Genomic DNA, 72,089 nt, shown 5'->3' with positions numbered 1-72,089 from the left:
CTTGATTTTCATTTTTCCATTATTTTTTTCATCTTTTGAATTTTTATTTTTTGATAATTTTTATATGCTGTCCTGTGTTTATATGTACAATGGGGCACATTTTAAAAAAACAGCGCGCGTGCGTACTTTTGTTCGTGCACCAGGCGCAAACAAAAGTACGCTGGATTTTATAAGATACATGCATAGCCGTGTGTATCTTATAAAATCCGGGGTCGGCGCACGCAAGGGGGTGCACATTTGTGCACCTTGTGCGCGCCGAGCCCTGCGTGTGCTGCCCGTTCCCTCCGAGGCCGCTCCGAAATCGGAGCGGCCTCGGAGGGAACTTTCCTTCCACCCCCCCCCACACCTTCCCCTCCCTTCCCCTACCTAACCCACCCCCCCCCCCCCCGGCCCTATATAACCCCCCCTACCTTTATTCGAAAAGTTACGCCCGCCTCCGGGCAGTAGTAACTTACGCGCGCCGGCTGTCTGCTGGTGCGGCAGGCCCCGACACAGGCCGCTGTGTTGGGGCACTCGGCCACGCCCCCGGACCACCCACATGCCCCCCGAACATGCCCCTGAGCCGACACCACGCCCCCTGGCCACGCCCCTGGTCGCCTCTTTTTGCAAGCCCCGGGACTTACGCGCGTCCCGGGGCTTGCGCGCACCAACGAGCCTATGCAAAATAGGCTCGGCGCACGCAGGGGCGTTTTAAAAGGGTTATGTGCGTACCTTATGCGCGTAACCCTTTTAAAATCCGGCCCAATATGTATATGTGTTTTAGTTTCCCAATAGTGTCCTGTTACTGTTACTGTTGATAACATCATTTTTATTTTCATTTTGTCATTGTATCGAATTGTCATTCATTATTGCTTTATTCATATCCTTTTTGGTTTTATGGTTATTTCAAGTGGCTTAGGATTTATTTGATGTTTTGATATAATTGTGATTGTAAAAAAAACCAAAAAACTTCAGTCTCTTCACATGCAGAGTCTCTTAGGATAAGTGTCTTTGTGTTTTTTGGTTTTTTTTTTGCTTTGTCTTGCATTGTGCTGCTTTATTACTGAGTTCAGCATATGGTGCTAGAATGGCCAAATCTAGTGTGTAAGTGTGGTTGTCAATATGTACACTTCTCTGGTGGTCCCATCAAGAAGCAGCTCAGGCACACTGGTCGCTTTGGTAGCAGGTACCTCTGGACTATGGCTCTGATGGTAGCAGGTTTCTGTCTCTTCTTCAGGATTTCCTACTCTCTGGCTATAACAAATCAATAAGAGAGAGACTAGCTTCCTGCCACCAAACATCTTCTGCAAGCTAATTAAACTGATTGCTAGCCAAGCAAAATGAAAGAATATGCAAAAATTCCCAATCTTGAATTTTCATAAGAGGAACAGCACACATTCAGTTTTACTAACTTCTTGTATTAAGGACAGGTAAAATAACACTGTGTTCCTGTACAAGTCCTTACAAATAACTGTCCTATCCCTTATCTTGACACAGGTGACCAGGAGTAATTAAACTCAAAAACCTATTGTGCCTCTCTTAATTTCCTCATTAATACACTAACACTGATATTATAGTATTTTCCCGTTTAAATTGATGACTGGATACTCTAACCTTCACATTGCTTTCTTGTGGTCAAGCAGAGCCCGTAACAGCACCCTGCCCTAGTCCATCTTGTCCCTATTTCTATTTTCAAAAAAACTATTTGTCCCCAGAAAGTAGATTCCTGCTCTGGTGACATCACAAAAATAGTGCTCATTTCACTCTCATAAGCCCATGAGGCTATCCCATTGGGATACTGTGATAGGATTACCTCCCCTCTCCGTTCAAAGTACTGGAGGAGGGATAGAACAATGGGCTGTACGCAGAATTGTGAGCTGCAGGAGAAAAAAGCAAACATCTTTTTTTTCTCTCTTTAAAAGAAGTCAGATTCTCTCAGTCCTGTTCCTGACTGAGCTGCACTCGGTCTTGGACAGAGCCTCCTCCTCCATCTATCCCAAAACCATGCCAACAAACACATGCCAAACAGCCTGTGCCTATGGCATTGAGCACTTCTAGAGGATATCTTCAGGGGCATAGGTACCCACCAGGTACAGGTACAAACTATTTTATTATTTTTCTCTTGTCCACTGTTCACTTTTCCCGCATTTACTTTGCTTAATTATCACATCAATTTGGAGTAAGAAGTACCCAAACTTGGGAACATTTTGCTCTGTGGATGGGTCAAAGACACAAGTACTATGACTACACAGGTATGGCCAGGGGCTGTCTGTTGCCCAGGTCCAAGTGGCCTTAACATCCTGACAGACTAATAACCTCTGATAGGGCACTGAGGGCTGACAGCCTTGCTGGCAAGTGGTGGGCCAACTGGTGATGACCTGCACCACTGTCCCTCATAAGGACTGTGACTGCTTGACTGTGGTGGATCAGATGATCCAGAGGAGAATTCCTTATCTCTAGCACCCCCACCGCCAACTACCTTTATCATCCTAGTTATGACTCTGAAGTAGGATAGCTCGGGTACTTGTATTGTTTATTGTTAATTTGTTAAATTAACAAAGCTGCAGCCACAATTTATGCTTTTTCAAAGTCTGTGTCTGAAGTTATCATGTAATTCCTGATATGTACTAATGACTTGAAGCACTGCTCACCCTGTGATGGGTTTATTGTGGATGCCTTGGTTATGTATATATCTATCTGTATCTACAGTATCTATAAATACAGAAAACAAAATTTAATACTTAAAATTTTGAGGATCAATTACATGTTTTTAGAAGTTTGTGGGACTTCTTGTGTGCAGTAATGAGTTCAATTATCAAAATCCTAGATTGGCTCCATGCAATGAAAGTTAATTGGAGGAAGTGCTCAAGGCTCAAGGTTCACCAAGAATGCCTAATAAACTTGCATATGAGTTGCCAAAACAATAGCACCAAAGCCTTCAATCTTCAATTGAAACACAATCCCGCAAACATTACACCTCAACAGCCAACATTGCTGCGGGGAAACACTATCATCATATGAATTATGCAAGTTGGAACATAGTACTTTTTTATGGTTAGGGTAATTTTTGAGTTACCACAATGCACACTAATTTACCACGTTGCATAGGTATTTTATCATACACATGATATTTTCACAGCTTGTGAAATGCCCAGACAAGCATTTTCATGTTTTGGGCTGCTGACAGAGAGAGAGAGACTTTTTATAAGCTTCTCATATTAGTCAACTATTTATACCACTGTAGGAGGGTCAACTAGTAGCTTGCTAGCAGCTAGGTAGAGAGTGCATCAAGCTAGGGCAAGAGTACATTGTACAAATCTCATCTTTGTGTATCTTTCCTCATTCCAAATCACATTAAATCTTCACTGATGTGTACTAAGCTGTTCATACCTCTGACTGTGCATGTAAAACTGTCCCCCCAAGCCCCAGACCCTCCTACAGTGGTATAAATAGATGACTAATATGTGTGCTACCGTAGAGGCTCTCTCTCTTTCTCTCACTCACTCACCTACTCACTCACTTACACCACAGGATTTGTTATATCTGTCACAAATCCCATTATTTGCCAGCAAAAAGGGTATAGTTATGTTCAGTATGATAATGTGCATTATGCTATCGCATGCAACTTTAAACATCTCTCGTTTTCATAAACTCTGCCTAAATTCCTCACTTTTCATTAAAATTAAAAAATTTGCATACGCATCTTGCGACATGATAAATAATGCATGCATTATGACGTTATCACGGGCATTAGGGCCCTAACGCCCATGATAGCACCCTAATGCAATTTGAAAAATGACCCTGCATGCCCCTTTTTTTATTATTGTGGGCACTATTTTTGCTATATTTATTGCGAAATGATGAATCTAGGCCTAAGCCTCTGTTTCTTTCATAGCTTTGCTGGAAAAAACAAAAAATATGTATTTTTGGAAACTGTAGTCTCTCTCCTTTATTCCTCTAGCTTAGTTGGAAATGGGACAGGGAACCACCAATTTGCAACAATCCTTGGTACTTTTTCTCTGTTTTATAGTCCTCTCCTTCCCTTTAAACTTAGCCATTATGGTTACAGTCCTTGGATGGAGTCATACAATATGCTCCTTTTGGAGTGTGTGCAGTCATGATCCCTGAGACTGTAACATGTTGTTGAGGAATGGCTGTGTTTTCCCTCCCCACCCTACCCCCACCCAAGAGCTGTGAGTGCTTCCTCCACAATTGTTCCAGCTGGTCCAGGGAGCAGAGCCCTTCCAAAAATTGAACCAGGGCTCTCTCATCGCAGTGTATAGAACTGTTGCTGAGGCACTGGCCCAACCTCAAAACAAATATTTCAGTTGGATTTATCTCTGGTACAGGGAACAGGCCAAGACTGTTTTGCACTTATATTGCAGACTTTAATTACCAACTGGAAAAATAAAGCAATGGATTGTTCATTTGATATATACATGTTAATACATAAAGGTGGATTGACGCACGTAGGGGGGTTATGCGCCGGGCCTATTTTCAAAAGGCCCAGCGATGCACGTAAAGCCCCAGTACACATGTATGTCCCGGTGCTTGCAAACAGGGGCGGGGCATGGGTGGGGCGGGGCCAGAGGCCTCCGAATGACCGCTCTGCCGGTGGATTGTGCGCCGGCAGTCGCCCAGCGCACATAAGTTATGCCTGTCTCTGGCAGGCATAACTTCTGAGATAAAGGTATGGGTTTGTTTTTTTTTTGGGCTGGGGGGCGGGACAAGTAGGGGAAGGGAGGGCAAGGTGGGGGGGGAGGAAAGTTTCCTCCGAGGCCACTCCGATTTCGGAGCGGCTTTGGAGGGAACGGGGAAAGCCAGCTGGTCTCCCTGAGGGCTTGGCGCGCGCAAGGTGCACTAGTGTGCACCCCCTTGCGCACGCCAACCCCTGATTTTATAATATGTGTGCGGCTGTGCCGGGTAGCGCATAAATGTACGCCGCATGTGTACCTTTTAAAATATGCCCCATAATACCTCAGTGGAAAGAATACAGATATATGTACATCTTGCATTATTATCTTCCTTTTGTAAACAAAAGAAGACAGTACTTGACTATACTAAAGTAAAAAAAAAATTATTTTTCAAGTGACTACAAATGTAAAAGAAATTATTGTGGTATCTTTTTACATATACAGCCACCTCCAAAATATAAACATAAGATAAAAGCTTCTCAATTAAAATAAAAAGCTATGAGACTTTCAATCTGCTGTTAAAAATATAGGCATTTTTGTAGATTTCTACTTAGCATTGGGAAGGACTGGAAATTGATCATTGCTTCCTGAGTCTGAGCTATGAGCTGAAGATGGTCCTGTCTTGGTCTTTTGGCAGAGGTTGAGAATCTGCGCAATATGAGATGTTATTGCCCTGCCAGCTGACCCCACTGGGCATACAATAATATTATCATGATTGCCAAAGCAGGAAAATGAAACCTGCTCCTTAGAAGAATTAAAATAACAGGAAATGTTGCATTGATATGCTAATGGTACAAGTTTTGCACAAATATGCAATGTTTTAAGGCTTTCATTTCCCACAAGTATAAAATGTTCTGTTCTCGTAGTTACTCACAATAATGCACTTTTCATTGCATACACTTCATTCTTTTAACTGACCCACACAGTTTTGGTCTTTTAGTTATTGTAGGCTATTTGCTGTTGTTATTTTATTGCTCTCTGAATTCTGTTTCTCAATGGATTTCTTATGCAGCTGCAATCAAAAAGGTCAGGTGGAACCTTAGCTGCTCTGCTCTGATTTACCATCATCATTCAATGGAAGCAGAATATTAGAAGGTGTATTTATGTTTACGAGACTGCCCTAGTCCCAGAAGATCTGGACCATTTCATTTTTTGGAGATCAGTTACTTTGTAGTCAATGATAAAATGTGAGTGCTGCTTTCAGTGCCACTGGCTACATGCAGGCCTAATCCCCAGGAGCCTCCTTCACTACCTCTATTGCTACTTCTTTGTTAATTTCTCTTTTCTTCCTTGCTTGTCTCTGGCCACTATTATATCATGTCAATTACTTTCTGATGGAATGATGTGTCTGGCATGAGAGTGGAACTTTCAGTTCCGTTAGCTGCTGTTCTGAAACACAGATGACATCCTCAAGTCACACTAAAGCATTACACACCTGAAAAGAATATAGAGGGAAAGTGCTTTAATGCCAGCCTTGTTCTCAGTATTTCTTTCTTTTGCAGTTTTTCCTATATTTATTTATTTATTTGTTTATTTATTTATTTAACAGTTTTATATACCGAAATTCATGTAGCAAAGTTACATATCACTTCGGTTTACATTAGAACATTAACAAGCATGTAAGAATGCGATTACATTGAACAAGGGAGATAAACTTGGATCAAAAGGAACTGGGGAATAACGTACAATGAATACATAATAAAGTAATAAGATTCTATAGTGGAGCTCAGACTAACCTGGCTAAATATCTAGGTGCGTACTGGAATAGTTAAAGTCCCGGTACATGGAGCACATATTTGGATTGGTTGACTGCAGAGTTGGAACTGTAAACTGAAACATAATCTGATGGAATCTGATAGAATAGCTTGTAGGAACGTATGTTTCTTGTTACTCAGTGTTTCCCATTCATTGAACTGTATTGTCATTAGGCTGCAAACACTGCATCATAATTTGATTCTTGACTATAATAGGAAAACTGAAAAGCAGCACATAGAAGACATTATTAAAGAAATGTTTTGAGGGTCTATAGTAAAAATTATTTATATTTCTTGCAATAAATTTGCCAGTGCCTTCTGCATATGTTGACATTCCTTCGCTAGAAGTACAGCATAGTACAGTGGCTCCCAACCTGTGGTCCACAAGACCATCACAGGGGTTCCACAAGAAGGGAGACAACTAAAGTACAGCTGCTGAGAAATAGATCAGGCTGACCTCATCTCTGCGGCCTAATCCCCCTGCCTGACCTCATGCTAAAGTCCCAGTACATGGAGCACATATTTGGATTGGTTGACTGCAGAGTTGGAACTGTAAACTGAAATATAATCTGATGGAATCTGATAGAATAGTTTGAAGGAACGTATGTTTCTTGTTACTCAGTGTTTCCCATTCATTGAACTGTATTGTCATTAGGCTGCAAACACTGCATCATAATTTGATTCTTGACTATAATAGGAAGACTGAAAAGCAGCACATAGAAGACATTATTAAAGAAATGTTTTAATGGTCTATAGTAAAAATTATTTATATTTCTTGCAATAAATTTGCCAATGCCTTCTGTATATGTTGGCATTCCTTCGCTAGAAGTACAGCATAGTACAGTGGCTCCCAACCTGGGGTCCACAAGACCATCACAGGGGTTCCACAAGAAGGGAGACAACTAAAGTACAGCTGCTGAGAAATAGATCAGGCTGACCTCATCTCTGCGGCCTAATCCCCCTGCCTGACCTCATGCCAAGGAGAGGAAGATTGCAGCCTTAGGAAGCCAAAACTGGCATTAAGATGAGGTGGAGAAAGAGTGATGCTGATTGCTACCACAAGGAGTCAGAAGCTATGCGGAGAGAGGTAGGAGAAGCGTGTGGGCTTCAGTGTCTTCAGCAGCCACTTCTCCACATGACCAGAGGCAGCAGCAAGCGCCAAGCAGAGTGATGACCCTGAGGAGCATTTCTGGCCACTGCTACATGCGCTCTGAATGTCCTGCAGGCCTGGCAGTGAGGGAAAAAAGCAGCATTGAGGGAAAAATATGGCCATGGTGGGGGTCAGAAGGAAAGGGCCATAGTGGGTTCAACACTCAGAAAAGGGTTAAGAATAAGAAAGGGCTACAGGGAACAGAGGGCAAGAGGGAGATTATTTATAAAGGGTCTTAAGAGGGAGGAGGGGAGGAATGAGCACTATAAACTGCTTGGCACCTTATGGGGTGCCTTAAATATGCTACTGCAACCTAATGTTTGTCTGAGAGGTTTGTATTAATTGAGTGCCTTGAAAATGCTGCTGCAACCAGTTGCAGTGCCTAGATGATTATATTCTTATATAATTAGTCCTGTGTGATTTCACTGAGATGTGATTATATTCTTAGTCTTGTTGTTGAATTATTTCAAGTTTAGTCCAGTTCTCCATTTTGTCTATTTAGTTCCTTCATTGATGAATATCAAGTTTAGTCTTTTTACTGAAGTCTCCTTCAGACTGAATGTTACCTTTCCATATGTTGTATCCTACCTTGGATGAATTTCTTATTTAAAAAGGTGGGCACTAAAAATATATAAATAAAAGAATGATTGGGATGGGGTCGTGGAGAGAGGGAAGGAGGACAAGGACCAGGGAAGGGGTCAGAAAGGGAAGAAGAAAGGAAGCAAGGCACTCGGAAAAGGGCCATAGGGATGGGAAAGCAATTGGAAAGGGACCATGGCAAGGGGGTGCAGCACTTCGAAAGATGCCATAGAGGAAGGGCAGGAGGGAGGAAGGAATGCAGGAGGGAAGCACTCAGAAAGGAGCCTTGATGGGGAGCAGTAGAGAGGAGGACAACAGAAGGGAAGGTATTAGAGACGCGCCATCGGTGGGGTCAAGCAGGGCAGGAAGGAAGGAAAGAGGGTGAGCATTCAGGAAGGGGGTTTCCTTTGAGGAAGGCAGGAGAGGCTGCAGAAAAATGAACAGGAGGACAAATGCTCAGGAAGGGTTTTTTGGTGGAGGCAAACAGGGCAGGAGGGAGGGTACTTGGGTAGGGGAAAGTGGAGGTGGAGGTTGAGATGGGGAATAGCACTCATGAAGGAGCCATAAAGGGAGGGTAGGAGGGAGAGCATAATTGATATCAGAAACTATTCTTTGTTTAATATTAAGTTTTATACATTACAAAGGATTCTGTATTGCATAGTATTTGTTATTACATTAATCTGTTTTCTGTATGGAATTTAACTGCATGTAAACATTAAACAGATGTGGGGTATCTGCAAACTTTTTTGTTGAAAATAGGTCCATACTCCCCAAAAGGTTGGGAACCCCTGGCACAATGGTTACTGTAGAGAACTGTGATTATGCACACCCTGGCTCCTTCCCCCTGTTTATCACTCATTGCTTAAGAGGGGTCTAGAAATTTGAAATACTGAACCCCAATCATAAATGTCAGCTATTATGCAGGGATTCTCCCATGATAGGGTTTGTCTGATCACTTTCGTATACTATGAAAATGAGATCCCTGAAAATCTGGGAGAAAATAGCAATGGCCCTGATTAAGCTCCAATTATGAAAAATAATTCTGCAATTTCATGAATAAGACAACCAATTTAAAATAGGGCCCTATATATTTACCATCATCTGGTATCAAAACTGAACTATTGAGCCATTCTCCTTTTGTATCCATGGGGCTATTTTCATGCTACATGTATACTAAATTTGAAATGAGGTGCATAAAACTATCTATAAGTAAGTACTCCAAAAGACTCAAAGACAGACCTTTTATTAATAGTGTGTAGAAATGTTTACTGTTTTTTTCTATTTAGTGCTTGACTCCTTTCTTCTATTTAATGCTAGTCATTTTCAGAAAATTACTATCTCAAAAAGTTCACTGCCTCCTTATGATATCAGGATTGCCTGAATTCAAATAGAAGGATCCATGAAGTCCATTCATCCATTTTAGTGCCAGAAAGTATCTGGAGATAAATAGATGTTTGGGACATCCAGTGAAGGAAAGTTTTTTGCAATTCACTCTCTGATCAGGGCCTACTTTGGTAGCCAAATAGCTGAAATTGCATACAAATGAGTTTAAATGAAGAAAATCATACTGTCCCATTCTGAACAATGGAATATATTAACTAACTGCTTCATTTCCTTTAGATGACCTTAATTATCCCTTGCTGGATATTTAAAGTCATCAGGAACATCTGGAATTGAGTGGGCAAACTGTACCAATCATTAATGAGCCATGCCAATACTGTGATCCTAGGGCAAGAATTTGAAGATGCCTGCCTACACTTGAATCAGCACACAGCTTCCTTGTAGTAACGTAGTAAATGGTAGAGATGTGAATCGTGTGATCGATCGTCTTAACGATCGATTTCGGCAGGGGGGGGAGGGAATCGGATCGTCGCAGTTTTGTTTTTTTAAATATTGTGTAAATTGTAAATTGGGGGAGGGCGGGAAAACCGGCACACTAAAACATCCCTAAAACCCACCCCGACCCTTTAAAATAAATCCCCCACCCTCCCGAACACCCCCAAAATGCCTTAAATTACCTGGGGTCCAGAGGGGGGGTCCCGGTGTGATCTTTTACTCTCGGGCCTCCGGTGCGTTATAGAAATGGTGCCGGCGCTACCTTTGCCCTGTCATAAGACAGCTAATACATATATTGTGACATCAATCCAATTCAATAATCTTTATTGGTGAAAAATTCATGAAAAATATTCACAATTAATCCATAATACCCCACACAATAGACATAATATCTTTATAAAAACAATAGACAAAATTCACACACCACCCATACTACACATATACACATCCGTTCTACATTCAACTCCTTATAAAAATCATTTCCAATTTTCTAAACATTCAAATATAACCATTAAATATAAATCTTCACATAACATATCATCAGATGTTAATACATTTCACTTCGTAAGCAGAAAGAGTTATATTGCACTTTAATTCTTGCGTTACAAGAACGTCAATCCTTTTGTTCTCCTTTTGTTCTCTCTACATGTTTCGCCTTTCCTCAGGCTTCTTCAGGAGAGTTTTTTCAAACAATCTCCCACTGCTCATGTACAACATCTATCCATAGGGTCTTCTAAAAACATTCATACAAAAAAATGTTTTTGAATATTCAATTAATACATTTTATATATAAACTTGATTCTTTATAAAGTGCTTCAAAAAAACTCCCATACCTGCACGTCCCAAAAAGGCTTGCCCAGACGCACAAATCAGCACATCCTCAACTCTTGTTTCAAAGCATTTCAATTGTTCAAATGCTCTAAACACATCTCTCAAAAGTATTCAAACTAGAAAAAAACAGATCAAAATGACTTCAAAGAGAAAATCATTCCCTTAAGAGTTCACCAGTGTGCAAGACAACCAAGGATTCTTACCTTTCTTATCTTAGGCAGAGAAACCACCTTCACCTTATTTCAAAGAGACGCCTCCATCGAGTGAAAAAACGGAAGTGAATCAAACTCTTCTCTTCCATCCTTTTAAGCCACACTGCCCCAATCAGAGCTCAACTCAAAACTATCCCTGCCCCTTAGAACATATGGTGTCTAAACCAATTGCCACTAAACCAAGTAATTGCCACTCCCTAAGCACGCCAGATTCAAACCAATCACTGAAGACAACAAATGAAGAAAGAAAAAAAAAAAAAAAAAAAAAAAAAAGTGAAAAAACTTTGCAGCCAGAGTACAGGTTCTAAAACTTTGCAGCCAGAGTACAGGTTCTAAAAACATGTAGCCCACTCGATCTTATCATTCAATCCTTTTGGCCACAAAGTCTGTAAATTAAAAATCCATCGTTGTTCCTTCTGCAATAATATTTTGTTTATATTACCTCCCCGTCTAGCAGAAACCTTCTGAAGTACAAAGAAACGAAGTTCTTCTACCTTATGATTGTACTCACGCCAATGTTTCACTAGGGGAGCTGTCTCCACCACATTTCTAATTCTGCTACAATGCTCTAGGATTCGAAGTCTCACCATCCTTGATGTTTTTCCTACATATAATAGCCCACATGGGCATTGTACAACGTACACCACTGAACTTGTTTGACATGTTGTAAAATGCTTTAAGAAAATTTTTTTCCCAGAAACAGGATGTGAAAAATCTTTCAATGATAAACACAATTTACACACACTACACTTAGTGCAAGGGTAATGCCCACCAGCTGTATCTTTCCAGTGTTCACTACCTCCCAAATCTGAGTGAACTAAAATATCCCTCAAATTTCTAGATCTCCTAAAAGAGAACATAGGGGGATCCTGCATACCCATAAAGCCACTCACAAGATGCCAATGATTTTTAACAACCTCTATGAGGTCCCCAACTCGATTTGAATAAGGTAAAACACACACTAAAGCTGGTGCATTCTGTTTTGGCTTCGGCTGTAACAGTAAATCTCTATTAATATGTCGAGCTCTTTTATAAGCTTGCTTCACTATACGTGTGGGATAGCCCCTTGCACTAAATCTTTCTTGTAAGTCTTGGGCATGAGTCTTAAAGGACAATACATCGGAACAGAGTCTTCTTACCCTAAAGAACTGTCCTACGGGGATATTTTCCCTAACATGCTTGGGATGAAAACTGTTGAAATGTAACAATCCATTTCTATCAATTGGTTTCCGATATAACTCAGTGACAATTTTTCCACCCTTCTTTCCCACCTTCATATCCAAAAATGGAACCCATTGATTCTGAACATCACTAGTAAACTTAAGATTAGTATCTTGTGTATTTAAGTAATGAAAAAATTCTTGAAATTCACATTGTGTGCCAGACCAGATAACCAGGACGTCGTCAATGTAACGGCACCATAACCTCACATGCTTGTACCAAAATGATGGATAAACAAATTTTTCTTCAAAAGCTGACACGTACAAGCATGCGAGGTCAGGTGCCATCGTTGCGCCCATAGCTGTTCCATGAACTTGCTGGTAAAAATCATTTTGAAACAAAAAATAATTCTGAGTGAGCGCTATTGTAGCCAATTCTACCAAAAAGTGTGTTGGAACCTTCTTATCTAACCTGGTATCCAAAATCTCCTGCACCAAATCTATTGTAGCTCTCTGAGGGATATTCGAATAAAGTGATTCAATATCCATTGTAATTAGCAAGGTAGATTCTGGTACATCAGGTAAAATTTGTAACACTGTTATCAAATGTGATGAGTCCCTTATAAATGATCTGGCCAATGGAACAAAAGGTCTCAAAAAATGATCGATATAGATAGACAAAGGTTCTAAAACAGACCCTATACCGGCAACTATTGGTCTTCCAGGTGGGGACTCTAAGGATTTATGCACCTTTGGAAGTACATAAAAAACAGGTATCTGAGGATTTTGGTTTATCAGAAAAGCCGCTTCTTTAATGGTTACCCAACCTACACTCAAAGCTTCTGTAATTACCCCACCAATCTGCGCAGATAACAGTGCAGTCGGATCTCCTTCCAGTTTTTTATAAAGTCTGCCATCTCCCAATTGTCGATTCACCTCCTTTATATAATCATCTTTATTCAAAATTACCAGGGATCCCCCCTTATCAGCAGGTTTAAAAACCAATTTTTCATCACTACTTAGATGTTCCAATGCCATAAATTCTTCCTTACTCAAATTCCAAAAAGGAAACCGAACCTCTGCCTCTTTAATCTTTAAATCCCGCTCAACCACTTCTTCAAAGGCAGCCATTAAGGGATGTATAGGGCCCGGTGGCATCCAACTAGAGGGGTTTTTAACCACTGAACTATCAACACTCACATTTTCATTACCTTGAAAAAAAATTTTTAATTTCATTAATCTAAAAAATTTTTGCAAAGCTACACGGATTTCAAAAGAATCATATTTCGGAGTAGGTGAGAAAGAAAGACCACGATTTAAAACCTGCAACTCAATTGTAGTGAGTGGACGAGAAGATAAATTTATAACCAACTCATTCATGACTGATGATTGCGATCCCGCAATCGAACAGGACTGCGATTTCTTGGCGGACGATTTCCTCGTCCACCTCGCCGTTCCGTCCCTTGTTTGGATCTTACTCCCTGATCTAAAAAAGTCACCCGTCCACCCTCCTCTCCCGATGATCCACTCGATGAAGAGTCAAAAGTAGGTGATTTCTTATATTTCACTCGATTCTTATTACACCAGGGATACACATATCCCTGAGTGTAATCCTTTTCATCTCTCTGAAACTTATTCAATTTTGTTTCCTTTATTTTGTCATGCATACTGGTGATCTCCTGTTCTAATTCATTCATCTTTTCTTCAAATTTATCAGGAGATGTGTTATCTTTCAGAATGGCACTCAACGCATCTATCTCCTTCTGAGTATCTATCAGCAATTTCTGGGTGGTCTCTACAATCAGGATCATAAGATCCATTGCACACTTATTTAATATTGAGTTCCACTTAGCTACAAACTCCTTATCTTCTGAAAATAAGTGGGGTTCTTTATATAATCGAAGTCCACGTGGAATTCGCTTAATCCTTAGATACTCAACTAAAGTAGAGGAATGTAAAGATGAACGTGTATAACGTTTCCTCAATTGTGAAAGATCAGACCATTGAGTGTCATTCACTACATCAATTTTTTGATCAAATAAAGGTGTCCCTCGTAACAAAGAGTCAAGGATAGTATCTGAATAACTGAATATAGAATCAATTTGAAAAGCCATTTTCATCTACAAGATACCCAATCCTGGCTAATTATTTATATATCACAAACCAATTGCAGCTAATACATATATTGTGACATCAATCCAATTCAATAATCTTTATTGGTGAAAAATTCATGAAAAATATTCACAATTAATCCATAATACCCCACACAATAGACATAATATCTTTATAAAAACAATAGACAAAATTCACACACCACCCATACTACACATATACACATCCGTTCTACATTCAACTCCTTATAAAAATCATTTCCAATTTTCTAAACATTCAAATATAACCATTAAATATAAATCTTCACATAACATATCATCAGATGTTAATACATTTCACTTCGTAAGCAGAAAGAGTTATATTGCACTTTAATTCTTGCGTTACAAGAACGTCAATCCTTTTGTTCTCCTTTTGTTCTCTCTACATGTTTCGCCTTTCCTCAGGCTTCTTCAGGAGAGTTTTTTCAAACAATCTCCCACTGCTCATGTTTTGAGTTGAGCTCTGATTGGGGCAGTGTGGCTTAAAAGGATGGAAGAGAAGAGTTTGATTCACTTCCGTTTTTTTCACTCGATGGAGGCGTCTCTTTGAAATAAGGTGAAGGTGGTTTCTCTGCCTAAGATAAGAAAGGTAAGAATCCTTGGTTGTCTTGCACACTGGTGAACTCTTAAGGGAATGATTTTCTCTTTGAAGTCATTTTGATCTGTTTTTTTCTAGTTTGAATACTTTTGAGAGATGTGTTTAGAGCATTTGAACAATTGAAATGCTTTGAAACAAGAGTTGAGGATGTGCTGATTTGTGCGTCTGGGCAAGCCTTTTTGGGACGTGCAGGTATGGGAGTTTTTTTGAAGCACTTTATAAAGAATCAAGTTTATATATAAAATGTATTAATTGAATATTCAAAAACATTTTTTTGTATGAATGTTTTTAGAAGACCCTATGGATAGATGTTGTACATGAGCAGTGGGAGATTGTTTGAAAAAACTCTCCTGAAGAAGCCTGAGGAAAGGCGAAACATGTAGAGAGAACAAAAGGAGAACAAAAGGATTGACGTTCTTGTAACGCAAGAATTAAAGTGCAATATAACTCTTTCTGCTTACGAAGTGAAATGTATTAACATCTGATGATATGTTATGTGAAGATTTATATTTAATGGTTATATTTGAATGTTTAGAAAATTGGAAATGATTTTTATAAGGAGTTGAATGTAGAACGGATGTGTATATGTGTAGTATGGGTGGTGTGTGAATTTTGTCTATTGTTTTTATAAAGATATTATGTCTATTGTGTGGGGTATTATGGATTAATTGTGAATATTTTTCATGAATTTTTCACCAATAAAGATTATTGAATTGGATTGATGTCACAATATATGTATTAGCTGCAATTGGTTTGTGATATATAAATAATTAGCCAGGATTGGGTATCTGTCATAAGACAGGGCAAAGGTAGCGCCGGCGCCATTTTGTTTTTTGTCCCCCGACGTCAGGCGCGTAGGAGATCGCTCCCAGACCCCCGCTGGACCCCCAGGGACTTTTGGCCAGCTTGGGGGGGCCTCCTGACCCCCACAAGACTTGCCAAAAGTCCAGCAGGGGTCCTGCACTCGAATCGTTTTGCCGTACAAAATGGCGCCGGCCATAAGCCGTATGGCCGGCGCCATTTTGTACGGCAAAACGACGTCAGGAGCATAGGAGATCACTCCCGGACCCCCGCTGGACCCCCAGGGACTTTTGGCCTCCTGACCCCCCTGACCCCCTGACCCCCCCTGACCCCCCTGACCCCCTACTGACCCCCTCTGACCCCCCCAAGCTGGCCAAAAGTCCCTGGGGGTCCAGCGGGGGTCCAGGAGCGATCTCCTATGCTCCTGACATCAGGGGACAGAAAACAAAATGGTGCCGGCGCTACCTTTGCCCTGTCATATGACAGGGCAAAGGTAGCACCGGCGCCATTTCTACAATGCACCGGAGGCCCGAGAGTAAAAGATCACACCGGGACCCCCCCACTGGACCCCAGGTAATTTAAGGCATTTGGGGGAGGGGTTCGGGAGGGTGGGGGATTTATTTTAAAGGGTCAGGGTGGGTTTTAGGGTTGTTTTAGTGTGCCGGTTTTCCCGCCCTCCCCCTTCCCCTCCCCCTTCCCCCGATTTACGATTTTTGACGATAAATCGGGGGAATTCCTATTAAATATCGCCTCTAACGATTTTTGATGATTTAAAATATATCGGACGATATTTTAAATCGTCAAAAAACGATTCACATCCCTAGTAGATGGTAGCAGAAAAAAATATCAGTTGGCCTAATCTTTCCTGTCCACACTATTAAGGATTTATCCTAGCAGCCAAACATAGGCCTGGATTTATCAAAATGCGATAAGTATCGCATGCGATAGCAAAAGGGGTGTGGTTTATGCTAATAGACAGTTTATTGCAATTTGTGCTAATTACCTATGTGAAGAGCTAAGTTAGCACAAAGATTTTCAGACTTTGCAATAAGTGCCAGACCTGTTGTATTTCCTGCATACAACCACTGGGGGATATAAGCGAGAGAGAGAGAGAGAGAGAGGGAGAGAGACTTGCTATAATGTCCTCTCCCTAGATAGGTATTTGTATCCCTATGGGAGGCCCACCTAGTAACGCGAGGTGAGGTTTAGGTATTAGTGTAGGGGGTTAGGGGCCACTTTGACATTCAACGTGAGACGTACAGAACAGTGGTCTCTTGTGAAGATTTGATGACTTACAGAGAGAGGAAACTCACCCAAAGATGAGATTTGTGCAATGTTCTCTCCACCTAGCTTGATGTTACCCAGATAGAGTGTCCATCAGCTACCTAGGGAGAGGACATTATGGCTAGTCTCTCTCTCTCTCTCTCTCTCTCTCTCTCATGCTCTAGGAGCTTCAAACCTACTAAATCAGGCCTTATCTTTAGCAGGCCCCACACTTTGGAACACAATGCTTCTAGAGATCAGATTGCAAAAAGATCTCAAAACCTTTAAGAAACGTTTTAAAACATGGCTTTTTAAACAAGCATTTTATAAAGAGACTGGAGAATGAAAATATACAGGAATAGGCAGAAGAACACCAGCATACAGCACTATTCTAAGAATGTGCATTTTAATAATCTATGAGCTCTACCTCACAATAAACGTAATTGTAAACACTATAAATATGATTTTTACCCGTGAACCGTACCTTACAGGTACACTTGGTGATGACCTACTTCACTAAACAATTGATTGTCTAACGATTTATTGTAACGGAACCTTTTGTGGCACCTGTTAGAATGTACTATAGTACGTATCCACCTACATTAATTTATGTGCCTACATGTAAACCGTCGCAATGGTATATAACTTAGCGACGGTATAGAAAAGAATTTAAACAAAGAAATAAACATCGCGAAATGCACTAACCCTGTAATGCAAGCTATCGCATGGCTTAACACCACTGAAAAAGGTGTAGTTAAAATCAGCGTTAAGTTTGTGCAATAGCACTTCACAGACTGGCAAGCCCACTCCTAACTCCTCTTTTTCAGATTTGCATCGCATCATACAATATGGTGCTATTGCATGCGTTAAAGGCATTTTCGCATGCGTTAAGGGCCTATCGCATGCGAAAACGCCTTAGTGCATTTTGATAAATGACCCCCATAGTGTCTGACTGCTTATAAGATACATTTCCTTATCGAGGATAATTTTGTTGTCATGCTCATTTTTATTTCACTATCTTTGCGCTGATAAGCAAAGATAATTCCCAACATAATTCATTCCCAGCACACCTTCCTTTCCATGTCTAATCACAAAGATTTGTAGTCCTCTAAATAACTACTAATACTAGCATGGCCATTGTCTGAATGTCTGGCCTCCTAGATCCCCTGAATAGTATGCCAGAAAGACCTGGCTATATGAATGCCTGCACTTCTGCTATGATTTCTATTCAATATTTTTCTTACAGTCTGCCAGAGAAACCCATATGCTAGTTTAGTGAGTCCCATGCATAGCCAGACAGACAGATCCACCTACATGAGCTCATGCATTTCTGTTAGCATTTCTAGTTATTATTGTACTTCCATCTGCCAGACAGACCTAGCTGCTAATTTATACTAGGATCACATTGTAGTTTACTAGACAGACACAGTTGTGGTGTTGTCTTTATTTTCATTCACACTTCTAGCATTTCATATAACCCACTTTGCCATTCATTGTTAGCCCCAACACTCATTGCTGACTTGTTAAAAAGGGCTATTTAACACTTAAGAATGGCTGCTGAGAACTGGATATGAATCCATGATAGCTTCAGCATGCATAAACTGGCAGTTTCAAAAACTGAGATTAAGGCCCCTTTCTTCCAACCAGGGCAGATTTCCTACCTGGTAAGAATAAAAGGAAAGAGAGCCTCCTACACATGGTCCCAGGATGCAATCCTCAATGCACTCACTTGTGGTTTGGACTCATGTGTCTACTGTATCAGTGCTATCTGCTAGAAGACCATGGAGGAAGTGGCCTGCCTGGCGACTGAAACTTCTTTGAGTCCTGATACTCAGGACATACTTCTGGCACCTGGGAGGAAAGTAGTAATCACTGGGTGTGAGTCTAGAGCAGCTGAAGAACTGCAGAGTGTCACGAAGCATGAGGGAACTGGAGTGGGAGCTCAGCCAGCTCCTGAAGTGAGGCCAATGGCACCTGTGGTACTGCCAAGGGATAGATAGCTGTCCTTAACACCAGGAGAGAACAGTTTCGCCAAACAGTGGCATGGGAAGGCAACAGCATGGAGGGTGCAAAACCAGAATGAACCAATCACAGTGGCTCCTTGATGCATCAAATCCATGTTGAGTGTAGCCTTGGGGAAATTACCACAATATATGTGGCAGAAATGATTGATACCAACAGCTTAGTGTCAAGCTGATACCCCTTTACAAAATACCCCTTTACAAAATATCTGATACCTCTTTACAAAATTATGATGTCCTATTTGGTCTTTTTAATCTAAATATGGAATAGGACTATTGTTCTTCCTAATACCTTACATGCTCATGTACAGTGTTTAAAAAAATCATTTTGATAAAGTTTAATTTTTGCCATTAGGCAAATGCTGAGGGATGCAGGGAATGATCAGAAAGACCTGGGATTTTCCTATGGCAGTCTTAGCCTGACCAACATCTTAGAAAAATCATCAGATAGAGATTCAGATAGGTCAAATCTCCCAGTAACCCTTTTATTTGAGCAAGACAAATACATTTAATTTATATTTTCTTCAAAATAATTTTTATTATAATTTTAATTTTAAATTACAAATACAGAAATCAAAAACACAATACGTAAACCATAGTATCTAACAAAGTCAACACTATGAAACTTCTAAAAGTCATTCAGCTTACGTGTTCAATTGCATTGACATAAATCTCTATGTTATAAACAATCATACCCCAGTCACACAACATTCATACATTTCCTCCCACCCATTACAGGAACCTCCATTTAAGACAAGTTATGTTTATAACCAGTATCAATCAAACCAGCTTATAAATCTTTTGGAAGTAACCATAATAGGCTTGCCAACAAGCACAGTACAAGTTATCAGGTTTACGTGTGCCACTGAGAAAGTCCATAAATTCCATTTGTAGTAGTAATACCATTCTATTTGTCCACGCTGCTAAAGTGGGCATAGCCATTGGGTCAGTCCAGTCCGCCAGTATAGTCCTACATGCAAGCATAATAGCAAGATGCTCAAATTTTCATTTTGAATTATTGCCAGGCAAGTCTACCAAGTGGGAGCTAGCCAACAGTATATGCCCGGTAATAGGTATAGGCACATCTGTACATTTAGTAATCGTCTGAAACACAGAGTCCCGACAGGTAAACAATCGATGGTATAATATCCCATCCATTGCTCCACATTTACTACACAAAAAAGTAGATGCCAACTTCATTTTATTTCTACGTACATCATCATAATAAAAACAATGAAGTATTTTGAATTGGACTTCCCGTAATCCCAAGTCAGGTAAAGACATATACAGTGTCTTAAAGCAAGATTTCAAATATGATGGTGTGAGTTGTATTCCTATCATATTAGACCAACGAGTTGCCAAAGAGTCCAAACAGGCAACTTTAATAAATTTCTTCCCTAGTTTTCCCTAACCTGTGACTGAATTAGTCATACACGCTGTATCAAATATATTTATAGCAAAGTTTGATTCAGCAGCTAACATCTCATAGCTCCATGAGAAAGATTGTAAATAATGACGAACCTGTAAGTAAGCGAAAAATTGTTTTGCTGGGAGTTGATACGTACGAGCCAAAGTATCATAATCCAATAAAACATGAGAATCAGGATAAAAAAGATGAAAAGGAAACATTAATCCACGATTTGCCCATGATAGATAGACACCTTTATTCTCATTCCCAGGAAGAAAGCCATTATTACCAAGAAATGGATTTAAAAGAGAGGCCTCTCCTGATAGACATGCACAACGTCGCACCCATCTCCAAGCACGTACACATGGAGCCAATAATACTCTAGGAAATGAAAGGGTACATCTGAGCCCTGGACGTAGTTGAATAATACTAAGAGGAGAACTTGGGCGAGACATACATTCTAACATCCCTTGCGCACAGTAATGATAGGTTCCCGTGATCCATTCACCAATGAAACACAATTGGCAGGCTACATTATATAAACGAAAATCAGACATATTTAATCCACCTTGTTCCTTAGGGCCTACCAGAATAGTATAAGCCATGCAGGCTCGACCACCTTTCCAAAGAAAATTATGAATAATAGATCACAAGCATTGAAGATCATTAACTCTCAACCAACAGGGAAGTATGTGAAGAAGATATAAAAGCTTAGGAACAATCACCATCTTTATCAATGCACAACGGCCGAACAGAGAGAGTGGAAGAGATATCCAAACTTTCAGCTGCTCCTCTAAGCGTGTTATACAGGGGGGAATATTCAAGTCATATAATATATCTAGCTGTCTAGGGATCCAAGCTCCCAAATACCTCAACTTTTCAGGAGCCCATTTAAATGGAAAGGGACCATGCCAAGTAGCAGATAGATTATCATTGAGGGCCAAGGCTTCCGACTTAGCATAATTTATTTTTAAGCCCGCTACTAAGTGGAATTGTTCAAATAAATTAAGAATAACAGGAACACTTTTACGAGGATTTCTCACAAAAAGTAGGATGTCATCTGCAAACAGAGCTGTCTTTAATGGGTGACCATTCAAACTAATTCCAACACATTGTGGTGTCTTTCGCAAGACATTAGCCAATGGTTCTAATGCCAAAATGCACAACAATGGGGATAATGGACAGCCCTGCCTGACTCCCAGTATAACTTAAAAGAATCTATAGAATTTCCATTAAGCAAAATAATGGCGCTGGGATTACTATAAAGAGTTTGAAGCCAAGTAAAGAAATTTCCAGAAAATTTATATTTCTGCAGTGCCCAAAACATATATTCCCAAGATAGGGAGTCAAAAGCTTTTTCAGCATCCAGGCTAAGAATTAACGATTCTGCCTTTGGCTGATAACTTAATGCGGCAATAAGACGCCGAACATTGCGTACTCCCTGACTGCTTTTTACAAAACCAGTTTGATCTTCGTGAATGATAGAAGGCAAAATATGCTTTAATCGAGATGCCAAAATCGTGGCCAAAATGTTATATCCACATTATTTATTTATATTTTATTTATTTAAAGCTTTTCTATACCGGCATTCATGATACAATCATATCATGCCGGTTTACAAATAACAGGGGGGGTGCAATAACTTTGTTATTTTTAACCAGTGCCGAGGAAGTAAAAAGTTACAATATAACAAGGTTGTTGAAACTGGGGGAGGAAGAAGACAGGAATAGATAAGAATAAATATAAATCTTTACAGAGGTAGATTATTAACATTGTGCAGTAATGTCTCTTTATGGAATTTATTTACATTGTGCATTAATTAAAGATATTGGACGATATGAGCCCACTTCCCAGGGATCTTTACCTGGTTTAGGAAGAACAACGATAGTTGATTGGTTAGAAGATATAGCAATATGTTTGTCGAGCAACATTCCAGCATAATATTTTTGTAAAGGCTTTAAAACAGTAAATTTCAGGATTTTATAAAACTCTGATCCCAACCCATCTTGACACGCTGCTTTACCCAACTTAATTGATTGAATTACAGAGTAAATTTCCTGTTCCGATATAGGAGTATTCAATGCCAACACCTGTTCTCTAGAGATTTGAGGCCAAGTGATATCTTGAAAGAGGTTTTCTGCCACTTCTAAATTCATAGGTTTATGACCGTACAAGGCAGCATAGTATTCGAGGAACCTGGTAGCAATTTTTGCAGGTGTAGTCTGATACATCCCCTGGCTATCTCGAATACCAACTACAGTTGCACGATTTCATCGAGGGCGGATAAGGTGTGATAAGGGCTTCTCTAATTCTATCTACATGAGCTTTGGCATCAGTAGTCATGTCCAACATGTGTTGCATTTGCGCTGTCTTTAGGACAGTTGTTAACCTCAATATTTCTGCATGGCATATTTTATTACGCTTCGCTACATATGCAATAATAGCTCCCCTCATAACTGTTTTTCCCGCAACCCACAACGTTGCGGGGGAGACCTCATGGATATCATTAAGCATGAGTATGGTGGACGATAAGGGATGTCACATTGCAATGTTACTGTCACTGGAGCATGATCTGAAATAGAAATAGTACCTATAGAAGCATCAGTCACTGTAGGAAAACACTGATCTGATACTAATAGATAATCAAGCCGAGAATATGTTGGGTGAGGATTAGAAATAAATGTAAATTCTAAATCATCAGGATGTAATACACGCCAGACATCCAAAAGCTGCAATTCATGGCATAGCAAATTAATACCTATCTGTTGATCCCGTATTGACGTAGGCTTAGAGGGGTGATTATTGAGTTGCTTGTTACCTACAAGATTAAAATCACCACCCATAACAAGTCGGCAGTCGGAAAAATCAGTAAGCAGCCTCATCAAGGAGAGAAAAAAATTATGAGAATATACATTAGGTGCATAAACATTGCAAAATACCAATTTCTGTTGATGTAATTTACCCACCACTATAACAAACCTCCCCTCAGGGTCTTGTAAAGTTTGTTCGCATTGAAATAGCAAATTTTTATGAATGAGGATGGCTACCCCTCATTTCCTAGTAGTGAAAGAGGAATAAAAACAATGACCCACCCATTCTCGCTGCAATTTAGTATGTTCTGTATCATTTAAATGTGTTTCTTGCAAAAATGCCACTTGCGTATGCATACGATTAAACATACTTAATATTTTTTTCCTTTTAATTGGTGAATGAAGGCCATTCACATTCAAAGAGACAATCTTAACCATCATCATTTGTAATATTTATTTAGAGAACTTTTAACAAAAAAACAAGGGTCTATTCTACTCAAAGGCCCCCCAGCCTGGGCCCCAGAATTTATATACCATATCTCAGTAATAATCCTACAATGGAAAGCTACCATACTCCATGGAGGTTCCCCATGCATCCTTCTTGTCCCTCCCTTCCTCCAAATACTTACATACCAATAATTCCACTCATACAAACAAGCACTCCAATCTTCCATTCCAGTTTTCTTCTTATCTAATTTAAACATTAATCCTAGAGAAATAAGATCCTCCCCCTCCCACATAAAGAAAATATGGGATTGAAATCAACTACTTTCCAACCCCGCTCCCTTCCTGAAAAATATAATAACAAAAACTATGACAATGAAAGTTAGATCTAAACATGTTTCATTAAGTTAAATGGCTTTAGAATATATAGTTCAAATACTCTGTTCTTCACATCTCGGTAGATTCAAGATAAAACGATCTGCCTCTTCCATAGAAGTGAGAAATAGGACGTTGTTTTCATGTTGTATTCTCAGTTTAGCTGGATATAGTAATGCAAACTTTATACCTCGTTTGTGAAGTTCCGTACATGCTGGCACCAGCACTTTTCGCTGTGATGCGGTACTAGCAGAGATATCATTAAACAACAAAATTCTGCAGCTCTGGTATTCCAAAGAAGCCTGTTTTCTATAAGCCCTTAGTATTTGAGATTTATGTTCCCAGTTCAAAATATGAGCCATTACATGGCTTGGCTTGACATTTCCTTCTCTTAGAGATCCCATTCGATATACTCTCTCACAATGTATTTTTTCATTTTTTAGAGTTAAGCCCATTTTAATTGGGAGCCATTTTTCCACAAAATCTCTTAACTCACCATCTTTTACCATCTCAGGCAAACCAACAATCTTTATATTGTTGCGTCGACCAAGGTCTTCTTGCTCCTCAATTTTGGTGAGAAGTTCACGTTGCTGAACTTTCAACTCCACAACCTGTTGTTCCGCCACAATCAATCGATCACTATGATCTGACAAAGTAGTGTCTACCAATTCTAACTTTTTGGAGTGACCTTCTAGTCCTGCCTTAATGTCTTCCATAGAAGTTTGTAGTTTGTTAAGACGGCCATCCAGTCGGGCTTCCAAGGCCTCTGTGACTCTTTGTGAGAGCTGTTGTAACGCATCCTCTGTGAAGGATGTGAGAACTTTTTCTCCAACAGGCGCCTCAGCCATTTTAATATCACGTGGTTTGCGGCAACTACGATCCAATGTGCAACGGGTGCCATGGTTTCTCATGCCCCTACTACCCTGTCAAAGGGTGGAAAGGAGGAGGAGAAAGCTATAGGGAAATATTAAAATTCAGTTGAGAGGAAAAGCCGGCACTAGCCTTTGAAATTTGTACTCGTTAATGTTTGACAAGATCATCAACTAAAAACAAGTTAGAAGTGGTGGGAGCGGGGCTACGGATTTCTACGTCAACATTTCCAGCTCTCTAATAGTCATTGCTGGAAAAAAAGAAATAAAATTTGAATTTGTCTTTTTTTTAAAAATTGATTGGAATTAAGGCCCCAAATCAGGCATATATAGCCTACCTCTTTTGTAATGAACAGCGTAATGACGTCAGAGTGGTGGGCGTGGCTTGAGTCTGATTTCTTCTTTTTTAATGTTATGGGTTCCCAGTCAGTTATTTCAATTACCGGCACCACAGCCATTGATTGCCTGGAGTGGTCGTCGCCGCTGATTGCTTGAAGTAGTCGTCCCGATGTGGTGGCATAGGAGTGGCAGGCTTGGCTCGGGTCCGATCTCATTTACTATTATGAGTTCCCAGTCAGTTCTTTCAAATTTTTCTTCTCAAGGTTTTTGTTTTTCTTTAATTCTCACCAGCACCACAGCTATTGATTACCTGGAGTAGTCGCCCCCAGTCAGTTCTTTCAAATTTTTCTTCTCAAGGTTTTTGTTTTTTCTTTAATTCTCACCAGCACCACAGCTATTGATTACCTGGAGTAGTCGCCCCCAGTCAGTTCTTTCAAATTTTTCTTCTCAAGGTTTTTGTTTTTCTTTAATTCACACCGGCACCACAGCTATTGACTAGCTGGAGTAGTCGTCGCTTTGGCGTCCTGATGTGTTGACGTCCAGCAGTTAGTAACCTTAACAGAAACTATGATGGTAACCACTTATGCAGCAAACAGCAACACTCAGACTGGCACTCAGGAATGCACAAAGGGGTGAGCCCCTTTGGCGCACCACTTCGGCACGCGATGCACGGCGCGCGATGCCTAAAGGGATCGGCGCTTTAGCGTCCTGGCGTTGTAGTGATGTCGGGTTGATGGGCGTGGCTCGGGTCCGCTTTATTTCCTTTAGATTTCTCAGTTTTTAAATTGAAGATTTTTGGTCTTTTGGTTTCCTTTCCCAGGCAATTTTCTTTTTTACAGTTTCTCTCTCACTGTCACCACCAGCCGTTGATAAAGTTCTAAATATTCTTTCCAGCAGTCTTGTAAATATTTGTGAAATTTTTAATCTAAATATAAATCATGACGCAAACGCCATGAGTATGGTGGATGATAAGGGATGCCACATTGCAATGTTACTGTCACTGGAGCATGATCTGAAATAGAAATAGTACCTATAGAAGCATCAGTCACTGTAGGAAAACACTGATCTGATACTAATAGATAATTTATATTTTCAATGTAAGAATATTATTTTCCTAAGGCAGAAGATCTAGGTTTAGCCAAATTCATAAAAACTATTTTTATCTCTGCACCAGAAAGCATGAGACATAAGCAGAGAGATGTTTGTTAAGTTTTCATTGCAAAAATGTTGCACTGTAGTAAAAACCCCAATATCCAGCACGTTATCAGCCTGCTGGAAAACTCAACTAAATGGCATCTAGCAGCAAAACTTTATGGGGTGGATTTTAAAAGCCCTGCTCGCGTAAATCCGCCCGGATTTACGCGAGCAGGGCCTTGCGTGCCGGCGCGCCTATTTCCCATAGGCCGCCGGCGCGCGCAGAACCTCAGGACTCGCGTAAGTCTCGGGGTTTCTGAAAAGGGGCAAGTCGGGGGCGTGTCGGGGGCATCACCGAGTGACGCCGCATTTGGGGGCGTGGCTCCGGCGTTTGGGGGTGGGCCCGGGGCGTGGCACTGGCCCGGGGGCGTGGCCGCACCCTCCGGAACCGCCCCCGGGTCGGGTCTCGGCGTGCCAGCAGCCCGCTGGCGCGCGTGGATTTACGTCTCCCTCCGGGAGGCGTAAATCCATGGATAAAGCTGGGGGGGGGGGGTTTAGATAGGGCCGGGAGGGTGGGTTAGGTAGACGAAGGGAGGGGAAGGTGAGGGGAGGGCGAAAGAGAGTTCCCTCCGAGGCCGCTCCGATTTCAGAGCGGCCTCGGAGGGAACGGAGGCAGGCTGCGTGGCTCGGCGCGCGCCGGCTGCCCAAAATCAGCAGCCTTGCGCGCGCCAATCCAGGATTTTAGAAGATACACGCGGCTACGCGCGTATCTTATAAAATCCAGCGTACTTTTGTTTGCACCTGCTGTTTTTTACTGCATGATTTCTGCATGATTACTGCATGATTTCATGCGCCTGCTGCATGATTACTGCATGATTTCATGAGTTGGGAACTTCCATGGGGCAAGGAGCATGCAAGCACATGATCCTTTATGGTCCTACAAAATTACACTGGAGAGGGGGGAGGGGACCAATGTCATGGTGGTGGCAAAGAGGACCCTACATCACACTTTAGTACCAACAATTCTTTTTCTAAAAAAGAAAACAGCAATCTCACCTATCCTGCAACTATAGCTACCTGCACCCCTTCAAGCAGAAGGCAAAAGTGATAAAATGTAGCAATGATGATTACAGAAATTGGACATAATTAGTTGCTTGGAGAACACAGAAGCAGGGTGATACAGAAACTCAAGTCTGGCTCATCTACAACTTCAAGGCACAAAAAATAATGTGACAGTGTGAGTGGTCTTAAGCTAGTCAGAGAACAGACTCAGGCTGGACTCTGGCTATTCTCTCATATATTCTGTTATTAATGACAAGAAAACAAAGCAGAAATAGCTCTGCTTACCTTCACAGTTCACAAAATAAAGGCAGCAATATAACTCATAGTTCAGAGGTACCGGCCTTCCTTAAAATTCCTTCCCTTCCCTGGGGTCCCCCTCTCTGGCCCTAGCTTCTTATCCCCTTCTAAGGAGAATGCCCTCAGAGCAGAACACCCTTCCTGTCTAGGGCTTAAGGAGGACCACGCTAAATGCCTGGTCTTGGGCTTTTAAGGAGGGTTTAACATACACTCCTTTACAGTAGAGTTACTACTGTTTGTGACAAATTCCGAAACAAGTATACATTGATCAATACTGTATGTACACAAATCAAAACTGTAATATTTAGATAATGTATTACATGAATGGTTTGACTTAAAACATTTAGGGGCGGATTTTAAAAGCCATGCTCTTGTAAATCTGGGCGGATTTACGCGAGCAGGGCCTTTTGCGCCAGCGCGCCTATTTTCCATAGGCCTGCCAGTGCGTGCAGAGCCCCGGGACTCGCGTAAGTCCCAGGGTATTTTATCGGGGGCATGTCGGGGGCGTGCCGCGGGGCGGGGCCGATCGACGCGGCGTTTTGGTGGCGGGACCCGGCGTTTTGGGGGCGGGCCTGGGGGCGTGGTTTCGGCCTGGGGCGGTCTGGGGGCATGGCCGCGCCCTCCGGAACCGCCCCTGGGTCACGTCTCAGCGCGCCAGCAGCCCGCTGGCGCGCGTGGATTTACTTCTCCCTCCGGGAGGCGTAAATCCATCGACAAAGGTAGGGGAGGTTTAGATAGGGCCGGTGGGGTGGGTTAGGTAGAGGAAGGGAGGGGAAGGTGAGGGGAGGGCGAAAGAGAGTTCCCTCCGAGGCCGCTCCGATTTCGGAGTGACCTCGGAGGGAACGGAGGCAGGCTGCGCGGCTCGGCGCACGCCGGCTGCCCAAAATCGGCAGCCTTGCACGCGCCGATCCTGGATTTTAAAAGATACGCGCGGCTACATGCGTATCTATTAAAATCCAGCGTACTTTTGTTTGCGACTGGTGCGCCAACAAAAGTACGCGAAGAGAGCTCAAATCTGTGGCCATTGCTGATTGAAAAAGCAAAATGCTTCTATCAACAAATGAAAATTACCAAGGCCTGCCATTTTTCAGGTAGATGGTTGTATATCTTTAAAATTTGCTATGATATTAGAAGGCTTGATGGGTCAGAAGAAAAAAATCTGCTGATCATAAGGCTGCCAAAAAAATATTGGTTATTTACACATGATCATAGTGTTAAAAGCAAGAAGGACACATATTGTTTTTGTCTTTCTCTGGCACTTACTGTACGGTAATATATATAACAAGCTGGAAGACAACTACCATCAAAGGATACATTATTTACTTAAACATGATTTTAACAATGAACACTCAATGAGGTATTGATATGACAGAATATCTTGTTCGTGACACCATATGTAAGCGATAGCCAGAATGGGGGTAATTACCACATAGAACACTTCACAAATTTGTAAAAGTAAAACTTAGTTTACTAAATATGGTAAAAAAAAAATTCAGTAAATGAAAGCAGTATCACAGCAAACATCACACAGATCAATAAAAGTAAATAACATTGCAATAACAAAGAAAGAAATAAAAATAATTTAATACAAAGATGCTTTCCTCAGAAGTCTCCCTATTGCAAGTCTCTATCAAATCTACCCTATTTTACCTTTCCCCTAAGGTATATATGTTTACATCTTTAAGTCTATCCCCATTCCCCACATGTTTTAGAAAGAAGACCACTGACCATTTTAGTAGCCACCTCTGGACCAACTCCATCCTGTTTTATCCTTTTGAAGGTGCAAACTCCAGAACTGTACACAGCATTCCAAGTGAGATCTCACCAAGGACCTATACAGAGGAAATGTAACCTCCCTTTTTCTGCTGACCATTCCGCTCCCTATGCAGCCAAGTTTCTTTCTGGCTTTTACAGTCACTCTATCCACTTGCTTGGCTACCTTAAGATCATTAGATACAATTACCCCTAGATCCTGCTCTTCCTTGTGCTTAGAAGGATTTTACCTCAATACTGCACCTTTTCCTTGGGTTTTTTGCATCCTAAATGCATTATTTTGTATTTCTTAGCATTAAATCTTTGCTGCGATACTTTAGATCATTCCTTGAGCTTCACTATCCATCCTCCTTCCTGGCTGTCCACCTTCTTACAGGTTTTGGTATCATTAGCAAAAAGACAAACCTTTCCCAACAGTCCTTCTGTTATATTGCTCATAAATGTTGAAAAGAACATCTCACAAGTATTAAGACAATTTGAACAAAATGTATCTTTCAATGGAAAACACTAGCACCATGGGGTATCAATTCAATGATATAATGGGAGGCGTTCATTTAGGAGGTGAGTCAGAGTGATCAGGGTAGCCATCTTTAAAGGGCTGTTTTTCCTTAAACTGATTGCAGGGCTGTCGTGGTATTAGAGATGAACAAAGAAAATAGATGCCTGTAGTCTTTAGCAAATCCTTTATTGAAGTGGAGACACAAGGGTGTCAATAAAGGATTTGCTAAAGATTACAGGCATCTATTTTCTTTGTTCATCCTGACGGCTTTTATAGATCGCCTTCCTTTGTGCTTTTTGTGGTATTAGAGATGAAAGACTGGTTGATCCAATGAAATGTATAATGGAGCCTGGGCAGCTTTTTCCATTGGTTAGTTTTGAAAACCATGTAGATGGATGGAGGAGAAGTCCATTAATGGCTATTAATCAATTTTAATTAGGGAATAGCCACTGCTATTGATTGCATCAGTAGCATGGGATCTTCTTAGTGTTTGGGTAATTGCCAGGTTCTTGTGGCCTGGTTTTGGCCTCTGTTGGAAACAGGATGCTGGGCTTGATGGACCCTTGGTCTGACCCAGCATGGCAATTTCTTATGTTCTTATGTTCTTATGGATATAAGGTGGGGTTAGAGGAGGAACATTACCTCGCTTTGAATTCAGTGAGTGCCTTTGTATTGAGAATGGCACATATTGAAAGCATAACAAAGCTGAAGTATTACGGTAGGATTTACGTTTTGCTATTTTTTAAATTTGAGATATGTGAATGGATCTAAGTAGAATGTCATTGCAGTTAAATAGTGAAATACTTTCATTTATTTATTATTTTTAGGCAAGTGAATTGGGTGAGGATTTTTAAGGTTTCAAAATTGAGGTCCATGAGAGAAGGTTGTACTGCTGTGGTGACAAGCAGAGAGAGATTTTGGAATGGGAACAGGTGGAAAGTGATAAATTGGTGATCTGTGTGGAAACAGGTGGGTATTCGTTAGTAACAGGGGTGATGTAGTTTGAGAGAAAATTCCTAGGGTACGGCTGTATGCTGCTGGGTGGCTGCTGTATAGCGAAGGGTTCACCAATGGGTTGTTCCCTTTATTTAAATTTAAATATTGATCAACAGCTTAATTTTGTTTTTCTTTAACAGTTTTGAAGCGATAGGACAGAGGAGCAGTTAAAGAGATCATAAGAAATTGTTTGCAGTGGTTTTATATTTAATAGAAGGAATAGTGAAGGTAATTATTACTTTTAATTTTTTTTTAAAAAGTAGAGGGAGTTATAGAAGTGAATTTATGGGGATATGATAGAGGTGTTTAAAATCATGAGAGGTCTAGAACGGGTAGATGTGAATCGGTTATTTACTCTTTCGGATAGTAGAAAGACTAGGGGACACTCCATGAAGTTAGCATGGGGCACATTTAAAACTAATCGGAGAAAGTTCTTTTTTACTCAATGCACAATTAAACTCTGGAATTTGTTGCCAGAGAATGTGGTTCGTGCAGTTAGTATAGCTGTGTTTAAAAAAGGATTGGATAAGTTCTTGGAGGAGAAGTCCATTACCTGCTATTAAGTTCACTTTGGGGCGGATTTTCAGAGCCCTGCTCGCGTAAATCCGCCCAAAACCGGGCGGATTTACGCGAGCAGGGCCCTGCGCGCCGGGAAGCCTATTTTACATAGGCCTCCCGGCGCGCGCAGAGCCCCGGGACTCGCGTAAGTCCCGGGGTTCTCGGAGGGGGGCGTGTCGGGGGGCGGGCCCGGTCGTCGCGGCGTTCCGGGGGCGTGTCGGCAGCGTTTTGGGGGTGGGTACGGGGGCGTGGCTACGGCCCGGGGCGTGGCCGCGCCCTCCGTACCCGCCCCCAGGTCGCGGCCCGGCGCGCAGCAGGCCCGCTGGCGCGCGGGGATTTACGTCTCCCTCCGGGAGGCGTAAATCCCCCGACAAAGGTAAGGGGGGGGGTGTAGACAGGGCCGGGTGGGTGGGTTAGGTAGGGGAAGGGAGGGTAAGGTGAGGGGAGGGCAAAGGAAAGTTCCCTCCGAGGCCGCTCCGATTTCGGAGCGGCCTTGGAGGGAACGGGGGGAGGCAGCGCGGCTCGGCGCGCGCAGGCTATACAAAATCGATAGCCTTGCGCGCGCCGATCCAGGATTTTAGTGGATACGCGCGGCTCCGCGCGTATCTACTAAAATCCAGCGTACTTTTGCTTGAGTCTGATGCGCAAGCAAAAGTAGGCTGATCGCGCTTCTTTTAAAATCTACCCCTTAGAGAATAGCCACTGCCATTAGCAATGGTTACATGGAATAGACTTAGTTTTTGGGTACTTGCCAGGTTCTTATGGCCTGGATTGGCCACTGTTGGAAACAGGATGCTGGGCTTGATGGACCCTTGGTCTGACCCAGTATGGCATTTTCTTATGTTCTTATGTTCTTATATTGATTCATCTTTAGAGTGGTTCCTGCTAAAAAATGAGGCTCGGGTCAACAATTTAATTCAACAATTGAATTCCCCTGAAGAAGCCGATCTGGCAAACAAGGGCCTTGTCGGGATACATTGTTAATAATTTTGTAATAAGGGAATACATTGCAAGGAATACATTGCAAGAAGGGAATTATATTGGGGATAAAGTACAAGAAAATATTGAATTGAGGGATATGTTTAATGGATACATTGTATTAAGTGAATATTCTGGGGTGATAGATGAATTATTGCTGGGAAATATGTATGAAGTTTGAAAGTGTATTATGATATTGTATGTCTTAGTGGCAAAAGCTCAGGTATTTTTATGCTTGAGTTGTTAGTATAAATGGGTGTATATGGGGGTATGAGTGAGATAATATTTCTTTTAAAAATAATGTACTGAAGGTGAGTTTACAGATATTATTGTACATGATAATGATAAGTTAATTGAATATTTTGTACAATTATTTCTAAATTCATATTTGTATTGAGGGATCTCAAGAATAAAATAATGTTTTTGTAAAAATAAAAAGATTGCATATAAGAAGTGGTGTTTCCCACTCTATATATAACCACACCTCCTCCTTTCCTTGCTACCTGGTCCTTCCTCAATAGATTGTAGCTGGGTATAACTATATTCTAGTCATATCTTTTCATGTACTAGGTCTCTGTGACAGCTACTAAATCAGCTTCTTCCATAACTGCCTCTAAATCTGGAACTTTATTCTCTGTACTGTGAGCATTAGTGTACATAGCTTTCCAAATATTGCCTTTTTCCATTATTTCCCATCTCTATATGAGTATTTAGGGGTAGATTTAAAAAAAAAAGCGTGTTCGCGTACTTTTGTTTGCGCACCAGGCGCAAACAAAAGTACGCTGGATTTTATAAGATACGCGCGTAGCCGTGCGTATCTTCTAAAATCCTGGATCAGCGCGTGCAAGGCTGCCGATTTTGGGCAGCTGGCGCGCGCCAAGCCGCGCAGCCTGTCTCCGTTCCCTCCGACGCCGCTCCGAAATCGGAGCGGCCTCGGAGGGAACTCTCTTTCACCCTCCCGTCACCTTCCCCTCCCTTCCTCTACCTAACCCACCCCCCCGGCCCTATCTAAACACCCCCCTTACCTTTGTCCGTAGATTTACGCCTGTGAGAAGCAGACGTAAATCTACGCGCGCCAGCGAAGTGCTGGCGCGCCGTGCTCCGACCCGGGGGCTGGTCCGAAGGCCTGGACCACGCCCCCGGGCAGGCGCCACGCCCCCGGTCCCACCCCCGAAACGCTGTGTCATCGGGTCACGCCCCCCAACATGCCCCCGACACGCCCCCTTCCAAAAACCCCAGGACCTACGCACGTCCCGGGGTTCTGCGCGCGCTGGCGGCCTATGGAAAATAAGTGCAAGGCCCTGCTTGCGTAAATCCGGGCAGATTTACACGAGCAGGGCTTTGAAAATCCGCCCGTTAATGTTTTACTTACCTTACAGTTTAGTTCACCCATCCACGATCATTCTAGTTTAAAGCCTTCCTCAGTGGCAGGTCGATCCAGTATCGTCCGCTCGAGGATTGCCCGTCTGTAACGTGCTCGTAGCGCACAATTCGGGCGCGCAAGGCAATTCGGCGATACAGTCTCCAGTTTCACGCGTCCGTATCGCTTCTGAAAACAGACGCATAACCCTTTCCGCACCCGGCATGTAAATGAACGAAAAAGCTGTATAATGAAGGAATTAGTTATTCCCCTGCGATACTGTAACGGGCGCTGATATTATCTCCTCCGTAACCCGCTGTTCTGCCGCGGCCTTAACCTGCTAGTTTACCGCCTCCCCCTAGTAGGAGTTAGTGTAGTGTAGTGTAGGGTAAAAACATTGCTTACCCGCCCTGGTCCCGTCCGGTCTCCTGCAGCCCCGTCCGGACCGGACGGGGCTGCAGGAGACCGGACGGGACCAGGGCAAAAAAAAACAAACGAAAAAGTAGCAAGGCTCGGGCCTGCTATGGTAAGTGTAAAAAGTGTAAAAAACAAAAAACCTGTGTGTTATATAAAAAAATAAAACAATTTTAAATACCTGTCGGAGGGCCGTGGGTCCAGGCGGCCGGTGGGCGGCGGGCAGCCATCAGCGGCATCCGATAGTCCCTTCTCCCTTCCTCCCTCCCTCCCCTGCCTGGATGAGCGCCAAAATCGCACGGGCGGGTCGGCAGCGGGGGGGGGGGGGGGGGGGGGGGGCAGCGGGGGGGGGGCGGCAGCAGGATCCGGGAGCGGCGGGTAGGCAGCAGCGGGGTCCGGGGGGGTAGCGGCAGCGGGGTCCGGGCAGCGGCAGCGGGGTCCGGGGGGTGGCAGCGAGATCCGGGGAGCCAGCAGCGGCAGCATGTTCGATCGAGCAGGCAGGTAGGTGGCAAAGTAAAGATGGCCGCCTGCACGGGAAAATCGTGCAATTGGCCGCTGAAGACGTGACGTCACGACGTTTGGCGTCACGGGGTGTGACGTCACGTCTTCAGCGGCCTATTGCACGATTTTCCCGTGCAGGCGGCCATCTTTACTTTGCCACCTACCTGCCTGCTCGATCGAACATGCTGCTGCTGCTGGCTCCCCGGATCTCGCTGCCGCTGCCCCCCCCCGGACCCCGCTGCCGCTCCCCCCCCGGACCCCGCTGCTGCCTACCCGCCGCTCCCGGATCCTGCTGCCGCCCCCCCGCTGCCGACCCGCCCGTGCGATTTTGGCGCTCATCCAGGCAGGGGAGGGAGGGAGGAAGGGAGAAGGGACTACCGGATGCCGCTGATGGCTGCCCGCCGCCCACCGGCCGCCTGGACCCACGGCCCTCCGACAGGTATTTAAAATTGTTTTATTTTTTTATATAACACACAGGTTTTTTGTTTTTTACACTTTTTAAACTTTTTTACACTTCTTGGTGCCTGTCATTTCAAATGTCATTTGAAATTACAGGTACCAGCGCACCCAGGTTACTGTATAGGCGCTGTTACAGCGCCTATACAGTAAAATGGGTTGCGCGGGCATAACCCTTCCCTAACGCTTCACAGCCGCGGCATGCATTTGCATGCGATTAGAGGAGAGTATGGGGGAGTTAGTGAAGAGAACTGTGCGTGCGGGGAGGAAGAGTGCGCCTGACACTACCTCACTGTTTTTACCGCGGCCTTACTGGATCGAGCCGTGGGTTTGAAAGATGCTCAGTTTTGAAAGACACTGTGCCCCTTCTTCAACAAGTGGATCTGATCTCTTCTCAGCAATCCTTGAAATATCATCCCATGATCCAGGAAGCCAAAACACTCATGTCAACACCATCTATGCAGTCATACATTTATCTCCAAAATGAAAACTTCTCTACCTGGGTCTTTATCCTTAACTTGGAGGATTGAGGAGAATACCATCTGTAAGAACATAAGAACGTAAGAACATGCCATACTGGGTCATACCAAGGGTCCATCAAGCCCAGCATCCTGTTTCCAACAGTGGCCAATCCAGGCCATAAGAACCTGGCAAGTACCCAAAAACAAAGTCTATTCCATCTTACCGTTGCTAGTAATAGCAGTGGCTATTTTCTAAGTCAACTTAATTAATAGCAGGTAATGGACTTCTCCTCCAAGAACTTATCCAATCCTTTTTTAAACACAGCTATACTAACTGCACTAATCACATCCTCTGGTAACAAATTCCAGAGTGTAATTGTGCATTGAGTAAAAAAGAACTTTCTCCAATTAGTTTTAAATGTGCCACATGCTAACTTCATGGAGTGCCCCCTAGTCTTTCTATTATCCGAAAGAATAAATAACCGATTCACATCTACCCATTCTAGACCTCTCATGATTTTAAACACCTCTATCTTATCCCCCCTCAGCCGTCTCTTCTCCAAGCTGAAAAGCCTTAACCTCTTTAGTCTTTCCTCATAGGGGAGCTGTTCCATCCCATTTATCATTTTGGTTGCCCTTCTCTGTACCTTCTCCATCGCAACTATATCTTTTGTGAGATGTGGCAACCAGAATTGTACACAGTATTCAAGGTATGGTCTCACCATGGAGCGATACAGAGGCATTATGATATTTTCTGTTTTATTCACCATTCCCTTTCTAATAATTCCCAACATTCTGTTTGCTTTTTTGACTGCCGCAGCACACTGAACCGACAATTTCACTGTGTTATCCACTATGACGCCTAGATCTCTTTCTTGGGTTGTAGCACCTAATATGGAACCCAACATTGTGTAATTATAGCATGGGTTATTTTTCCCTATTTGCATCACCTTGCACTTATCCACATTAAATTTCATCTGCCATTTTAATGCCCAATTTTCCAGTCTCCCAAGTCTTCCTGCAATTTATCACAATCTGCTTGTGATTTAACTACTCTGAACAATTTTGTATCATCTGCAAATTTGATTATCTCACTCGTCGTATTTCTTTCCAGATCATTTATAAATATATTGAAAAGTAAGGGTCCCAATAAAGATCCCTGAGGCACTCCACTGCCCACTCCCTTCCACTGAGAAAATTGTCCATTTAATCCTACTCTCTATTATCTGTCTTTTAGCCAGTTTGCAATCCACGAAAGGACATCTCCACCTATCCCATGACTTTTTATTTTTCCTAGAAGCCTCTCATGAGGAACTTTGTCAAATGTCTTCTGAAAATCCAAGTATACTACATCTAATGGTTCACTTTTATCCACATGTTTATTAACTCCTTCAAAAAAGTGAAGCAGATTTGTGAGACAAGACTTGCCTTGGGTAAAGCCATGCTGACTTTGTTCCATTAAACCATGTCTTTCTATATGTTCTGTGATTTTGATGTTTAGAACACCCTCCACTACATTTTCCTGGCACAGAAGTCAGGCTAACCGGTCTGTACTTTTCCGGATCGCCCCTGGAGCCCTTTTTAAATATTGGGGTTACATTTGCTATCCTCCAGTCTTCAGGTACAATGGATGATTTTAATGATAAGTTACAAATATTTACTAATAGGTCTGAAATTTCATTTTTTAGTTCCTTCAGAACTCTGAGGTGTATACCATACGGTCCAGGTGATTTACTACTCTTCAGTTTGTCAATCAGGTCTACCACATCTTCTAGGTTCTCTGTGATTTGATTCAGTCCATCTGAATCATTGCCCATGAAAACCTTCTCCAGTACGGGTACCTCCCCAACATCCTCTTCAGTAAACACCAAAGCAAAGAAATCATTTACTCTTTCTGTGATGGTGCACTTTTAACCCCTCGATCATCTAACGGTCCAACTGACTCCCTCACAGGCTTTCTGCTTCAGATATATTTTAAAAAGTTTTTACTGTGAGTTTTTGCCTCTATGGCCAATTTCTTTTCAAATTCTCTCTTAGCCTGTCTTATCAATGTCTTACATTTAACTTGCCAGCGTTTATGCATTATCCTATTTTCTTCTGTTGGATTTTGAATGAAAATCTTTTGGCTAAAAATGCTTCTTTCACTTCCTCTTTTAACCATGCCATTAATCGTTTTCCCTTATTTCCACCTTTCTTAATGTGTAGAATACATCTGGACTGTGCTTCTAGAATGGTATTTTTTAACAATGACCACGTATTTTGCACATTTTTTTCTTTTGTAGCTGCTCCTTTCAGTTTTTTTCTAACTAATTTTCTCATTTTATCAAAGTTTCCCTTTTGAAAGTTTAGCACGGGAGCCGTGAATTTGCATACTGTTCCTCTTCCAGTCTTTAGTTCAAATTTGATCATATTATGATCACTATTGCCAAGCAGCCCCAACACCATTACCTCTCTCACCAAGTCCTGTGCTCCACTGAGAATTAGATCTAAAATTGCTCCCTCTCTCGTCAGTTCCTGATCCAATTGCTCCATAAAGCTATCATTCATTCCATCCAGGAACGTTATCTCTCTAGTGTGTCCCGATGATACATTTACCCAGTCAATATTGGGGTAATTGAATCTTCCATTATTACCGCACTACCAATTTCGTTAGACTCCCTAATTTCTCTTAGCATTTCACTGTCCGTCTCACCATCTTGACCAGGTGAATGGTAGTATACTCCTATCACTATAGTCTTCCCCGACACACAAGGGATTTCTACCCATAAAGATTCAATTATGTATTTAGTCTCATGCAGGATGTTTATCCTGTTGGACTCTATGCCATCCTGGACATAAAGCGCCACACCGCCTACCGGGTGCTCCTCTCTGTCATTGCGATATAATTTGTACCCCAGTATAGCACTGTCCCATTGTTTATCCTTCTTCCACCATGTCTCTGAGATGCCAATTAAGTCTATGTCATCATTCACTGCTATACATTCTAATTCTCCCATCTTACTTCTTACTTCTGGCATTAGCATACAAACATTTCAAAGTTTGTTTTTTGTTTGTATTTTCATTCTGCTTTTTAATTGATAGGGATAAGTTAGAATTTTTTAGCTCAGGTGAGTTTTTAGTTACAGGCACTTGGACTACTTTTCTTATTATTGGAACCTCACTGTCGGGATGCCCTAATTCTAATGCATCATTAGTATCCTTTGAAGATAACTCTCTCGAACCATACGCTGCTGAGCGACTGTCGGCTTTCCCCTTTGTTCTAGTTTAAAAGCTGCTCTATCTCCTTTTTAAAGGTTAGTGCCAGCAGTCTGGTTCCACCCTGGTTAAGGTGGAGCCCATCCCTTTGGAAGAGACTCCCCCTTCCCCAAAGGTTCCCCAGTTCCTTACAAAACTGAATCCCTCTTCCTTGCACCATCGTCTCATCCACGCATTGAGACTCTAGAGCTCTGCCTGCCTCTCGTGACCTGCGCTTGGAACAGAGAGCATTTCAGAGAATGCTACCCTGGAGGTTCTGGATTTAAGCTTTCTACCTAAGATCCTAAATTTGGCTTCCAGAACCTCCCTCCCACATTTTCCTATGTCGTTGGTTCCCACATGTACCACGACAGCCAGCTCCTCCCCAGCACTATCTAAAATCCTATCTAGATGACGCAAGAAGTCCGCCACCTTTGCACCAGGTAGGCATGTTACCAGGCGATCCTCACGCCCACCAGCCACCCTGCTATCTACATTCCTAATAATCGAATCACCAACTATGAAGGCTGACCTAACCCTTCCCTCATGGGCAGTAGGCCTTGGGGAGATATCCTCAGTGTGAAAGAAAAATGCATCACCTGGATAGCAGATCCTTGAACAGGATCCTTTCCTGCTGCACCCGGTTCATGCTCTCCAATCATGAGACCTTCTTCCTCCAAGGCAGCACCAGGGCTGCCAGTCTGAAGTTGGGACTTGGCTACTATGTCCCTGAAAGCCTCATCTATATACCTCTCTGTCTGCCTCAGCTCCTCCAGGTCTGCCACTCTAGCCTCCAGACTCGTTCTCTGAGAGCCAGGAGTTCTTTGCATCGCATGCACATGTACAACTTCTCACTGGTGGGTAAAAAATCATACATGTGACACTTGATGCAAAGATTGGGAAGCCCCCCTCTTGCTGCTGGACTGCTGCCTTCATCTCAATTTTGATCAGTTTCTAGTTAAGTTTTAGGTTGCTATGGGAGTAGTAATGTGTCTAACGTCCTTTAAATGTATTAGTGAATTCACTATATGTCTGGTAGTGGCCTACCAGGGTCTGATCAAACTCTCAATAAAGTTTTGTTGTTGTTGGGTTTTTTTTTTTTTTGTGAAAGTGGCACCTGCCTATAAATTAAAGGATGAACTAGGGGTGGGTGGGCGAGGGGTGGGAGGGTTGGGAAATCCATACAGTCTAACTTTAGTTAGTGAGCCAGAGTGACTCACTGATCTCTTGACTAACAAATGTTGGTACCTATTCAAACCAAATCACACTACCTCAGCACCTTTCCAAGGTGAGTAACTGAGCTGAACTTTTCAACCTTTTTACTTAGGTATACACTGCTCCTAGCTTATTTCTAGGTTCTGGATACTTATTTTTTTTTTGGGGGGGGGGGGTGTGGTTTTTTACTTTTTTTTAAATACACTCAGTTCTGCTTACTAGCTGCCTTACATACTTTTAAAAATAAACACACTACCTACTGTTTACTAGCTGCCTTATTGACTAACTATTTAAAAATACAAACAGTCTAACTTGTTTATTCACTGCCTTACTGACTATTAAAAACACAAACACACTAAATAATATTCCCAAATAGTTAACTTTGCCCCAATACTTTTAAAAAAGACAATGTCCCAAGCAAAACTTACTGATTCCTTTCAGCCACCAGCAAGGTGATCCTCTCCTCTCAGTGCTCCCACCTATTTGTTTTACCCTCACTCCCAAAGTCATGAAATCACTTTTGAAATGATATGTATGGTAGTTCACAGTATCATTTGTGTCAACATGGAAGAGCAGCATCATATCGTGGTCAATAGTTTTAAGGATTCTTGCAATCTTTCCATAATGTCTTTGATTTTGGCACCTGGCAGACAGCACACTTCCCAGGAAAACATGTCTGGTTGGCAGATAGATGTCTCTATGCCACTCAGAAATGAGTCACCAAAAATCACTACCCTTTGCCTCCTAGTTGCAGTAGTTGCTGTGCCCGCAGTTTTTGGGTTTGCTTGTCCTGGAGTCACCATAAGTATCAGACATTGATTCCATTTGGTATCTTGTATGATTTTGCCTGACTCTCAATTGGGAATCCATCCTTCTCCTTTTTAGCCCTTTTCAAATCAATTCAGAAATGCTCTTATGTGAGAACTAAATCCATATGAAGGCATGATACTTTTGATGAAGTGGACAAAATGGAATCAACTTTTTGAGTCAAGGTCAAACAAAGCCTGGAACTTACCATATAGAAATGACGTTAACCTGATGAGATTGAGGTCATTTTCAATAAAGGTACTAGAAAATTCAAGTATATGTATAATTTGTATTTCCTTCTATATTTATTTGTTTGTTTACTTGCTTATTTAAGCATTTGTATTCTTCAAATCCATAGTTCTAAGTGAAGTATAGTTAAGAACAATTGTAAAATACAAAAATAAAACATACATAAACACAAGATCCACTACGATAGATGTAAAACATCAAAACATCTTGCATGATGCTTACGGAATTGATCCAGACAACTACGATACAACTCTGAGGCTACAATAAACAGTAACATTTTTACTTTTTAAAAACTCTCAAAGATGACCCTGCTCGTAGATTCTAAGGGAGCATATTCCAAAATGTTGGGCCAATTATAGATAAAATTGTATCCCACATTTCTGCCAATTGCATCAGTCTGACAGAGGGAGCATCCATTAAATTTCTTCCAGAGGTGCACAGAGCACACATGAGTATATGCATTTTTAATGAAATACAGAAAAATGTGTATGTTGCTGCTCAAAACTTTCTTGAATTAAAATTAGAATCTTGAATATGATTCATACCTGAATAGGCAATCAGTGTAAGGAAGCAAGCATAGGAGAAATATTATCTCTTAAATTAGCTCTAGTTATAATCCAGGCAGTGGCATTTTGGACAATTTGCAATAGGGATGTGAATCGTTTTTGAACGATTAAAATTATCGTCAGATAATTTTAAAATCATCCAAAATCGTTAGAGTGCACGATACAATACAAATGCCCACGATTTATCGTCAGGGGCATTTACATTGTATCGTTAAATAGGGGGTGGGAAAACCGGCACACCAAAAAAACCCTAACGCCCACCCTGAACCTTTAAAACAAACCCCCACCCTCCCGAACCCCCCCAAAGTGTTTTAAATGACCTGGGGTCCCGGAGCAATGATCCCGGCGCGATGTCCCGCTCTCTGCCCACGGTTGCTGTGAAGAGAAATGGCGCCGGTGGCCCTTTGCCCTTATCATGTGACAGGGCAAAGGTAGTGCCGGCACCATTTTGATTCCTAGCTCCCGACGTCACGCGTCCAGGAGATCGCTCCCGGACCCCCGCTGGACCACCAGGGACTTTTGGCCAGCTTGGGGGGGCCTCCTGACCCCCAAAAGACTTGCCAAAAGTCCAGGGGGGTCCAGGAACGACCTCCTAAACTCGAATCGTTTTGCCGTACAGCAAAATGGCGCCGAACGTACGGCATGGTCGGCGCCATTTTGCTGTACGGCAAAACGATTCAAGTTTAGGAGGTCATTCCCGGACCCCCGCTGGACTTTTGGCAAGTCTTGTGGGGGTCAGGAGGCCCCCCCCAAGCTGTCCAAAAGTCCCTGGGGGTCCAGCGGGGGTCCGGGAGCAATCTCCTACGCTTCTGATGTCGGGGGACAAAAAAACAAAATGGCGCCGGCGCTACCTTTGCCCTGCTGTCATATGACAGGGCAAAGGAAGCGCCGGCGCCATTTCTACAATGCACCGGAGGTCCGAGAGTAAAAGATCACACCGGGACCCTCCCTCTGGACCCCAGGTAATTTAAGGCATTTTGGGGGGTTCGGGAGGGTGGGGGATTTATTTTAAAGGGTCGGGGTGGGTTTTAGGGATGTTTTAGTGTGCCGGTTTTCCCGCCCTCCCCCGATTTACGATTTACACGATATTTTAAAAAACAAAACCGCGACGATAAGATTCTCTCCCCCCCCAGCCGAAATCGATCGTTAAGACGATCGATCACACGATTCACATCTCTAATTTGCAATGCTTTGATATTTATAGCTGGTAAACCAAGAAATACAGAGTTAAGATAGTTAACATAAAAAAAATCCCTAGGGCCTAAAAAGACTGAAGTCTTCAAAAGGCAAAAAAAGATTTTAATTGAAGCAACAAACACAACTTAAAAAAGGTGTTCCTATCAAAATGTGTAATTTGTGCATTTATAGAAAGAGAGGAATGAAAGATAACACCGAGGTTCTGCATGTGCTTCAGGATATGAACCTGAAGGTTCTTGAACTGGAAATTCTTGATGTCTTCTGCTGAGAGAAATTGGGCTAAAAGTAAGACTTCAGACATTGCAATATTTAAGGCTAGTTTATTGGTAAGCACTCCTCTAATTGAAGGTAAACAGATGAACAATATTTTTTCAAAGGCTTTAGAAAATGGAGTCAAGGAGGACTTAGGAAAAAGAACTGGCTCTCATCAGCATGGGATGATATCCAATTATCTAAATTGGGAAGTTCTTTACAAAGTGGCAACAAATAGATATTAAAAAGGAAAACTGACAGAGTACTCCAGTGCCAATGTGAAAATGCAGAAGAAGAATTTGCATTTTTAAAATGCTTTGTTACATAAGACGTAAACCACTGTAAAACTGGCAAACAAACCCTAGGTACAGAAATGAGATAACAAAGTAGAATAATCTAAGGTGTTGAGCATGGAAGATATATCAAGGAACACCAGAATAAAATGTGTTAACTCTAGCAGCCGCCACTTTTCCCCCGTGTCCGTCGTCCCTACCTTTGTTACTTTACTCTCCTTAATCCTGTAAACATTCACTTTATACTCATTAACCACACCGAGAACTGTCGTTGGTATAATAAGGCCGCAGCTTTTATTTAACAGATCAATAAAACTTTCCCTGGGTACCCGAGCCGGTGTGATGTCTCCACCGCTGCCCGCCGTAGGTACCAAGCCAGGCAGTCTTGCTCCCTGGGCCCCCCGCCTTGTCCGCCAGCAAGGGGGCCCCGACCATCGGCACGTTCCGCGCCACAACCGTTTTTCGCCACCCAAGGCGCTGACCGGCTACCACGCCATCCTGTGATGTCACCGGCATCACTTGCAATATGCCCTACCGGCCCGGGTAACCGCCAAAACACGAGGTAGGGTGAACCCTTGCCTCGTGTCCCCCACTTCCTAAATAAGCTGCGGCCTGGAATCCTGTAGAGCATTGTAAAATGCCCTGCCCCCAATGGCATCCCATAGAACATGATTAACTGTTTCCATTCTCAAAAGTTCCAGTCCCTCGTTGTTATCTCCCATTGGTAAACTTTGACCAATCCATGAATATTGCCTCCCCCTGACAACTCTCGAACCCTCCTTCACATAGCTGTGAGTTCCTCACGTTTTGCAGTGACGGTCCAGGTTGGGGACCGTGGAGTCATATGTCTTTATTATAATTACCTGTGTAGTCGAAGTATACTTATTATTATTACCATGTTGCACATCCTGATCCCCGACATATCATTGTTGCTATTACCTGTGCAGCCACCCCCAAGTCTCTGGGGTGCCGTAGTCATGGTATGAACCGTTTTCAAGGACCACTCTAAACAATGCATGGTGTGTCTGGAAGAAATAATTAGTCTTTGTTAGTTATGTAACTTTATCAAGTGCCAACCCTGGTATCCGGCAATACCAATTAACAATACACCATGTCTACCCACCATCAGCCTATTGGGTCCATCGTAATAAGGCCGCAAATGCGTTAAATCCTGGCGGGAACTTCTTAGTGGCCCCGTCATCTACTGTCGCCCAACTCGGCTCTCACGATCAGCGCTACGGGGTAGCCAGGATTAGGTCTCATTCCCTCTTACCACTTCTAAGTCTCCCACTTGGAAGACCTCCTCCAGCCTGCCGTTGTACCTCGCTGGTATCAGAACGCCAGGGCACTCGCTCTCCACCTGCTTGGAAGACCTACTCAAGCCTTACCTGGTACTTCACGGATATCAGAACGCCCAGGTACCCGCTCCTCAGGTCCCTTCTGCGTCTACCAACTCTCCGGGGTTTTTCTCGCTTTAACCACTCAGTATGCCCACTCCTTGGGGGGTGCCCGCTGCCGCTAAAGGTGCTCCTCACGGGTCTACCCTCTTGGGTATGGGTCTTCGGGTTCCTCCACTCGGGTTGCTTTCTACAGTGGGAGTAATGCCGTCAACTACTGCTACTATGCCGCCTCCGCCGTCCGGCCTCTCCCTTTCCCTCTGTGGGAACGTCCGCTCTCCATCATCTCTCCCAGCATCACCCTACCATATTATCATGTTAAACTGCTCTGTGGACTACTGTCAGATCTATCTAGATGTGGACCACTGTCGGATCTATCTAGATCCGTCTTGCTGGTGTCGGGCTCTGGAGTGGCCCCGCTCGCTGGCCGGCGTCATCTCACTCTCCATCGTAGCAATCCGTCACCTGCGCTCCCTCGGTCGTCTGATGTGCACCGTCAGTGACAGCCGGGAAAAACATCTGTATAGCTTTTCGTCGTATACCCTTGGGCATCTGCCTGTGTGTGCCCACTCAGTTATTGCGTTCGTGCCTGCTTATCTGCCTCGCTCCACCCTCTTGAATTTCTGATTCGGCTGGGACCGGTCTGATATTCAATGGTTTTGGTTTTTCCCCTAATTATTCATGCTTCGTAACTTCATAACTATCTAGATTTTCCTTATACCATTATGGCCCCAGCGTTAATCTGCCTCCCTAATCTTAAATGGAGTATCGCTCCTCGGAGACTCCGTTCTTGCTCCTCTTGCTTCCAGCCTGCTGAACGGGATCCGGTACTCGCTCCTCGAGGGCCCTACATTCTTGCCTGGTGGTGAGCGCAGACATTGACCCCATGAGTTCTATTGCAGATAGTGATTGGATAATCGCTCCACACGTGCCCTTGTTCCTCGTCCCTAAGACTCCTTACAATGTAAGACGGGGTGACGGCAGGCTTAGGTTTAAACTTCCACATCAATGCTGATGATATTCAGCTTCTTATCCCCATAGTGGACACAATTGAGCAAACCTTTAAATTAATAGGCGTTTTTCTTAGAGGCATTAATCAATCGCCATGCCCCATGAAGTTTGCCCTAAATATGGAGAAAACAGAAATTATTCTTCTTGATAGAAAATTCAGAAGGTAATATTACCCGTACTGAACAAACCCTTTGTATTATCAAACAATACCAGATTAGTACTTTCGGACTCATTGCAAGATCTGGGGATTACTATTGATTGCCAGGAAACTTTAAAACATATCTGTTAAGTTCAGAGAAGGAGAGTATCCCCAGGTGGTATTGCGAACAATGAAGCCCTTATTGGATTAGTGATTTCCGGTTGGTTACGGGTATTGATCTTTTGTTGTCTTATTGTAATTCTCTCCTCTTTTGGCCACCCACGATCTAGTTTGCGTGCCCTTCGGGTGCTTCGGAACTCTGGATCCAGAGTGTTGACGACTTGTAAGAAAAGATGATCACATTACTCCTGTTTTAATTAACCCGCATTGGCTGCCACGAACACCAAGAATACCGTATAAAGCGTGTTGTATGTTACATAAGCAACTCAAAGATTGAACTTCCAATACCTGAAGGACTGCAGCCCTGCCGGGCACATCAACTCACTACTTCCATATCTGTCGATTCTGCTTCCAGTCTAATATAAGACTGTCTGTGTGTATCTCAATACTACAGCCTATGCAGGTGGTCCCTCTCAGGATCTCCTCTTGAGGGCGCTGTCATCTGCCGTCGGCCTAAGAGTTCCGCAAAATTGCGAGCTCCTCCCCTTGGGGGAGCAGCATCGAACAAAATTACAGCGCATGTGAGGCTCAGTTCCTATAATTAATAACCTATATTGCCATGCTGGGTCATAGCAAGGATCCATGAAACCCAGCCTCCTGTTTCCGACAGCGGCCAAAACAGGTCACAAGCACCCGGCCACCATCCCAACACCAAGAAAATTCCATGACACTGAAACGCTTACTAGCAGTGGCAATTCCAAAAAGGAACCCGATTAATAGCTATTCTATGAACTGCTCCTCGAAGAACTCATCCAAACCCCCTTGGTACCCATCAACAGTACCGCACCAACCACGGTCTCTGGCCAAAGATTCCAGAGCACCATTGAACATCGAGTGCCAAGCACTCATCTGGTTTTAAATGTGCCACTTAACATAAAAGAATATCTTCCATTATCTGAACGAGTAAATAACCGACTCACGTCTGCCCGTTCTAGCCTTCCCATGACTTCAAACAACTCCATCATATAGCCCCTTCAAGCAGAACAGCCTTAACCTCTTATAAAGGTGTTAATGATCCAAAGACAAGACAAACCTTTTCCATAGGAAAGAAAAAAAAAATTAGCAGAACCAGGGGTCACGATTTGAAGCTCCAGGGAGGAAGATTCAGAACCAATGTCAGGAAGTATTTCTTCACGGAGAGGGTGGTGGATGCCTGGAATGCCCTTTCGGAGGATGTGGTGAAGACCAGAACTGTGAAGGACTTCAAAGGGGCGTGGGATAAACACTGTGGATCCATAAAGTCAAGAGGCCGCCAATGAAGAGTGGGTGACTCGCCAGAATGATGGCTACTGCCTGGAGACAATACCCTTATTAAATAAACATACACATGCTTACTGTGACTCCAACATCGCTCTAAGCTTCAACAGCAAGAGGAAATGTGGAAAAAAGGATTCACACTCACAAAGAGGGGAGTAGCTGGCTTGTTACGGCGGGTACTACCCCAAATCAAATAAGCCTGATACTTCACTTTCAATGCATATACAGCATAGTTCTCTGCTTCAACGGCAGGGGAGAAGAAAAACTGATACTTCACACATCCAGCAGAGCTCTCTGTTTCAACGGCAGGGGAGAAGAAAAGAGGGTTCGCACTCACAAAGCGGGGAGTAGCTGGCTTGTTACGGCGGTTACTACCCCAAACCAAATGTGCCTGATATTTCACTTTCGATGCATATTCCAGCATGGCTCTCTGCTTCAACAGCATGGGAGAAGAAAAACAAACAATAAGGGCTGTATAACATAGTCTGGCAGCTACTACCCCTAACTAATCAGGCTAGATATTTCACTTGGATGCAGCTCCATCACTGCTCTCTACATTAAAGGTGGGGGTGGAAGGGAAATAGAACCAAGAGCTAAGAGAAACAGATAAGCTCCCCACCATGAGGCCCAAGTCATGTAGCTGTAGCCAGGGCCATCCCTCCCCACGTGCATCACCCATTTGCCACACGGATGCCCAATCTTGCAGTCTACTGTAACTGCTTTCCTACCGGGAGAGGGGGGGGGGAACAGTTCCCCCTTAAGAATATAACTCTGCAAGCGGGCGGTGGAGTTCTACTACTCCCGGGCGATCAGGCAGTTCTAGAGAGTAAATACACAGCCTCAAGTCGAGCATAAGAACATAAGAAAATGCCATAATGGGTCAGGCCAAGGGTCCATCAAACCCAGCATCCTGTTTCCAACAGTGGCCAATCCAGGCCATAAGAACCTGGCAAGTACCCAAAACTAAGTCTATTCCGTGTTACCATTGCTAATGGCAGTGGTTATTCTCTAAGTGAACTTAATAGCATTTAATGGACTTCTCCAAGAACTTATCCTATCCTTTTTTAAACACAGCTATACTAACTGCACTCACCACGTCCTCTGGCAACAAATTCCAGGGTTTAATTGCGCGTTGAGTAGAAGAACTTTCTCCAATTAGTTTTAAATGTGCCCCATGCTAACTTCATGGAGTGAGCCCTAGTCTTTCTATTATCCGCTGCCCAAGCCGAAAAGGGGCAGTGCATTCCGGAGCCAGCATGCTTTCCCTCCCCTCTCCTTTGTTTGCCTTTAATTTTGTTATGAGGGGAAGAAAAAACAACAGGCCCCACTCGGGCCCCGCCGACCACGAAAAATCAGGAGGAACTACCCTCCCCCCCGAAAAACCCCAACGCAAGGAACCGGGGTGGGCCGTCCCGCGCTGTCCCATCCGCGGATCAAAATGCCCCTGAAGCAACCGCACGACTCTCCCACGACAACAACGACAACTCGGCCCAGCAGTCCCCTCCAACGCAAACCACCGCTGCCTGCAGCAGCGCCACTCTACCCAGCCGCTGTCCCCCGCCATGAGGGCCCCAACGCTCCGCCCTCCTCCCGGCCGCACAATGGCCCACACCGACCACGAAAACATGTGGCACCTCCGATGCTGGACTCTGAGGGACTCCACTGCGTGCCCCCAACCTGGCCGCGCCGCCCGGACTCTCGGGGCATGCGCTGGAACCGGCGGGCCACCGAGTTCTGCCGTCCCAACCGTCCCCGATGGACGCAAACCTCCGCTGCTTGCAGCAGGGGCCGAACAACAAAGCTGTAGGTGAGGATGGAGAGGGAAGCCTCTCTCCTGCCTGCCTGGCGGCTGGCGCATGCAATGACTGTGACCGATGGTGCACCTCGCTGCAGGCTGCACCGATCGAGGCCGCTGAGAACAATCTACTCACTGGCACCGCGGGCCTCACAGGCCACAAAACCCTGTGCTGCTCTTCAAAGGATCCATTTCTGGGCGCGCGCTGGGGTTAAAAGGGGGGTCCTGTCCTTGTCGCGGCCCTTTAAAGGGCCGTTGACGTCATCTGCCCGCGCCACCTCTTCTTCTCCTGTGCGCCGGCCGTGGTAGGCGTGGCCTGGCCCCATTCCTTTGCGCGCATGGGAGGCGCGGGCGGTGGCCCAATCGCGCGCCGGGGCTGCCGGCCCGGCGCACCCTCTCCTTCCCCTTCAAGGGGACGCCGTCCCCCGTGGGGGAAGGGCGGCGCATCTGTTATTGATGGGCTCTGACCATTCGGTCCGGGCCCACTTATTCCTGTCAAAACCGCATCATAAAACATCCAGACAAGACAGCAACAAAGTCTCAGTACTATGAGAGGGACAGAAGCCAAACTGAAACCAATCCAGGATATGATAGGTATCTAGAAAATCCTGGAGATAATTCAAACTTGATTTCTGAATGAGGTTAGCCAAAAAGGGAAGTGATAAAATAGGCCTATAGTAGGCAGGAATAGATGACATCTTGAGAATAGGGTGAAACAGCTGCATGCTTTAAGAGAGAAGGCAATGTTCCACTAGATAAATATGAATTGATCAAGCTAGCTAAAAAATGTGCTAATGTCAGATTTGAGGCATTACATATTACTAGTAGGACAAGCATTTGTGGGGCAATTGAGTTATTTAGTGAAACAATAAGATGACTGTAACAGAGTGTTAGTCCTTGGACTGTGGCACAGTTGGCACTACCCAGCATCTGGGTACGGGCTGGGTCTACACCGACAGTAAGCAGACTCACTATGGGCTGGGACAGATAGGAGGGGCCTCACTTATATGAACGTTTCCCCCCACAGATTGAGTCTTTGGGTTCTGTGGCTTTCAGGACTTAGATGGATGTCAACAGCTGGAGAAGCGGTCCAAGGATCAAGGCAGAGAGCCGTCAGAGAGTGTCAATATCCAAGCAAGGATCGAGGCAGGTAGAGATCAAGGCAGTATGAGTATTTAAGCAAGGGTCAAAGCAACATTGATCAAGACAGTGTCGTATTCAAACAAGGGTCGAGGCAGGCAGATATCAAGGCAGAGTCAGAAGCCAGGTGGTAATCAAGGCATGGGAGATCAGTCAGAGAAGGCAATTAGAGGAAAGGAAAAGGATAGGAAGGATTGGAGCAAGACAAGGACCGAGAGAAAGCAAGGCAGAACAAGGTAGGGACAGGAGGAGAAGGCAGGACCAGGAAAAGGACAGGAGCAGGCCCAGGATGAGAGAAGGCAGGGAACTGGAACAAGGTGGAACAAGCAGGAACAAGCAAGCACTGGAACAAGACAGAATTGAGCAGTAACTAACACCAATGAAGTGATGGAGGACCTGATGTTGAAGCAGCATCTAGCTGGCTGGTTGGCTTTTAAATATCCCGGCACCAGCTGATGTTATCAGGAGGTGCCACCGGGTATTTTACACCATGGGGCCCTTAATTAGAGGACGTGCACATAAGTGCCTATGGAGATGGATAACAGCAGCATGTGTTGCATGGTGACGGTGGAGGACTGCCACAGGTGTGCCAATGGGACCCTGAGGGTGAGCGAGACTGACCATGGCACTGTACCATGATTGACTGAATGCTACATTGACCAATTGTTTCAGCTAACACTGAGGAGAAGTGCTCCCAGACATCTAAATCAGGATCAACTAAGGAGACATCCTGAGACTCAGTCTGGGGAAACTGGACACAAATGACTTAGATTTCAGTATGAAAAACTTAGCAAAGGTATCACAGCTTGGTGCAGAGCATGCAGAAATACCATGTGAACAACTGTTGGTCAATAATTTTATAATTTTAAATAATTCAAGGCTCTATATACTCATCCAATTGGTCTAAATAATGGGACATGTACATCAGAGATAGGTACTTGCACAATGCCATTCTCCAGAGCTAGCCAAGCACTTAGAAATTTTAAATTCAAGTGAAAACTAGAGAGCAAAATGTGGCCTGGCTATCACACCTGACTTGATGGGAATCAAAGAATCTAAAGCTTCCATCAAAGAGTCTTGCCAATAAGCCACAGCAGAGTTAATGTCAGAGCATCTAGTTATGGCAAACTTGGGCAACAAATACACATGAAGTAGCTCAGCATCTACTTGGCCTTCTTTAGCCCAGAGATAGGTGTTCATAACAGAAGTTACATTTATGATGTTGGACCTAAATTAAGACAACAAATCTCTGTGTGTGTATGGGATTCTACTATGGACACTAGAAGATGACTGGCCCTGGTTGGAAGGGAGGGTAGGGAGGGTATTAGAGGGATATTATTTAAGATGTTTGCATTGTTAGTATTTCTTTATCTAAATGGGGAACATTGGACATGTATAATGGAATCTGTTGTCTTATGCATTGCTGTATGCTGTTATTCACCAATAAAAAGATTTAAACACACACATACACACACATCCAATAGTACTCACACTTGTAGATCTCAGCAATTTCCAGGAGGCCAGGTCTCAGCTTCAAAAATAATAAGCAGAGACTTGGAGTGATATTGAAACAAAAAATGTTTACTGCTACTTAAAAAATACAATCCAGGCAAGACTCTTACTCTAATTAATATTTTAATTAAGTAATTAATCTAATTTAATTAATCAATTAACTAATTGATTAATTAATAAATTAGATAACGATAATTAGATAATTAATATTATCTTTAATATTAATATTTAATATTTAAATTTGATTACTAATAATTAAATACTTAATTTATAAAATAGATAATGATAAATTAGATTAATTAATTAATTATTTGGTTGATCTAATTTGATTAATCTAATTAATCTAAGTTATCTTACTCTAATTCTCTCCCCAGTTATATGAACCTTGTTGTAATGTAACTTTACGAACTCTTTGCACTTGTTAATGTTCCGTTTCTGTGTTCACACTCCTTGTTATATGTAAACTGGCATGATGTAATTTTTAATCACGAATGCCGGTATAGAAAAACTCTAAATAAATAAATAAAAGAATGGCAAAAATTATCATCATAAAAAGAAGAATGATAATTCCAAGTGCTACAGTCTTTCTATCCATGTTCAACCTCTGAGTCAAATTCCAATGCTCCTTCCCAGTGATAGGAAAGAAAAAAATGTCTTCTCCAAAAATACGCAAGAAGCTGATGATGGAAAAATATCTCCCTCCTTCTTAAGGAAAAAAAATTCTCACAGCAGATCTTACTCCTAGGTGTATACCACACACCCCTCTTTTACTGTGTGGAGGATAATGCAGTATCCTGACCCTGATGGCTCTGCTTTAAATGGACACAGAGCACAGACACTGAAATCCAGTCCCCTCAAACAGGAATTTTTTCCCTTCTGAGCCTGGAGCTGGTCCAAATAATAGCCATCTCTTTATTTATTTATTTGTTTGTTTGTTTATTTATACTTTATTAAATTTCTCATGCATTTTACAATGAAAAAGAAAATAAGCTAATTTGGATTTCATAACAGTAAATTTCAAGGTAAATTTAAAATAAAAATTGAAAAAAAAACCCATATGCATTTCCAATAATTAAGTCCACATTATTTGCAAAATCATATCATAAAGAAAAATATTAAGGCAAAAATCATAACACTTGTTTAATGGTAATGCCATTAAAAGTAGCTTAACTGTGCTGCTTCAATAATACACAGAGGTCCAACTTTAGTACAAACCAATTTAAGTTTATTTAATATTGAAAGCCAATCTTATGAGACCTCTGGGAATCAGAGCGGGAGCTTTTTTATTTTTTAAAATTCTGCCTGCCTGTCCCAGCGTTTGTAAGTGAGTGCTGACTTTTATAGATAAAAACATACAATGATCCCTAATAGGACTGCATAGAGTCTCAGGTACCACATGTCATGTGTCCAAATCAGACAACCTATGGCTAAGCTTCCCTGGTCCCACCTCCCACCTTAAGATCCAATTAGGCATATCGAAGACCCACGTGTCTGCTGATTAATTTCAGTTGGCCATGTGTCTGATGATTAGGCCTTTGTTCTGTCACTCGTTCTAGTCCTTTTGATCAGACTCCTAACCTCATGGGGATATCCAGTTACACTGGCTCGAGACAGTAGAGACAGGATTCTGTGAGAACATAGCTTGGTCCATATGTTCATTGTGACCTCATGACCCTTCATCATATCTGGCTAGGTCTGAATTCATTCCAGATGACTCCCAGAAGCCATTCCAGCTCAGGTCAGTCTGAGTTCCTTGTATGCCAGCAGTTTGAGTTAGGCCAAGGAAGCAAAGGATTCTGGATAAACTGAGCCAAAGTCTTCATGTTAGACTTCCCTTATATCACTCTGTATGAAATTATGAAGACACTTACTTAATAACCAGTATTCATTTATCCATACAAGCTATTACAATTCCCTCATCCACCTTTATCAGACAGGAATACCTCCAGGTGAGCAGGTTCAAGAAATACAAACTTGCTTTTTTGAAGTGTAATGAGACACTTTCAAGGAAATTTGAGGAAGAATGTGGCTCCATGGGCCAACTCTCTGCTCAGCAAAAGAAATTGTTTTCTCCTCAACTGTGTATTCCTTGACACATCTAGGAAAACTTGGACTAATTTAACACAGAACAAAAAACTTTTGTGCTTAAAATATTTTTGAAGGACTAGATTTTTATCCTGCTCCAATTCGAAGGCCACTATCAATGTGGCCATTGTTGGAATATCATCAACTGAAGCCGCTAAAAAAGATGTTAAATTTAGACTATTAACAGCTAATACATCTATCCCACCTTCTGGGGTTATACCTTCTCTCCTAGAATTAGGTATATAATATATCTTTGAGATAAGTATTTCATTAGGAATACACAATATCTCTTTTATATATTTTTTAAATAATTATTGTGCTGATAACAATCTTGTGTAAGGAAAATTTTAAAAACGTAAGTTTTTTCTATGCATATTGGGGCAGATTTTTAATATTACACATGTGGGGTACGTTTGTGCACGCTACCCGGCGCGCACAAATGTACACCCAATTTTATAACATGCGCGAGCTGCCATGCACATGTTATAAAATCCGGGGTCGGCGCACGCAGGGGGGTACACACTTGTGCACTTTGCGCGCACCGAGCCCTAGGGGAGGCCCGATGGCTTTCCCTGTTCCCTCCAAGGCCACTCTGAAATCGGAGCGGCCTTGGAGGGAACTTTTATTTGGTACCCCCCACTTTTCCCTCCCTTCCCCTATCTAACCCACCCTTCCCCTATCTAACCCATCCCCCCCAGCCCTACCTAAATCCCCCTCTACCTTATTTCATTGAGTCACGCCTGCCTCTGGCCCCCGGCCACGCCCCTGGACCACCCATTTTTTAAAGCCAAGGGACATACGCGCATCCTGGGGCTTGCGCGCGCCGCCGAGCCTATGTAATTTTACAATCCCTCCAAATTTTTATATATTATCATAGTGTCTTTTATGAAGGTAGTCCATGTTGCTTGTAAAGATGTGATCTGAGTGTTCAAAGCTGCACTTGTGGCTTCAATTTGTTCTATTTTTTTCCCGTGGTAGTCCATTTTCCCCTTAATCTCATTAGAGAAAATTGTGGATTGGGTCATGGATTGGGACAACCTCCTATCCATGTTTGTAATCACTTTCCAGATGTCTACTACAGAGATATTTTCAGGTTCAGTCATATCCACCTCCACCACTTCATTACCAACTGCAGCCATCTCTAGAGACTTCTTCTCTCCGTCATTAGCTGTTAACACCTCCCTTAAGCTAGGGGTATTTAAAACATTTACTCCTTTGCTTCCAGGAGAACTATTGGATATCTGGTCATGGGCAGGACTAGCTGTAGCCCCCGATGACAAAGATGTATCTTGAAAAACCTCCCTAGAGGTCTAACTCACCCTTCACACTAGATGAGTATCCATCGGGCCTTTCAGTTCTTTAACAACGGGAGTAGATGTTACCATCTTCATATTTCTTTTTTTTCCCAGGACATGCCCCTTTGGCGCGTGGCTTTGGCAGCGTGCCGGTAGCTGCGCGCCGCTGTGCAGGTCTTTAAGTAGGCACAGCAGGCATCAATTCTGGATGAAGTCAAGGGGGTGGGAGACAGCTCTTTCGGCTCACCAGCTTCCAGTCCCGTTCGCTCTCGCTCCCTTGCGGTGCGGCTCTCCGCGGCAAGGCTTCCGGTATTTCCTGCTGTGCAGGTCTTTAAGTAGGCACAGCAGGCGTCAACTCCAGATAATATCAAGGGGGCAGGAGACAGCTCTTTCGGCTCACCAGCTTCCAGTCCCGTTTGCCCTCGCTCCCTTGCAGTGCGGCTCTCCTCAGCAAGGCTTCCATAGCCATCTTTTTTAAAGACAAAAATTATTTCTCTTCTCTTCTTCCCCACGACCAAACCCTCAGGGTGCATGAAGGCTCTAGCAGGGTTTCTGTGCTTGAATATCCCAATGGTGTTGGCTGTGGGGCCTACAGGGATCCACCAGAAAACAGCACTTCTCTCTAAAACAGAATCTAATGTCAACCAAATAAAACTTCCAACCACAGTGTTCATGCTCAGTTTCTATAGCCTGAGCAGGACCAAACCTAGCACCCTGGGCAGAAAAAAGAAAATATTAGCATGATGGTCTACAAAATGGTAATTATCATATAGATTAACTAGAGGAATTTTAGTGGGGATAAAAGGAGTCCCAGATATACATTTAAAAAAGATAAATAAATAAAAACCAACTCATATGTTGATGGTAATAAAGTTTAATATAAAACAGAGACTTTTCAGATATTGATATAAAGTGCTAAAAAAAATACTGATGACAAAACATCTTTTAAGCTGCCTCCCTAAGTACCACTTTTAACTAATGGCCCAACTGACTTCATTACAGGTTTCTTGTTTTATGATGGACTTGAAATAGTTTTTATTATTAATGCTTGCCTTTTTAGTCCGTCTCCTACATTTCTCTTCTCTAAGAAAGGATGCCCTGGAATGAGAAAAAATATACTGAAGGAACAGAAACAAGGAGAGGGATAATGTGATTGGAATGCAGCAGAAAAAAAAAAGATAGGGAAGATAAAAGAGGATGAGTGTGAAGCCTGAGATCAAGTAGGCTCTGTGGTGTTGTGCAAGGAATGTGTAGATAAGATGAGACTTACAGTTCTTACCTGCTGTCATTTTCTGTGCTTCACTAGGAAAAGAGGGTAGTGAATGAGTAAGCTTAGGAGATATTTAGTTTCCAATCTCCTGCCAAGTGGAGTTTCTTCTCCTTCACACAGGGGCACATTCACTCAGGCTCTAGGCATTCATACAGTATTCAGGGGGCTCTTAAAACTGTTTTAGAATAGATTTTTGAGCCACAACCAGGGATGGTGTTAGAAGCCCATGCTTCTGTATGGATTTAACACATTTCATACGTTCACACAAAGAGCAGAAAAATAAAAACACTGGAGCATGAAAAGAAACTGCAATTAGAGAATATATATAAATATATATATTCTGCCAACATATGCAGTGCCAGATTGTCACAAATCTTTTCTTTAAGCACAGTCATAGCTTTTGATAAGCTTTGATAAGAAATTGTATACCATCCTAGAAATACTGTATAATATAAAACAGCTGAGATTATAATATTTTCATCACATTTTGAATGGAACTCATAAAGCCCATCCTCCACCCTAAAATGAAATGAATGTAGCCAGTATTATAATATTTTAAATTAACATGCTTCCTTTTTGTAAAGATACAAGGCTGTAAGTTGATATATAACCAATTTGCCTGCTAATTTATGGAAGTATAATGATATTGCATTATTGTTATAAAGTTAATCAAGACTTTAATGGGACAGCTATGTTACTATCAAGGTTTTCTTAATAATATATGTGCTCAATGAACTGATTATGCGGCTTAACAATGAATTCACTAATTGCAAGGTTGCTACTGTAACTCTCATGGATGGAAATAGCAACTTGATAAGTTGAGGATTTTAAATTTTGCAAGTAGCTTTTCAAACTAGAGATGCAAATTGTTATTGGAACCATTTCAAACATTAACTTATTTACAGGAATTTTGCTGTTGCTGAGCGAACCATTCAAGTTAATTTTATTTCCTTCCTTCCTTCCTTCATTCCATGGAGTATATTACTGCTAGAATTTTCAGTATCCAAATGTAATCAGTTTTCATGTATATGTGTGTGGAGTTGGGGGGGGGGGGGGGGGGCGAGGTTCTTCGTGGTAGGTAACTACTAGTTGAATCTGAATTTCCTACCTAATAATCAAGTATTTATTTATTCAAATTTTTATCCACTTTTCCAATTTTGGCTGAAAGTGGTGACAATAAAATCATATAGGAACATAAGAACTTTCTTACTACGTCAGACCAAAGGTCCACCAAGCCCAGTATCTTGTTACCAACAATGGCCAATCCAGGTCACAAATACCTGACAAAATCCCTAAACAGTAAATAGAATCCAAGCCACTTATACTCAGGGTTAAGCAGTGTCTTTTCCCAAGTCTACCTGATTAATAACAGTTTATGGAGTATAACTGAGAGCCATTCTTCGGTTAACAGTATGCCCAGGGAAGCACTAGATAGAATAGGTTACTGGATGGGAGGTATGACTCATTCAAATTCCAGTACCTCCCTTTAAGGGGCCTGGGAATGGCCGCCCCCCTAGGAAGAAGTTAAGAAGTGGTAGGCGCTTGCCTTTTGTTGTATTTTCAAGGTCAGTGGGAACAGGCTAACCCAAGCTAGGAATCCTGACCAGGGTCAGGAGGGTGGTTCTGCCAATCTACTCCCTAGCTGGCATGGATACCTCTATGGGTTGTTTTGGGGATTTTAACCATTTTGTGGTAGAAATCTCACTGGACATCTGGGCCTTTCTTGGATTTAGGGCATGGGGAACCCTGTGTTCGGGATGCCTAGGGATAGGGAAGACCTGCCTTCAGAGTTGGTGACCCATTGTAGGAGTAACTCTGGTGTTATATTCGATTAAGGAAAGAGCGACATTAAGTTTCACCATCTAGGAGAAAAAAAAGTTTTGGCTGCTTCTTCCTTCCTGCATAGGAACAGGTAAGAAAACTTCTAGGGATCCCTTCCACTGGGATTCCGAGGAAAGTAAGAGACTAAAACAAAACTAAAGAGTGGAAGAGCCTGCTAACTGTGAGTAACAGAACAGTAACAATTCTAGAAGATGCCATCAGGAGTCTTCAGACCCTGAGGAGAGAGACAAGTTTACTCTCTATGTAAGGAAAGGATATATGGCCATCTGTGGAAGAGGTTAAAGATTGCCCTGCCCATCGGGAACTCCATCTCACCTAAATCAGGTCGATGGCCGGATCCCTTGCCCTTTGAAATATAGAAGTGAAAACTGTAATTGAGAGAAGAAAGACTGTGGTGCTGGAAGCATATTTATTGTGCCATCTGCAACCATCTTATTCAGTAAATTTACGTTTAGACAATAACCCAGTGCTTCCAACATCTTTATTTAGGCACACGCCACTCACAGAGAAGAGAGATTTCCCCTCTCCCAGGAATAACCAAAAGGATGTCAGCCATCCCTGCACTGGGACCCAAAAGGAACCCTTTCCCCCAAACCAAAGGATCCACACCCTAGGGAAAGGAGCACAGCAAAGAACTAGTCAGGGTTCCTGCCCCAAAGAACTTATGAACACTTTTATGGCCCCATCCATGCAGGACATGCACACCAAGGTGAGGTTACAGGAGTTTTCCTCCAGGAATATAAAAAAACATATAGTAATATTAACTCTCTGTCTTATGTTGATCTTTGCACAGCTTATATTAAAAAGTGAATAATGCTTCATTGCTGCATGAAATGTATGGTTCATAATGTTAAGATGAAATCAGTGCTTCCTAACTCCAGTCTTTCTTTATAACCCATACACAGGCTTCATTTTCAACATAAACAAACTATGGTAAGTAACCTAGTTCTTGGACCAAAGCAATACAAATATATCTCACTGAATATTAGGGATGTGCACAGAAAAAAAATTCATTTTATTTGATGTTTATTTGTTTGCTTTATTTATTAATTTACAAACATTTGATATTCTGCTTTCTGCCAGGTTTGGTCTCAAAGCAGATTACAGAAATTAGGACTTAGGCCTGGATTTATCAAAATGCACTAAATATGTTTTATGGTAATAGGCAGTTTACCACAAAGTGCACTTCGCATAGGTATTTGCACCGCACTTTGCAATAAATGCCAGAATTCTGTATGTGTGAGAGAGAGAGAGAGAGAGATAAACTCTCTACCTGGGTAATATCAAGCTAGGTTGAGAGAACATTGCACAAATCTCATCTTTGGGTGAGTTTCCTCACTCCGAAGGTCATCAAATCAACACAAGAGAGCACTGTTCTGTTCTTACGTGTCACTTTGAATGCCAAAGTGGCCTGTAACCCCTACACTAATGCCTAAACCTCACCTCGAATGACTAGGTAGGCCTCATAAAGAGGTATAAATACCTACCTCATATGAAGGCATTATGGCTTCTCTCTCTCTCTCTCTCTCTCTCTCTCTCTCTCTCTCTCTCTCTCTCTCTCTCTCAGGGCCCTGATAGCTAGGCTGGAGCTCAAAACTACTAAAAATGGCATTTGCAAAGCATAATAATGCCCTATCACATGGCTTTGCAAATTATGAAGCCAGTCCACTTGGCCCCAAACTCCTCCCCTTTTTCTAATTTGCATTGCACCATGTGTTATGGCATTTTCGCATGTGTTAAAGGCGTATTTGCATGCAAAAACACCTTAATGCATGTGAAAATGCCATATAGTACTTTGATAAATGACCCCCTTAGACAGGTATAACATGGTTAATGTAGATAACATTGAGTGCCATTGTATGGCATATGGACTAAGGGGTAGATTTTAAAAGCTTGCGCGCAGGCATACATGTGCGCGCATTACCTGGTGCTCACACATGTACGCCCAATTTTACACCCTGCCCACGCAGGCGTGCGCATGTTATAAAATCCTGGGTCAGCACGAGCAAAAGGGTGCACAATTGTACACCTTGGGTGCGCCAAGCCCACTCCGAGCCGCGCTCCCTTCCCCCTTTCCTTCCCAGGCCGCTCCGAAATCGGCGCAGCCTCAGAGGGAACTTTCCTACCCCCCCCACCCCACCTTCCCTTCTCTTCCCCTACCTCCCACGTCCTTTCCCCCCTACCTTTGATGACTTCTTTTTTTTAATCTTGAAACTTACTTCAGCCCTGGTGCTGAAGTAAGTTGCGCTTACCGGCCAACTGCCGGCGCGAAATCCCTGGCACAGCAGCAAATATGGCCACTGTGTCGGGAGCCTGACCCTGACGCTGCCCCCTCCCCACCCCTTTTTGCAAGCCCCGGGACTCACATGCGTCCCGGGGCTTTACACCCGTCGCTGTGCCTTTTTAAAATAGGCCCGGCGCACATAACCCTTTTAAAATCCAGCCCTAAGTGTGGGAAAAACTTTAATATTCCTAATGAGCCTTCTAGGGAAAAGCCTGGCTGCATACAGAGTCTGTCTATTAGCAATTTTCAGTTCAGAGTTTGCACATTTCTATTTATACTTTATGGTCTGTCTGCATTCTGGTGTTATGCTATTGTATAGTTTCTGTGTAGGGATCTATAACAACCTGTCTTGTTCTGCTTTTCTAATAGGGTTGTATTGGTATTTTAGAGCCTGGTGTAATATTTGTAATGTTGCATTTTCATGGGTAGGATTTTCACTGAGTGCTGACAGTGCATTTTTGGTATTGGAGGTTTATTATATTGTAATTTTAGTTCAGTTTATTCATGACTTTTTGAGGACTTAGTCCAAACACAATGAACTTTATGTTATAATTTGGTATATCTGTAGACCTTGGATCAGGGTAAGAGCTGACTCCACCCACAGGGAGGAGCCCTGTGGGGACTCACCACAATAGGCATGGCCTCAGCTGAGATGGACACAACAGCAAAGAGACTTTATTATACAGGAATGTAGAAAATCCCACCAAGTGGGAAGAGAGAGGCACAGTCCAGAGGAATGGGTAGCTCAATGATGATATCCCTGGTAGTGCTCCATGGAGCAGGGTGCACCGGGGAATCCCTCCTTCAATGGAACTACTCTGTATTGATCCAGTAGTGGCCCACAGCACGGGGTATGCCGAGAATCACAGGAGAATGTTGAGAGTAGAGCAGGAGGTCAGTAGAGCTGAATAGCAGATGGTACGCACTCTGAAGCGTGCAAGGAAGGTTGCTGAGGCGATCACGGTAGTGGCTCAAGGCATGGGGTACACCGGAGGTTCCGTCAGCTGAAGGTAGCAAAGTCACAAGGCTGAACCAGACAAAGCCCAGAGTAGATGAAGAGAGACTCCAGGCAGGAAGGCCCTCCGAGGAGCAGATAGCCAGAATGTGAAAAGGCCCCTGAGGAGCTGGTACCTAAAGCGTTCGAGTCTCTGGGTCAGGAGCGAGTTCAGCATAGCGAAGTAAAGCATCTCTGAAGGAGTGGAATTCAGCAGGAAGGAAGTCCTTGCTAACTCGTCGGTAGCTCAGACCAGCTGGCTCAAATACACGCAGCAGATGACGTCATGCAGAGGGGACGCCCCTGAGGTTCCCGCCATGACATGTATAAGATGGGGCTTTGTGCGTGTTAGAGAGAGGGAGTATGTAAGAGAATGAATGAGTTATTGTGCATGTGTGTGAGAGAGAACATAAAATTTGTGCGGCCCTACCCCCAATCCATGACAATCTCAGGGTGACTGGAAATTAGAAGATCCCAGGTATGGAGAGCAGAAGATGTTTTAATCCTTATTATAGAAACATAGAAATGAGGCAGAAGAAAATCAAACGGCCCATCCAGTCTGCCCTTTTTTTTTTCTCTCATACTTATCTGTTACTCTTGGCCCCCATAAGCAACTCCCTGGTTCCAGTTTCCCTCCACCCCCACCATCGATGTAGAGAGTAGCGCTGGAACTGCATCCAAGTGAAGCATCCAGCTCATTTGGTCAGGGGTAGCAACTGCTGCAATAAGCAAGTTACTCCCACGCTTATTTGTTTACACAGCCTGTGCCATTCAGTCCTTGTTAGTCGTCTGAATATAATTCCTCTTTTCTTTATTCCCCCTGCCGTTGAAGCAGTGTGTTGCGCTGGATATGTATTCCCAGTAAAGTATCCGGCTTAATTGATTCAGGGTAGTAACCGCCATAACAAGCAAGCTACTCCCATAATTATTTGTTTGCCCACACTATGTAATTCATTCCTTGTTGGTTGTTGCCTGAATATAAATCCTCTTTTCCTCCTCCCCCTGCTGTTGAAGCAGGGGGAGGAAGTTTTAATTATTGGGTATAATAGTTTTAATTATTGGGTGTAATTTGATGATTCTGCTCTTTCAAAATATTTTTGGGGGGATAGAATATTTTTTTATTATTGGATTTTTTATTCATCAGATGTTTTGAAATATTTTATTGGTGTTTGGGGAATTTTGGATATTCTATTCATTAACTGGTTTGAAATATTTATTCTTTTCATGGTTATGATTTTACTATTATGATTGATGTTTTATATTTCTTGGTGTTATTATTTAATGTTTTATGAACAATGGTAATGTTTCTGTTTTTCCATTGTTGCTCTACAAATAGAGGTGGCTTGTTATGGGTTCCTGTTCAGTTCTTCTCAGCACATTTCTGTTTATACTTTCTGATCTCTTTATTCTATATTTGATGGGGGTTTGTCTGTGTTCTGCATATGTGACTGAGGAGAGGTCTTTTGCCGGCATGTAATTTCTGTGTAGGGATCTATAGCAGCCTGGTTTCCTAATAAGAGTTTTATTGGTGTTCAAGGGCCTGGTGTAATGAGTGCACTTTTGCCTTTTCATAAATAAGATTGCTAGGGTTGTTTTGGTGTGGGAAGTTCACTATATTGTAATAGTAAATCTGTTTATTCATGGCTTTCTGAGGGCCAAGCCCACACCCAACACACATTACAAAAAATCTAATTCCATAGGAGTTGGAAGTGTCGTTTTTGCAGAGATTTCTGGTTGGCACAACAGCAGTGCATGCAAATATAATATGCATGTTGTAAGTGATATTATTGCCTCAGAAGACTGTACTTTTGAATATTCTTTTTCATGTAAAATTTGTTATAAATGTATAATTTAATGATGTGTGTCTGTAAAGGGTATGGGAGTATGTGGAGGGGTGCAAGGCTGAAAGTTTGCCTAGGGTACCTAATTCCCTTCCCGATCCATGGGTTCTGGGGTGGAAGGCTTGTCAGTTTTTAAAAATATAGATTGCAGCAGTGGTCCCCAACCCTGTCCTGGGGGCTCAACAGCCAGTCGGGTTTTTAGGATATCCACAATGAGTATGCATGAGAGAAAATTTGCATGCAGTGCCTCCATAACACGCAAATGTTCTCTCATGCATATTCATTGTGGATATCTTGAAAACCTGACTGGCTGGTGGGCCCCCAGGACAGGGTTGAGGACCACTGGATTGCAGGATGGAGCTGGGCTTTATTTGATGGGCCTGGGACAGACACTGAATGAATCAGGGAGGAGGGGCAGCACAGCAATTTTTCACACTGGGCAGCTAAAAAGCTAGCACCAGCCCTGCAGAGGAGTTCAGATTTGGAGGGTTTAAGTTTGAGTTTAGGCCACTGTTATCAGACAGTTGTTGAGATTGGCAATGTGAGAGGATTGGTTCAGGTCTGAGTTTAAGGCAAAGTTGGATGTCATCCACATTCAGGTGATATATTCAGTGTTGAAGGATAGAATCAGATCACAGATATGTAGATGAGAAAGAGAATCAGGGAAAGAACAGAACCTTCCACAACTGAGGTTTTCAGGAGGAGATTGTTTGTTTGTTGGCCTATATGACAGATTGAGTTCTGTTGGATAGAAAAGATTGGGACCACCTAAGGGCAGAACCTTCAATGCCAATAATCTCTAGGTGGTGAAACAAGTGGCTGTGATCAACTGTATCAAAGGCTGCAGAAAGATCCAGTAACACTAGCATGGAGTCACCACCTTGATCTGTATTTAGATGGATTCCATTGGATAAGTCTAGCAGGACAGATTCAGTACCATGACCTTTCCTAAAACCAGACTGGAGGGGATGCAAGATATTTCTCTTTTCAAGGAAGCCAAGTAGTTGGAAATTAACTAATTTTTCAACTAGTCTGGATATGAATGGGAGGCCGGAGACTAGGCAGTAGTTATTGATTATTTTGGGGTCAGCATTTGATTTCTTCAGGATTGGTTTGATTACTGCTTCCTTAAGCGTGTTGGGAAGAAAACCTTGGAAAGGGATTCCATTGATTATATTGGAGAGCATAGGACTAGTTCTTGCTTAAGGTTTATTTATTTATTTATTTACGATTTTTATATACCGATGTTCATTTCAAAAAGAGATATCACATCGGTTTACAGTAAGGTACAATAGGTAATTCACTTGCAAATGAACCCCAGGAGATTTGGATTAGAAGGCTGAGGAACTAGATACTTTTCTGGGGGATATTTTCAACCTATTTAGGGGTCTTAGTTCTGAAGTCAGTTAGTGTGGTGTTGTCTGGAGGGAGCTGTGATGCTCCTGTGAATAGAGAAGATGTGGTTATTAAGGTAGGGATGAAGGAGATAGAGATAGCAAAGGAGAAAAGTATTGCTAGGAGCTTATCCATGAAAAATTTGGCAAAGTATTCTGTTATGTGGTCCCCTGTGGAAGTGGAAGGGGTCTGAGACACACTAGTTTAGTTTTCATGGATGGTTCATAGAGAATTCTAGCTGTTTGGAGATGTACCACTACAATCCTACAAACCACTACAGATGCTCCAGAACGCAGCAGCTAGAGTCTTAACCAACACCAACCGGGGAGCCCACATCACTCCCATACTACGAAACCTATACTGGCTGCCAATAAAATTCAGAATCTTACACAAGGCACTTACCATAATCCACAAAACCATCCACAATCAACTACCATTAGACCTTCAGATCACATTCAAACTCTACGCATCCGCAAGACCCATCAGAGATGCATACAAAGGAACTCTACAAGTCCCTCCAACTAAATACACATGCCTAACATCCATCAAAGATCATGCATTCTCCACAGCGGGCCCACTCATTTGGAACAAGCTACCGAATGACCTAAGACTGGAACCCTGCCTTCTAACCTTCCGAAAAAAACTTAAGACCTGGCTTTTCCTCCAAGCCTTCCCCTAATCTCTAAAATGCCAACATACCTCCCAACCAGGATCCACCCCACTAACTAGTCACTCAGACCATTCTCAGTATACACATATATCTACCCTTTAGTTTTTTGCTGTACTTCTACTTCCCGGCTGCTTTAGCCCCCCAAGTTCGATACCCTTGTTATATGTAACTTGTTATTGCCTTCTTGTTATATGGTTATTTAGTTAGTTAGTCCCTACGTTCCATGTAAACTGATTTGATATGAATCTTTTCATGAAGGTCGGTATATAAAAATGTTAAATAAATAATAAATAAATGTAGACCATTTTTTCCTGGAAAATGGCTGCTCTATACTTCTTCACATATTCTTTGCACATATAGAAGTTCATGGGGTTTTTTTGTTTCTATCAACTTCATTCACGTTGGCATGATTGCTGTTTTAAGAGAGGAAGACAATCGTGGCACCATGGAGAGTTTCTAGTGTGTTTCATTGGCCTGGATTTTAGCAAAGCTAGGGTGTTTATTACTGCTCCGTTGTTGGACTAGGCCTTCTGGTGGGTCTGAGGGTTTTAGAGTTTCAGGTATATTGAGAAGTTGTTGAATACTTTCACTTGTGACTGAAGAAATGTTCCTGATGGAGGATTGAGTATGGTGGGGAGGGATGCAAGATCGGTTTGCATTGGGATAGGAATGGTGACTCAAACCAGGTAGTGGTCTTACAATGAATGTGAAAGATTAGATCAAAGAAATGACCTTGTTTGTGAACGGGGACTTTGATTAACTGAGTCCAAGATCCTCCATGTTGTGTCAGAAGGTAGCAGCAATGCCACTGGGGGAATCTCTGCATTATAGTTGAAATCTCCAAGAACTGAGAGTTTGTGAGGCAAAGTGGCCATATCACAGAGGAATTCTGAGAGCTTGAGAAAGGATTCAGGGTGAGTGTATAGGGGGCAGTATATCAAGACATTTTGAGCTCTTCATTTCTTTGAAATTTTATGACTAGGCAGTCAGATTTTCTTATTTGTTGTTTAGCAATTAGATTAAGAGCCAGTACGTGACTGAAAATAATAGCAACACCTCCTCCATGGCCTATGGGATGAAGTGTATGGTATATAAGATAGCCAAGTGGGCAGAATTGAGCTAGTGTGACATTGTCACCCTTTCCAGTCATAGGGCCTCATTTTCCAATATCGCATTGGTAACGCAGTAGGGGGCGTTACCAATGCAAATGAGGCTTCTTTCGTGCAGTGGGGAAACATCGCGTGCGGCGATGTTTTCGCCATTCGCGAAAACATTAGCACCACATGTGATGTTTTCCCAGTGTGCGATGATTCTTTCGGTGTTTCATCACAGTGCACAATATTTGCACTTCAATCATTGCGGGCCACGATAGTCCCGGACAGCCTGTTTTAGGCTCCCCAGGGGGGGAGGGGGGGGAGAGAGAGAGAGAGAGAGAGAGAGAGAGAGAGAGAGAGAGAGAGAGAGAGAGAGAACCTTACTATAGTGCCTATGCCCTAGACAGGTATTTTAACCCCTATGGGAGGGCCACCTACTAACTCGGGGTGGGGATTAGGTATGAGCGTCGGGGGTTGGGGGCCACTTTTGCATTCCACATGAGACCTACGGACAGAACAGTGGTCTCTAGTGCAGATTTGCTGGCCGTCGGAGTGAGGACGCTCACTCCAAGAAGTGGTTTGGGCAACGTTCTCTCCACCTAGCTTGTTGTTGCCCAGGTAGAGTGTCCATCAAGCTAGGTGGAGAGAACGTTGCCCAAACCACTTCTTGGAGTGAGCGTCCTCACTCCGACGGCCAGCAAATCTGCACTAGAGACCACTGTTCTGTCCGTAGGTCTCATGTGGAATGCGAAAGTGGCCCCCAACCCCCGATGCTCATACCTAATCCCCACCCCGAGTTAGTAGGTGGCCCTCCCATAGGGGTTAAAATACCTGTCTAGGGCATAGGCACTATAGTAAGGTTCTCTCTCTCTCTCTCTCTCTCTCTCTCTCTCTCTCTCTCTCTCTCTCTCTCTCTCTCTCTCTCTCTCTCTCTCTGCCTGAAACAGGCTGTCTGGGACTATCGTGGACCGTGATAACCCTTTAGCGGCCCCTTAACGCAAATCTCAGGGTTGTAGCTATTATCTGCGATAGCAGCCGCGCTAACACTGCGGCTGTTTCGCCGCACAGGATAGCTTTGCATATACTCCGCCCCCTGACAAATTTGCATTTGCAAATCGCGATAACAGCCGTTATCGCGAATTTATCGCGCGCGGTAAACTCCTTTGAAAATGAGGCCCATAGTCTCCATCAGGCAAAGGATATGGAGATTATGTTCTTCAATGAGATTGAAGATGTATTTATATTTACTGTGGGCTGAGTATGCATTAAGGAGCCCAAAACTAAGGTTAGTGGAAGAACTTTGTATATCTTTGGTGTAGTTACAGTATTGTAAAGTGACTGGGTGGATATTAGGGATGTGCAGAGCAAAATTTTATGTTCATATTTTTTATGTCCGAAAGGGGGTCCCACTTGCGGCCAATATGGACATAAAAAAAATCCAATGAGTTGGGTATATGTACATATGTGCAAAAAAAAAATTTAAACCCCCTCACCCTCCTTAATCCCCCCCCCCCAGACTTACCACAACTCCCTGGTGATCGAGCGAGGAGTGAGGACGTCATTTCTGCAATCCTTGGCGAGAAGCATGTGACGTCGGTGGCACGTCGAGTGACGCGGCGTCACGTGATTCCCGGCTCGTTCGCGCCGGACGGCTCATTCGGCCCAAAAAGAACTTTTGGCCAGCTTGGGGGGGCCTCCTGACCCCCCCAAGCTGGCCAAAAGTTCTTTTTGGGCCGAACGAGCCGTCCGGCGCGAACTCGCCGGGAATCACGTGGTGCCGCGTCACTCAGACGCGACGTCACGTGATTCCCGGCAAGTTCGCGCCGGACGGCTCGTTCGGCCCAAAAAGAACTTTTGGCCAGCTTGGGGGGGCCTCCTGACCCCCCCAAGCTGGCCAAAAGTTCTTTTTGGGCCGAACGAGCCATCCGGCGCGAACTTGCCGGGAATCACGTGACGTCGGCGTCACGTGATTCCCGGCTCGTTCGCGCCGGACGGCTTGGGGGGGCCTCCTGACCCCCCCAAGCTGGCCAAAAGTTCTTTTTGGGCCGAACGAGCCGTCCGGCGCGAACGAGCCGGGAATCACGTGACGCCGGCGTCACTCAACGTGCCGCCGACGTCACATGCTTCTCGCCAAGGATTGCAGAAATGGCGTCCTCACTCCGCTCCATCACCAGGGAGTTGTGGTAAGTCGGGGGGGGGGGGGGATTAAGGAGGGTGAGGGGGTTTATATTTTTATTTTGGCTCAACAATCGCGATTTCCCACATATCGAACATATCTATGTTCGATATGTGGGAAATCCGATCGTTTATGTCGAATCAATTTTTTAAGTAAAAAAAAAAAATGAGTTGCGTTTCACTAATGCGGTCAATCCGAATGCACACCCCTAGTGGATATGTCTAGTGCAAGGTTGTCTGGGTATCTGAGAGGGTCTCAACCCCATTTCACTTGAATCAGGAGTATGGTCTTGTTGAAGCACATTTTGGCAAGTGTGGTGATTTGAAGAAGAGCAGTTTGAGCCATCTTTGTCTAAGCTTGGTCTTTGTTGATAATGATGTATAAGTAGGAAGATTATTATTTTTATTATTATTTGCTTTTTTTATCCCCTCCCTCCTTAGGGTGGATGGGCAGTGTTCTTATATGGAACACCTCTATAATGCTTAATGAATCTAAAGAATCCCTTTATTTACCAAATTAATTGAATGATATTAGACTTATAACCTAGGAAGAATATTTAAGAAAGGTAAACCCTAGAGTGGGTGGGTGAAGAATTGGAGGGATTAAAGTCCAAACAGTAGGAACAAAAGAAATATTCAAAGGAAGCCCCAACACATAGCCCCCATTCCGACCAGGCAATTGGACAGAGTAATTCAAATTACAGTTGAGCTTGAGACTGTTGAGCTCAGATAGCAGAAACAAGAGAAAAAAACAAGACATGGATAACCTCCCTATCTCTCTCACTGATCACTTCTGCAAGGGACAGAGAAAAACACACAACTGTACCACTGCTCTTTTAAAACCAACTGCACCTCATTTACTTGAAATGAAAAAATGGAGGTAAAAAAAATTAAGCAACACAAGGAATTGAAAGGGATTCTCCCTTTCCGGTCTCCAAACCCACTCCCCACCATTCCCTTTCCAACCAGTAGCACCAAAATATAAAAATTAATGCCAACCCAGGCCTTTCCCATTTCCCTATCATTCCAGCTTCCCCAAACATATCTTATCCCATCAATAGGTCACAAGAAGTCAAAATGGGATAGGAGTCATCCCCAGTTGCTCTCCCCCAACCAGGTCCTGCTTTCACAATGTTGTCAGCTGGTACTATTCTGTTGTATGACTGTGAACAGCAGAATGGCACCGCCCTCAAGGCCGACCAGTAATAGATTGAAAATGGGTTCTGACAGGACAAGAGTGACTGAGGATAGCTCCTGCCCCCTTTTGACTTCTTGTGACCCATGGATAGGGTAAGATGAGTGCTGGGGGGATGGGTATGGCCCAGAGGATTAATTTTTTTTTAATTTGATGTCCCTGGGTGTTGGATAGTGTTAGTGGTAATGGCAGTAGGAGACTGGTTGGGGCTGCATTCTGGAGTAAAAAGGAAAAAAACAACAAATTTTGATGGGAGTTTTGTTTTGAAATAATACATAATGAAACAATCTGTTTCAATTTATTTGTTGTATTGTTTCAAAATAAATGCATGCCTCTATTGTACACATTATATAAAAATACACTTTAAGATACTCTTAAGAACATAAAGCAGGTTTGGGTTTTGTTTCATTTTGTCCTTTCACAGATTACAATACTAGTTTTACATATTTAATCTATGCAATTTCTGACCTAACAAATTTTCAGGAGCACCATTAGTTAATATACAATATGTTAGTCTTAATTAGTTCTGTTTCTCCAAGAAGTGAACATTGACCTACCATTCTTCTCCTAAGATTTCATTACTAAAATGCATTTAAAAATGTTCCACTTTGGCCTTCAGAGGGAGTTTGCTTAATGCCTGAGCTTCCACAGAAGGCAAACCACAACTACATAACAAGAATCAACATTCTATATAACATTCTTTTTTTAGAATTTAATTTAAAGTAAATTTCAGAACATTCTGAGGTCCATATTCAAAAGCCATTTAGCTGGGTAACGTATTAGTTATCCATCTAAATGTCTTACCTGGCTATATATAGTCAGATAAAAAAGGGACATTTCAAGGGCATTCTGGGGAGGGCTTGAGTTATCCAGCTAACCTAACTGAATGTTGGGTATATATGGCTAGGTTAGTTGGATAACTTTAGACCTGATTCTGAGAAGATCTAAAGTTATCCAGCCTCGTGTGACCAGATATCAGACTACTTAACCAGATATCTTTAAAAGATATCCGGCTAAGTAGCGCTGATACCCTATAAAATAACTGATTCAGATTAGAAGGTGGCCAATTCCCCTCCCCCCCCCCCCCCCCCACCCCCAAGCATGATGCTAAGTTCTTCCCAGGCCAAAGTTTCTTAATCCCACCCATCCGCCAAACCTATTTAAAACTGAAGTACCCAGCATACAGTGCCCAGTCCCTAGTCTCGATCAGTAAACACAGAACTCTCCAAAATATTGAGGGGAATTACTGCCTCTCCAGATCTTGTTACTTGTGCTTTCTGTTTTAGTACCAAGAGGAAAGCTGTCGCACCTGCTCTACACAATTGTGTAATTTATGTACCAAGGGAAACGCTGCTGCACCCGGTCAATGTAACCTATAAGGATTTGTGTACCACATAAGGCATTTAAAGGCCTTTTCCATTATAATGATATGAGTGTCTCCTGTGTTCCTCTCGATGCAGCACCCATATGAAACACGGCTGTTTCATTATAATGATATGTGCCTCTCTTGTGTTCCTTCCTACCTTCCCCAATGTGAAACACGGCCATGTCGAGGAACTATATACGTTGTCACCCCATTGAGGATTGTTACTCTTACCTGATTTCCTGGGCCCTCCCTAACCACGCGCATCTGACTGGCCTCCTCTTAAAGTGCCCACAGTGGGAATCAACTAGCGGTGCCTGAGGATGACATCACCACTCTGGCATATATAAGGCTATACCTGCACTTGCTCCCTGCCTCGGCAATTGGTTGATTACCTCAGTAGCAGCAACTTGTTTGCATGTGTGCCTGGTCTTCATTCTTGCACTCCTGTGTTCCTGGTTTTCTTCCCTGTATTTCTGTATTCCTGTGCTTCTGGTTCTCATTTTGTTAGCTCTGGTCTTTGCTCCCAAACTCCTTTGTCCAGTGCCGTGTCAGTCTTCAGCTCTTCATCTTTATTCCT

This window comes from Rhinatrema bivittatum, chromosome 5, assembly GCF_901001135.1.
Source record: "Rhinatrema bivittatum chromosome 5, aRhiBiv1.1, whole genome shotgun sequence".
NCBI classification, from domain to species: domain Eukaryota; kingdom Metazoa; phylum Chordata; class Amphibia; order Gymnophiona; family Rhinatrematidae; genus Rhinatrema; species Rhinatrema bivittatum.
The sequence above is the reverse complement of the archived record's forward strand: the minus strand, read 5'-3'. Positions refer to the sequence as shown.